This window comes from Hyaena hyaena, unplaced genomic scaffold (genome assembly GCF_003009895.1).
Source record: "Hyaena hyaena isolate Hyena2069 unplaced genomic scaffold, ASM300989v1 scaffold_112, whole genome shotgun sequence".
In the NCBI taxonomy this organism is placed as follows: Eukaryota; Metazoa; Chordata; class Mammalia; order Carnivora; family Hyaenidae; genus Hyaena; species Hyaena hyaena.
Window position 1 is genome coordinate 715,309 of NW_024080744.1, and position 72,089 is coordinate 787,397.

The window sequence follows — 72,089 nt, forward strand, 5'->3', positions numbered from 1 at the left end:
CTAATATAATAATATAATAATACTTTTAACAATAAAAATTTTAACAAGACATGTTTTTGATGCTGGGTTTTTTATTTTTTGAGCACTTTTTACTAAGGTTTATGTCAGTGACCATTATTAGTGTTCATGGCTTATATCTGAGATAAAAAGCACCAGAACACAAAATAATAAACCACAGAAGGACACACTTCCTGATAAAAATGCAAGTAGTTTACATTAAAATACATATAATAATGATAACATGAAACTATTACATAGCTAGTGCTTTTCACATTGGATTTCATACTCACACTCATATACACACTCACACATACACTTACACGCCCTTATATTTAGAACATTTATCATGCAGGAAAAGAAGAGGGAGAAAACTCCAGAGCAAGAAAAAAAGTAAATATGTTACCAGAATCTAAACATCTTTGGCAGGCCTTCTAAGTAGTAAGTGAACTATATACCCAAAATAAATGAAACTCCAGGGGAAAATGTTATCCTAAATGAGAATAAAGACATGCTCATATTAGATTACTATATACATATTTACAAAGCTTTCATAACATCAATCCCACTAAACAGCCTAGAAGTTGATACTCCTTTGATCACACTGGGATTCATTCATGTTCTTTTCCTCCTCCAGATAATGGTTTATAGCTTAGTTAAGCCTTGGGAAATCAGCTTCCTGAAATTCACCAAGGTCAAAGTGAATGCTGTGTCTGTGATCCTGGCAAAAATGTTCTAGTTCTTCCTCCTGTGTAGCAGGGAGGATCCACCTTTTCATTCCTATCTCCGTGATCTTGGGAAGTTTGGTGACAGCACATAACAAGTGTCTAAACCATTGTCCGCAGTCCCGAGCAGTTGATGGCCGAAGGCTGATATCCAGCTCAGTTAACTCTTTGAGGAACCACACGTTTTGGCAGAAGATGGCCCATCCTGCATCACAGATGCTGTCATTATAGCTCAGGATAAGCTTCTGCAGCTTGGCCAGATGACCCGTCTGTATTAGTGATGCTGAAAAATGAGATCACACTAAATACTAAAATACAAGAATACTTTCTACTGTGGCTCTTTGCCCCTTCCAGTAACACAGTAGCTCCAAGATTAGTAATTGGTGATTCATAATGATTTGTTATTAGCTAGCAGCTTTATTCAGGGTACCTGAATAGTACCCTGAATAAATAATACTGAATTTATTCTCTGTGCATCCCATGAACAGCTTGAAAATTGTTCTTTTTCTCATTCTAGATCCCAACCCAAAGAATATCTTTTTTGGCAAGTTCCTGCTCTTGGCTGAGCTAGAGTCCTAGCTGTCCCTGAGGAGTGATGGCTCATTGGCTTTAGCTGAGGACCATTTGTAAATAGCCTTCTTGCTGTTTAATACTGTTTAATTGTTCACAGCTCATTCAGTCATTCTTCATTCAGCAAGTATTTCACTGAGCACTTTCCATGTGCAAAATACACCTGGGTAATTTCTAATTCCCCTTAGGGACCTCTAATACACAGGACAATTTTTCCTCTGAAGAGCATTTATCACAGTACTACCTAAAATGGCACTTAATAAATAATAGTGATGAAGCAATGAAAAGATGATAACACTTGAAAGGGGAGACAGGAGAGCTACCCTAAGCAAACAGCGTGTGCTTCCCTTGCCAGCCGAAAGCAGGGGTGGATTAGAGAGAGCAGATGAGTAGTACAGGATCTCGAGCGGGCAGGGACCTTAGATATCTCCTCATTCAACCTCCAGATCAATGATCAGAGAGAACTCTCTTTCATGGCTCCTCTGCTGGAGATCAGCCTCCTCCTGCCTGAAGCTTCCTTTCAAGTTGTCCCAAGAGAGTGAGGTGGCTGTCAGCAGAAGAAAGCCCTTCCTCCAGGCCCTTTTCTGCCTTCCAGTGGCTTTCACCGCTTGCCCCCACAGCCTGCTGGACAGCTCAGCTCCTTCCTCACACCAGCCCTCCATGTCTGACAAGAGTCTTGTCCCATCAACTTCTCCCCCTTTAGGACTCAATGTGTGCCCAGGTCTTTCAGTCATTCTTCACGTGTCCTGGCTTCCAGAACAAGCAGGATGCTCCATCCTCATCCCTTCCATCTTTCCAACGGTTTGGTTCCACTGTGCATTTGAAAGCTCAGCATTCCATAGACTTAACAGCTGCCCTCCATTCCTAGGTGGCCATGTCCATGTGGTCTCTTCCTTTCTCTACAACATGACTCACCATATTCTCAAGACCTAAGTATTAAAGACAACGTGCATGCTTTTCCTATTGAAATATTTTCTGCTGTGGAAATTTTCAAAGGTACAAAAAGTAGACAGGAGCATGAACTCCTGTGTCCCCATCATTCAGCTTCAATGGTTACTTCACTGCATCAGTCTTGTTTCACCTACTTCCCATCCTTCTACTTTTTTTGTTTTTAGTAGAGGCATACCTCTTTCTCTGACTTATTTCACTTAACATTATACCCTCTAGGTCCAACTATGTTGTCACAAATGGCAAGATCTCATTCTTGGGGCACCTGGCTGGCTCAGTCTGCACAGCATGTGACTCAACCTTGGGGTCATGAGGTCAAGCCCCATGTTGGGCATAGAGCTTACTTAAGAAAGAGAGAGGGAGGTGTAGGTTTGTGTGCACCTTTAATAAAAATACCTCATTCTTTTTTTATGACTCAAAAATATATGTATATATACATATCACTCTTCTTTATCCATTTATCTATCTGTGGACACTTGAGTTGCTTCCATACCTTTGCTATTGTAAATAATGCTACAATAAACATAAGGGTGCATATACCTTTTCAAATTAGAGCTTTTGTTTCCCTTGGGTAAATACCCAGATCATATCTATTTTTAGTTTTTTGAGGAACCTCCATACAGTTTTCCACAGTCGCTGCACCAGTTTACACTGCCATGAACAGTGCATTAGGATTCCTTTTTCTCCACATCTTCTCCAAGGCTTGTTGACTTTTTGATTTTAGCCATTCTGACAGGTGTAACGTGATACTTCGTTGTGTCTTTTTTTTTTTTTTTTTTAGGAGTTTTTAAAACAGTAATGTCAAGGGGCGCCTGGGTGGCTTAGTCGGTTAAGCGTCCGACTTTCGACTTTCGCTTAGGTCATGATCTCACGGTTCGTGGGTTCGAGCCCCGCGTCGGGCTCTGTGCTGACTGCCAGCTCGGAGCCTGGAGCCTGTTTCAGAGTCTGTATCTCCCTCTCTCTCTGACCCTCCCCTGCTCACGCTGTCTCTCTCTCTCTAGAAATAAATAAAAATAAAAAAAAAAAAAAATAAAACAGTAATGTCTACACCCATTGTGGGGCTCAGACATACAACCCTGAGATCAAGAGTCACCATGCTCCACTGACTGAGCCAGCCAGGTGTTCCCTCATTGTGGTTTTCATTTGTATTTCTCCAATGATGAGTGATGTTGAGCATCTTTTCATGTGTCTGCTGGCCATCTGTATGTCTTCTTTGGGAACATCTCTCTTCAGCTCTTCTGACCATTACTAATTGGATTATTTGGGATTTTTGGTGTTGAATTGTATAAGTTTTTATATATTTTGGATACTAACGTCTTATTGAATATATCATTTGCAGATATCTCCTCCCATTCAGTAAGTTGCCTTTTCATGTTTTTGGTGGTTTCCTTGATTGTGCAAAAGCTTTTTATTTTGATGCAGTTAAACAATAGTTTAATTTTGCTTTTGTTTCCCTTGCCTTAGGAGTTATATCTAGAAAAATGATGCTAAGGCCAATGTCAAGATCACTGCCTACGTTTTCTTTCAAGGCTTCTATAGTTTCTCACATTTAGGTCTCTAATCCATTTTGAGTTTTTGTGCATGGTGTAAGAAAGTGGCTCAGTTTCATTCTTTTGCAGGTAGCTGTCCGGTTATCCCTATACCATTTATTGAAGACACCGTCTCTGCCCAACATTGTATATTCTTGCCTCCTTTGCCATAGATTACTTGATCATATAAGCATAGATTTATTTTTGGGGTCTTTGTTCTGTTCTGTTGATTGACATGTCTATTTTTGATCCAGTACCATACTGTTTACATTACTACAACTTGAAATCTAGGCTTGTGATACCTCTAATTTTGTTCTTTTTCAAGATTGCTTTGACTATTCAAGGTCTTTTGGGGGTTCCATATACATTTTAGTTCTGTAAAAAAAATGGTGTTGGTATTATGGTAGGGATTGCATTAAATCTGTAGATTGCTTTGGGTAGCTATGGACATTTTAACAATATTTGTTCTCCCAGCCCATGAGGATGGAATATCTTTCCGTTTGTTTGTGTCATCTCCAATTTCTTTTTTTTTTCTTTTTTCTTTTTTAAAAGCTGTCTGCCACTTTATTTTATTTTATTTTTTAATGTTTTATTTATTTCTGAGAGAGAGAGAGAGACAGCATGAGCAGGGGAGGGTCAGAGGGAGAGGGAGACACAGAATCTGAAACAGGATTAAGGCTCTGAGCTGGCTGTCAGCACAGAGCCCAACACGGGGCTCGAACCCACGAACCGTGAGATCATGACCTGAGCCGAAGTCGGATGCTTAACCAACTGAGCCACCCAGGCACCCCTCCAATTTCTTGCATCAATGTTCTACAGTTTTCAGAGTACAGGCCTTTCACCTCCTTCACTAAGTTTTTTCCCAGGTATTTTATTATTTTTGGTGCAACTGTAATTAGGATTATTTTCTTAAATTTCTCTTTCTGCTGCTTCATTATTAGTGTATAGAAATGCAACAGAATTCTGTATATTGATTTTGAATACTGGAACTTTATCAAATTCATTTATCAGTTCTAATAGTTTTTGGTGGAACTTTAGGGTTTCCTAGATATATTATTATGTCATCTGCAAATAGTGGAGGTTTTACTTCTTCCTTACCAATTTGGATGCTTTTTTCTTTCTTAGAAAGAAATTTTATTTCTTTTTCTTGTCTGGCTGCTGTGGTTAGGACTTCCAGTACTATGTTGAATAAGAGTGGTAAGAGTGAACATCCTTGCCTTGTGCCTGACCTTCGGAGAAAGCTCTCAGTTCTTCCCCATCGAGGGGAAAATATAATGTTAGCTGTAGGTTTGGCATATGTGGCTTTTATTATGTTGAGGTGTGTTCCCTCTAATCTCACTTTGTTGAGAGTTCTTTTTATCATGAATAGATGTTGAATCTTTTTTTTTTTAACGTTTTTATTTATTTTTGAGAGAGAGGGAGACAGCGTGAGCAGGGCAGGGTCAGAGAGAGAGGGAGACACAGAACCTGAAGCAGGCTCCAGGCTCCGAGCTAGCTGTCAGCACAGAGCCCAACGCGGGACTCGAACCCATGAACCGTGAGATCATGGCCTGAGCTGAAGTCGGATGCTCAACCGACTGAGCCACCCAGGCGCCCCGAATAGATGTTGAATCTTGTCAAATGCTTTTTCTGTATACAGTGAGATGATTATATGGTTTTTGAGATGATCATATTACTGTATTTTAAAATCCAGACATTTTAAATCCCGGACATTGTTTTAACTTTCCTGTACTGTTTGAATTTTCCAATCATGTGAGTATCCTAATTATGACATTTCACATATATATTTATTATATATATATGTTATATGTATTTATAAATATAAATGAATTATATTTATTATATATATTTTAAATCTGGGTAATAGGATCATAGGTTATGGAAATACTTATGTAGTTTACTCTGAGAAAGTGCTATTATTTATAAAAGAAAAATAAGTGATTAAAAGTGATTAAGAAGTTCTTAAAGGATGTTTGTTAAAATAATCAAAGCAATATAAAAGTGGCAATGGCTAACCACACACAGTAATACTTGTTATTAACTAGAATGTTTTCGTAGGGGTGCTCATTGCTTCAGAGACCTGGCAGATCTGGCAGCTGGAGGCTGCATAGTGATGGAGGCGTGGGGATGAGGGCAGATGGGAGACGCGGATTTACCCTCCAGTTCATTGTCTCCCAATGGGAAGTGGACATACAGAGGCGATTTTAGGGGACATGTGGGAAAGATATTATAGACTCTGAATCCCACAGTGCAAAAGTTACTCTATATTCAACTCTCTTCCCATCTTTCTAGATTGACATGGAGAAAGTGTCAGATTGACACTAACATGCCTCTAAAGCTCTCTGCCTACCCCCACCTTCTTAAACAAAGAATTAACCTCTGTTCAAAGCTTTCAACTGGCAACTGTCTAACAATGTCTATAGAGGAGAAGTGATACCTGTATTTCAGTTGTAGTGATGATCAGTTTCCTGTTTTTGTTTTGTTTTGTTTTTGAGGCAGGGAGGGGCAGAGAGAGAGGAAGAGAGAATCCCAAACAGGCTCCACGCTGTCAGTACAGAACCTGACAAGGGGCTTGATCTCACAAACCATGATATCATGACCTGAGCTGAGATCAAGAGTCTGATCTTAACTGACTGAACCACCCAGACACCCCTTAGTGCCCTGTTTAAATAAAAGCATTTAAGATAAAGAGTTATTATAAAGAAAAAGTTAAATAACGGTGCCGGTACAAGGCAGACAGGGAAAACTTTGTGAAGGCAGACTGTAGGTAATTGAAATTTGAGCAACACTGAGCTGGCTAAAGAACACCAAGACTGTCCTGGTATGGGGAAGATGAAGAGCAGAGGCTGGAATGACCCATTACCACATCTATGCCCATCACCCACTTTGTGAAATGCCCACCGCTGTCTTCCTGGCCTTTGAATTGCCCTTATTCGTTTTCACCAGATCTCTCCTAAGCAGGTGTCAGAGAGAAGGGAAGCTTCACAGAGGGCTCAGCCACGGGTCTGGCTGCCCTCCCTACCTTCCTTCCGCTTGCAGATGGGCACACCGAGAGCCCCGTGCCGGCACTGCTTTGGGACCAGGAGATACGAACCCAGGAGAGCCACGTCCTCTGTCACCAGGGAACAGCTGCTCAGTCTCAGCACTTGAAGAGACTCTGAGAACTTCAGTGATTCCAGAAGCAGCTTCAGGTTGCCACCAACGCACTTATTCCAGGAAAGGTCGAATACTTCTAGAGCAGAAAGGTGAGCGGAGGCTTCAGCTAAAATTGATAATAGTAAGAAGAGCAATCACTTAGGCTTCCCTCTTTGAAACTGAGCAAACTAGGGCAACACATTAATAGAACTAAAGTTAAGACAGTTGGGGAGACTGTTTTCTCTTGCCAGAAATTCATGACCCCCACTTATGTTGTCCATTTTTATTTGGGAGAAATGTTGGAAACTTTAGAAAAGTAAAACTCGATGAAATGGAATTCACTATTGACTGGGATTTTTATCTTTCAGTTCACATCCAGGAGGGAGAAAGAGGCAAATGTTATGGAAAGCTAGTCGGGATTCCCATAAGCACAGTTTTACATATTCCCTTGTACAGTCGTCGCTAAAGTTCAGAGAGGGGCCAAATCTCCTCAGGACTCTGAAACGCCAGAATGTGTTTGTGTCTACCTCCTTGCAGTGACAGGGACAAGGAAGGGAACTAGTATATTTTGGAGAGATGTTTAAAGGAGATTAAAAGAGGTTCTGCTCAATTCTCAGTTGCCCCTAAGGTTGAATTTAACTGAAACAACTTATTGCCTAGATATAGTTAATTATGCTTTAATTCCAGTCTTCTTTCTAAAGAATAACAGGTGTCCAAGGGGCAAATATTTATATCCTTTTATAATATCTAAAAAGAAAATACCTACCACTTGCTTGATACAGAGACCTATCAATAAGAAATGGAACTGTTTCTTGTAAAAATAAGGTGGAGACCTATATGCTTACTTCTTAATGCAAATCGATATAATTTAGTGCAATATCTATTTGATTATGATTCATTATGCAGCAATAATTGGAAAGAGCTATTATCCTCTGATGGCAGAAGACACAAAATTAAAACCAAAATTTTCCTTAAATAATATATACAACTTTTTCCAACTAGAAAGTATACTTATAAAACATCATGGGGGCGCCTGGGTGGCACAGTTGGTTAACCATCTGACTTTGGCTCAGGTCATGATCTCAACGTTCATCAGGCTTTGTGCTCTCAGCCCAGAGCCTGCATTGGATCCTCTTTCTCCCTCTCTCTCTGCCCCATTCCTGCACACATGTGTTCTCTCTCTCTCAAAAAATAAATAGTAAAAATTTTTTTTGACAAAAATCATGTTGTCCCTAAGTTTATTTTTTGTGGCTCTTTCCTAACTGAACAATAGTCTGAGCAATGGCGTGTGTGTGTGTGTGTGTGTGTGTGTGTGTGTGTGTGTTTACCTAACCATTTGGGGGATTACAGACCCCTTTGAGAAGTTACTTTTACTTGCTTAGCAGATATCAGAAATACCTAAAATGTGGTTAGCATATATAGTCAAGAATAAGTGTCATCTCTGCCCTCAAGGAGGTTATAAACTGGGGGAAATGTGCACATTGAGAAAAACACACAAATCAATATGTAACTTCAAATTCTGATAAAGGCTATAAAAAAGATACAGGGCTCCTAATTTAGATCAGAGATGCTATATTAACAGGGAGCATTGATGCTAAAACCTGAAGTCAGAGCTCCCCAGGAAAGATTGGGGTGTGGGGGGCATTCCATCCAGAAAACAGAAAGGCATGGAGACAAAGGACAACTCAGTGACAGGAAGGAAATGAAGGAAGTCAACTGAAGCTGGTTCAGGGAGCAAGCGGAGAGAAGCCGAGATCACCTGCGTCTGTTAGAGTCCATGAAGGAATGTGGATTTTGCCAGAGGTGATGCAGGCACCATTGAGGCTGTTTAAACTGGGTAGTCATAAGATCCAATTTACTTTTTTTTTTTAGTTTATTTTTATTTATTTTTAAGAGCACACATGAGAAAGTGTGAGCCAGGGAGGGGCAGAGATGGAGAGAAAGAATCCTAAGGGGGCTCCATGCTGTCAGCGCATAGAGCAGTGTGTGCCCAAAGTCCTCTCCTTGGGTGGCAAATTTAGTAAAATGATGCCAAGCACCTCTGCCTCAGAATATCTGCCTCTACTTGAAGATGATGGTCTTGCCCCCCAAAAGGCAGAAATTCTAGATTCTCTAGACCCTTGATCTAGGCTGGGCTGTATCCATGACCTTCAAGAAGGCCCAGATTCCTAGAGAAGACAACAAACAAATCGTGCTGGGAAGTAGATGCTGGGCAGTCAGCTAGGTTCACGTACTAGCAACTGCCTCACTTTTCCCATAAGACTCCAAGCAATTCAGTGTATATTGGCACCTCAGTAAAATGACAAGTTACCATGAATATGGAGCTCCAGAGTTGGCTACGTACAGTCTAGATTTTAAATGTCAGATTTGCAAATGCCAGAATCATTCATGTGGCCTTCAGAAGGCCACTTTTAAGGGAGCATATTTCCTGAAAAGAAGACAAATTAGTACTACATAAGCTTGCCTATGGCCGCGACTTGGCAGGAAATTCCGATGTGGGGAATATGTGTTCTCATGTGTTACTGCACGTGTCTGTAGGGGTCTGGGGATTTCTCTTACCGAGGGTAGTAAACGTCTCACTTTGCAAAGCACAGTTGTTGAGGAGTAAGGACTTCAGAACTGGCAAAAACCGGAGCCTGCTGAGTAGGTTTTCAGAAGAGCCACCCATCTTTTTGTTGGCGGATAAATCCAACTCTTGAAGACTTGAGAGTAAAGGGATTACCTGGGCTGTTAAAATGTCAGCAGTGACATGTTTTAGGCACCATCTCCCAAAGCATCTTCTGGGTATTTGGGTCTCACAGTCTCCCTCCTTTACACACCCTCACACACACGCATATCAGCCACACTTTCCGGTGTGCAGCTTGGGCTTTTCTGCTTCCAAGCCTCTCTTCAGGCTAGAAGTTAAGACCAAAGACTTTGGCGACGGAACTGGGTTCTAATCTTGCCTTTGCTGATAAAGAACTGTGTGACTTCAGGAAAGCTACTTAACTTCTCTGAACCTTGGTTTTCTCCAAAATGAGAAGAACAATAGTACTTCATGGAGTCATTGGAAAGATAAAACAACTGAATATATTTAAAGTACTTGGTACATGGCCTGGCGCATATTAACAGCTCAATTAATGTTCAGTGTCATCATTCTTTTCTCAGAATAAAGTAATAAGTACTAGGAAGGCAAAGAAAGCAAGCAGTCAGGACGATGTCTGTTGGTGACAGCACTGGCGTGGGGTCCTGAGGACCCTGCTGTGCCAGGAGATACTCCTGCTTCACTATCTTTCTGCTCCTTTTCATGCTTGCAAGCCATTGGCCTTGCTCTTCCCATTGTGTGGGAGATGCAGCATCCTGGCATCTCTGTGGGTCTGGGTCACCCCGGAGAGCCTTCCGGGGCCACCTCGGCCACATACCCCTTGGTCACTATCGCATCACCCTATTTATTTTTGTTTCTGTGAGGTGTGGGGAATAAGCTTTGGGATCCCTCGGCCTTACACCGATGGGTTAACAAAGCATAAAGAAATACAAAGCCATAGGATGCTTGTGTCCGAGTTTGGGTAAACAAGTTTGGCACCTGAGAACAGGATGGTGCAAAGGCACCCCAAGAATAGGGGGGTGGAGAACCCCCAAAATAGACAGGGAGACACAAAATAGGAACAGGCACAAGGGCTCCCAAAACAAAGGTGTATGAGGTAAGCAAGATTAGGCATGCAGAGCAAAAGTGCCCCTCCGTTTAGTACTAGAGCAGAGAAGAAAAGGGCCAAGGTAGGCAAAACAAGTAAATTGGACTATAGACTGATGCACTGCAGGCAAAGCAGCCCAGAGTGAAGATGAGTGAAGATGGTTAACCAAAGAAAAGGTGCCTTGTCAACCTTGGGGGTATGTCCCCTGTCTGCCTTCTCCTCTAGACTAGCTAAGGTAAACAGGGCACCTCCTATCTGCTGTTAACAACCATCTGCCCGGCACCAGGATTTTGTTTTATATTGACTCAAACCCCAAACACTGTATATCCTCAACACCCCCTTTCCCCCTCACGTCCCCAGGTTAATGCTCACAGTTCCTTTGTCTCTTTGTGCATGCTATCACATTTATAAGCTTCTGATCTTGATCAATATGGGGCAAGGACCCTTATTCGGGGCTCTTGTCTTTCCCTAGACATTAACTATCTCTCTCCTATTTTCAATCCTGTGTCCCACTCTCTTGCTAGACAAGAGAGGACTTTAGACCCAGAGTCTATGACAGTGAGGTCTGTATGTAGGGCTGGCTTCACCCCCAGAGTGTGTATTAGAGTCTAAAACACTGGAGGCACACACACATCTGTGGGAGGAGGGATGGAGGACGGGAGAAAGGCGGAAGAGAAGGAAAGGAAGACAGGCACATGAGATCCCAACAGATGTAACTGTTTCTTCCTCTTCCAACCCCCACAGCACTCTGCTCTTCACCATGTAGTTGGTTTATTCCTGTCCCTGCCAGACGCAAGCTCCTTGACTGTGAATTTCCCTTCACCCCTGGCACAGTGCTCCATACAGCTAGATGACTGGCTAAAATGATCTGTAATTCCATTTCTTTGGAGCTGTCTGGAACAATCAGAAAGAAGAATGGGGAATTATTAATACCATAAGATATACACAGGATGTGTTTTCATTTCCATCTTTTCAAAATTAGGCAGTAGGGGAATGCAATTTGCTACAGTTACTAAATAATCATTAGCTTTCCAGGGCCGTTCACCCATGTTGTTGGCTGCGAACGTAGTAAGAGAGGCTAATCCATCCCGTTACATACTAGTGGTAACAATGGAGGTCCTCTAGCCCTGTAAACTTCCTCTGAGTAACACGATGAGAGGCGATATTCATGTTACTCAGTTGTACCAAGGGAAGCTCATTCCTTGGGATCTGGTGCATTGATAATCCAGGAGTGTCTCCTCCAGGAGTAAAGGGGATGGAGATACCCCATGAGGCTCCACTTGGAGCCCAGAAACAGATTGTTACTTTAAAACCTTTAATGAAAGGCTTGGACTCTTCTGTTTTTCAAACTGAGGCATAAAATATAATTTAGCAGGTCTTGGGGCACCTGGGTGGTTCAGTTGGTTAAGGGTCCAACTTCGGCTCAGGTCATGATCTTACAGTCCATGGGTTCGAGGCCCACATCAGGCTTTGTGCTGACAGCTCAGAGCGTGGAGCCTGCTTCAGATTCTGTGTCTTTCTCTCTGCCCCTCCCCTGCTCACTCTCTGTCTCTCTCTCTCAAAATAAAATGAAGACATAAAAATAAATAAATAAATAAAATAAAAATAAAAAAATCAAGTGTAATTTAACAGGTCTAAAACATAGATGTCAGACCTAAGAACCTATTTAACTCTTTTCCTTCCCCAATTGTACTACAAACAACTAAAAAATTCTATTTAGTCTTGCTCTTCATGGGTTCATTCTTTCAATCAGTTATACTCAACAAGTCCCTGTGCCTGAGCAAAGGGGAGGTGCTGATGGTGCTCCCTACACAGGAGGGGCCTGTGATCTGGAGAAGGAGCCAGGAAGAAAGCCCCAGGGACAGAGGTCAGCACACGCGAGTGGTTGGGGAGAGTCAAGGAGGGGAAGGGTAGAGAATGAGATCACAGCGATAGAGGAGGAACCGGGAGACCATTTGGACTTGCAATAACCCACGCCTGAGATGACAGTGGCCTGAACCAGGGTAGTAGAGGTCTAGGTGGTGAGCTGTGGTCCGACCCTGGAGGTATTTTCAAGGTTTACTGTGGCCATAGATGGACTACAACTCTTAATGGCAAGGCTGCACTTACACTGTTTGTTATGGGAAGCTGCATTTATACATTATGTGTGGTAATTACAGGATTGTGTCTACGGTGGAAAGTGAGTTTAGGCACCTAAAGTTATAATGTTACACCCATTATATACCACCCCACTGACTTCTATAACTTCATCTCTAAGGGGCTTGGCTTCACTTGTGAGAAAGCCTCAACGCCCTTTGTTTGGCTCTCTCTCTTCATCCCTGTTTGAAATAAACTTTATGACTCACAGATTCATTTCTAAACAGCAACATATATTCAAAATTTTCTCCTTCAAGTGCTACATCCATCATTTACAAACGTGTTTAGGAATTTAGGTTTGCTAATACTTCCTGGGCACTTGATACATGCCAGATACTATATTGAGGGCATTCATAGAACTTTCGTGATTTGACTCTTTCAGTAACTTCATAAACTGTAAGTTTAAGGGGATACCTCGAATTTGACAAGTTTCCAAACATATACTGAGGTTCCAAAAGTCCTTCCTCGGCTCTGCGGTTCACACTTACTCAGTGACACCACGTCATCTGCTGTCAGCGAGCACTGATGAAGATCCAGGACTTCTAGATGCTCCAGTACGGCCAACTGAGCTGATGAGTCTTCAAAACCTCCACCCAGCTCCCTGTTGCAGGAAAGGTCTAATTTCCTCAGGTCACACAAGTGCCTAAAAGCAACATCTACAAAGGAAGTAAAAAATCCCATTCTGACAAATTACAAGGTGGAAGGCAGGTGCATAGAGGGAGACAGAGAAAATACACTGGGCTGAGAAAAGATGAGGTGGAGGACTAACGTTAGACTTCCTACCATCTGGCCACCTTTGGACTTGACAGTGGCTTCTAACACACACCACCCATGATCTGCAATGTGTGCCAATGGCTTTGGCCAAATTCTGCAACTAATGGTTCTCCTCCTCCTACACTGGAGCATTGGCATTTCAGAGAATTCTAGACTTAGGCAAACTGCCATGACAAGGATACTACAGGCTCAGTAAGTTGAACAGAAAAACACAATTTCATTTCATGATCTCCCTTAATGTGGATACTTATATAGGGAATAAGGTGTTTTTGTTTGTTTGCTTTTGTTTTTTTTTTAATGTTTATTCATTTTTTTTGAGAGACAGAGTATGAGCAGGAGAGGGACAGAGAGAGAGAGGGAGACACAGAATTGAAAGCAGGCTGTAGGCTCTGAGTTGTCAGCACAGAACCTGATGCGGGGCTCGAACCCACTAACTGCGAGATCATGACCTGACCTGAAGTCAGATGGTTAACCAACTGAGCCACCCAGGCGCCTCTATAGGGGAATAAGTTTTAACTACAGATGCGACTAGTGCTGTTCTTTTTATCAGTACCAACTCTGAGCATAAAATAATGCTGACATTTTTCAAAAGTAAGAGAAAAATGGAGAGCTTTAGTAGCATATAACTTTTATTTTGCCCCATGTCTATCTCAAACCCAAAATATCCTGGCCTTTTCAGAGGCAGCCATTTTAAAAAGTTATTTTCATAATCATGCAAGTATATGCTTATCATCAAAGACCTAGAAAATAATAAAGCAGGGAAGATTTAAATTACCTATCATCTTATTCCCCAAACTAACCACTGTGCAAATTTTGTTGAATGTCCTAACAGCTATTATAAATTCAAATTGCATATGTATGTAAAAACCTCAGTCATTGATTACTAACTCACCCAATATTCTGATGCTCTTTTGTGATAGTCCACATGAATGTAACTTCAGCACTTTCAGATTCGAAGTACTTTTTAATCCCTGAGCAATACTATGTAGACTGCCACCAATGTTTCTGTTAATGGAAAGATCAAGTACTTCAAGATTTTGCATCATGGGTAGCAACTGACCTAGAGTGAAGCAAATTGAAATGAGAAGAGCAGCTCAGTAAAAATGCAGGGTGTGACTGTTGGGGCAATCAAGGGAGGCCTTCCTGTGACCTGGGGTACAGTGCACCACTGTTCCAATTCAGGGTAAGAGAAAACACAGCCCACTTTGACCCCCAGGCTGTCTGATCGTGGGCATCTTCACATTTATTTTCTGGGAAGGACGTGTCCAAATCCCACTCACCCACAAACGCCCCGTCTTCTGATGTGAGGTCACAATCCACAAGCTCAAGCATTTGTATCTTGCTCCCTTCTTGGACCTTCTGGAGGATCAGAGGCAAGTTCCCTCCCACTTTACTGTTCCAAGACAAGTTCAGCTCTTCCAGCTCAGGTATTGCGTCCAGTGCTTCTCCTGTCACCAAAGAGCCCAAAGACTGGATTGATTGTTAGTCCATAGAGCAGGAAATCCATCTCAAAATCAGTACAACCATTCTTTACAAATAATAATGGCCAGGCCAGGGATCAGTTAGGTGCCAGGTGCCGAGGAACAGAGTGAAGACAACGACCCAGCTCCTGCCCGCTCCCAGCAGTGAGCACTTCTGTATTTATAGGCACAGCAATTCTAATTTCTCCAAAGTTCAGAAGCCATGCCTGTGTACAAAAGTCATAGAAAAATCAAAACAAATAACCTCAGGGGCACCCGGATGGCCCAGTCAGTTAAGCATCCAACATCGGCTCAGGTCATGATCTCACAGTTTGTGAATTCGAGCCCTGCACTGGGCTCTGCTCTGACAGCTCAAAGCCTGCAGCCTGCTTTAGATTCTGTGTCTCCCTCTCTCTCTGCCCCCTCCCCAGCTTGTGCTCTCTGTCACAAAAACAAATAAACATTAAAATTTTTTTGAAAATCCGCATCTATCAGTAGGATGGTTTCACTGAGTTGTTTCGTGGTAATAAATATTTGTACTGTTCCAACTACTTTCATCCACCCTGTCTGGGGCCAGCATTGCTGCGAAGCTGGGCCAGAGGAAGAAGTGAGACAAAACAGGGCAGTGGCCGCCACAGGGGTGAAGGTGACCCTGACATCAAGAATATCACACACAACGGAACCGAGCACTGCAGAGAACTAGTAATAAAGCATAAGGTGCTAGCTGCTCATAACAGCCATGCAGCCCTGGCGGATGGAGGAGGATGCAGTGAGAAAGGGGTGGAACTTCACATTTATGAAACGCTTTCACATAGAAAAGCATCCAAGGGCCATAATGGAGGCTGGGAGAGAATAGGGAAGGGAACAGGGAAGTCAGCTTTAGGAATGATTTCCACTGCCTTGGTAGAACAGAGGCGCATATGTGAAAATGCACTTTCTCAATGTACAGAGTCAATCTCAACACCAGTTAAGAGTGCTGGAAAGTCCCTTGGGTCTGGAAGCCTCTCCTCCACTGTCTACCTATGGGCTTGGACTTCTACCATTGGTTATTCGGTGTACTGAGTGAGGTTTCAGGGGTGCAGGAGCCTCATGTTACAATGTATGTTCTCCCAGCACAGGAATCATTTTGTGTGTCATCGCCAGTCAGCTGGGGTGGCTTTTGACAGCCCTGAAGCATTCCCTCGGATCAGGGAGAGAGAGAGAGAGCACATGACTGATTAGCTGTGTGCAGTGCACATGGGACTGGACAGCCACCCACCTATCATCCTGCACTAAGCAACTGCAACCGATGTAATAGTGGTGGAATGCCTCCTGACTTATGGTCTTTTATCAGTAAACTGTCTATTCTCCTGGTAGCCCATCTGCCATCAAGGTTAAGGAAGGCCCTTTCTGATGGGAGAGGATGCAATAGCCCTTCCAGAGAGGAGTCTGAGAGAGGGAGCGAGGCACAAAACGTCACAGCAACAAAGATGCAGACTCTCTCCTGAACCCGGTAAGCATGGAGTGAGTCCCAGGGCAGAAATTCCATTTCCTGGTTTCTTAAGGCTGAAAGATCATAACAAAGATTAGACTCACCACAGAAAATAAAGAAACAACATTTTCTTTTCATGCCTGAGTGGCAGTGAGTTGAATTTGCAACTCTGCTACACAATAACCAGCTGCTAAGCAGTGGGGCTAAATCGATCATGGAAAACCACTGAAGTTAGTTTTGGATGAGGGAAGAGCAAAAGAAGGAACTATCCCTTATTGAGTACCTACTATGTGCTCGGCATGTAGTCAGTGCTTTACAGAAATTAGTTAATCCTCAACAATAGTTTTTTGAGGTAGATATCAACCCCATTTCAGAGATAAGAAAGCTGAGGCTGAGGAAGGTTAAATAATTTGTCTGTGGTCACAGAGCTAGTTAGAAGTGGGGATAGGATTTGCACTAGGACCTGGCCAGCTCTGAGATGGATGATGTTTCTTCTCAACTACAGGAAAGGTAGGCCAGAAGGCATCAACTGACCTCAATTTTCCACAGAGGGATCAGAGAGAAGACATTTGAAACAAATTGTGTTGTCTTTACAGAAATCTTTGCGGAGATGTAAATGATCAAAATACATCATTGTAGTAAGAAACTTCAGACCAAAAGAATGTTTTAAAATGTTGATGGCATCTGAAATCACCAAGCATGTTAGTAAACAGGTGGGTAAGATGACAAATTTTATCCTACATTCAATGTTATTCTATGTTCAGTAATTAACTAACGAGGTTCTAGTTCTATTTAAACCATTGCTTTTAGTTTTAAAATCTTGTTTTGATCAATTTTTTTAAATGGGAGTGGAAAAATAGAAGAGATTGTTTTCAAATTGGAAAAGAACTTGATTATTATCTACCCAAGTTCCTCAATTTTATAAGCGAGTAACAGAGAGTAAGCAAATTTGACAATTATCTCCATTTAAATTCCATGAAAACCTGGCCAACCTTGTTCCGTTCTCTATCCTGGGACTTAGCACAATGCTAGGTACAGGCTACTTAGCTTTTCAGAAGTTACACGAGTGCCCAGAATGGCATTTCATCGACCTTATGCTCTCATCCACGTGCACCTGAGGGGCTGTGCCCCAGATATCGCTTGCCCTTGATGCTTCAAAGCTGCTAGCAGTGAAGCATTCATCATACCCAGTGCTCGAACGTCATCAGTGGTAAGTCTGCAACTTCCCAGCCTCAGGATTTTTAACTTGTTGACGAGGTGCATTTGCTGGGTGACTGAATGGAGTGTTCCGCCTATAAGATCATTCCAGGAAATATCCAGTTTTTCCAAGTCTGGGAGAAGAGGCAACAAAGCAACTGGAAGAGAATAAAAGAAACTACAGATGTGCATATGTAATGTGTGGTTGGTGGTACATAGGACCCAGTGCCTATTGCACTGCAGGAGAAGAGGGCGGGGTGGACATGCTGACTTCAGCAAAGCATGGGTCCCTCGGCCATGCAACTGGAGAGATTGTGATAGTCCCTATTTCCTAGAACATTTTCTATTTCTGCCAAATATATGCACTCTGAAATGTGGTATCTTCCTAAGATTTCATAGGAACTCCCTTATTGTGGCAGAAATAGTAATGCTGCCGTTACTATCATTGTCATTGTAAAATGTACACTAGTCCTTTCAATTTTTGCAGGGCACCCTGACCTCCCTCACCCCTTCATCCTATTGGATCCTCAGGCTGAAAGCAGAGGACTGCACTGTTGGCCAGGATTGCTGAGATTGAGGGTACTAGTTACCGTTCCTTTGTGATCATCACTGCCTGGGCATCACAACCTTCAAAAGTTCCCATTACAGGGGCGCCTGGGTGGCTCAGTCGGTTGAGCCTCCGACTTCGGCTCGGGTCATGATCTCGCGGTTCATGGGTTCGGGCCCCGCATCGGGCTCTGTGCTGACTGCCAGCTCGGAGCCTGGAGCCTGTTTCGGATTCTGTGCCTCCCTCTCTCTCTGATCCTCCCCTGCTCACGCTCTGTCTCTCTCTCAAAAAAAAAAAAAAAAAAAAGTTCCCATTACAGTCTACGGCCATACCACCCTGAACGCGCCCGATCTCGTCTGATCTTGGAAGCTAAGCAGGGTCGGGCCTGGTTAGTACTTGGATGGGAGAACAAAAGTTCCCATTACATTTAAATGGACCAGCATGTGGAGGTTTAGACAAGCACAAAGCCTGACCAGAATCTTCTCTGAGTAGCTGCCATCGCTCATTAAAAGTGAGCTGTCTGTGAAAGTGAAAGTTACTGTCTGTGAAAAAGATTCTCAGAGGCCATCTTTATCTCCTGAAGTGACAAGACCCGAGAGAGTGGAGATGCCAGCCTAGAAGGCATAAGGTATCTTTGCTTGTCTTCTTTTAAATATGTCTTGAAGGTTAAGGAGCAGCCATCAGAAGCAGCAAGCTGAGCTCTTAGAGCTACAGGCACAGTAACTCCAGACCTTCCAAACTTCTGAGGCCATGCTTAGGAGTGAAATTTGCTTTTGCCTTCGGTTTGTTACTATCTTTCAAAGTAGCTGAGGCCTTTCAACTTGTTCTTCAGAATCCTTATGCTTTATAAAGCGTAAGTCTATTGAACACATTAAGGAAAAACAATTACGAGCCAGATTGCTGGGGACCCGTGCTCAGAGATTTAAGGTCAGCGGGTTTGGGCTGAACTCAAGTGCCTACATTTGCACCAGCTCTGCTAGTGACTCTAACGCACAGGCATCTGGAAACACAGGTGCAGTCAGGTTCTCTCTTAAGAGAGTCGTCCAAAGGGGCACCTGGATGGCTCACTAGGTCGAGCAGCTGACTTAGGCTCAGGTCACGATCTTGCGATTCATGGGCTCGAGCCCCATGTCAAAAACTCTGTACTGATAGCTTGGAGCCTGCTTTGGATTTTGTGTGTGTCTCTCTCTCCCTCTCCCACTCACACTCTGTCTCTCTCTCTCTCTCTCAAAAATAAACAAACTTAAAAAAAAAAACCATTTAACGAGAGTTGTCCAAAATATAATGACATGGGTTTTAATTAAAATAGTCAAGGACCCCTCACTCAAAATTCAATTGTTTTGACACCTCCGTGTTGGGAGACATGTCTAATTTGATGAAAGATTTGACTCAAGGTATCTGGGAAAAAGAGAAAAGAAACGTGGCAGTGGTTGTGTGAGGAAGGGGGGGGTCTTCATAACTGGACTCCTGCTTCTGTGTGATATGTGATGGTTACACTCTCATTCCACAGATCACTGAACACAATAGCCCTTTACAGGCTCAGTGGGGCTCGGCTCTATGGATGAGCTGCATGAGTTTAGATCGTGTGTAAGACAAATGTTTTTCAGGGAGAAAGAAGCAATCAGTATGGAAGTAAAATTACTCAGGAAAAACAGACAAATGAGCCTTCCTCCCAAACTTGGCTCAAATCTTTGTAGCTCGAGGAAGGATCAATTAACTTGCTTTTTGTTGTTGTTTTGAATAGCGGTGCCACTACTATTCCTGAGTCCTGTGGGGTCACCCTGCAGACCTCTGGTGGTCAGGTGAGTGATGGGTGTGTTTTGCCTGCTCATCTGTCCCTGAAGGCCCTGTGTCCCTCTGTGCGAAGTCAGCTGTATACCCACCCACTTCCATCACGTCCTCGGTCGTTAATTTGCAGTTATTCAGATCTAGACACTTGTTGACAGCCTTTCTGCCCAGCTTCTGCAGGAACTGCTCATTTTTCTCCATCCTGGATCCCAACTCCATTTCTGAAGCGGGAGGCTTAGCTACATTATCAGGATAAAGAAGAACTTGCTGTTAATGACAGATAGTATTAAAGCTGCATGGCGATCACAATAAGACAAGTCAACAGCCTAGCCACAACCTGAGCTGGTCCTTTGAGAAACCTCAACTCAGAAGGGGAAGCACTTAACAGGGGACACAACTTAACTGCTGTCCTGCCTCTGGGTGCTGGACAGTGATCACTCTCGTGACTCTTTTCTTACAAAGGAGACTGAGGGATGCGTTGGCTGTTCTTTCTGGGCCTGACCTAGGTTTCTTGGCTTACAGACAGTGTGGTCTCCCTGGGCAGAGTGGTAAACTTATTAGCACAGTGTTGAAGACGAGCACGGCTGAGGGACACACAGAGGTCCCTGGCGAATGCTCCGGGTGGGGAACGCAGGTATTTGACCAAACATGTAAAGAAGGCAAAGCATGGCAATCACTGACACTGGGCTTTGATTGTCTACAGGTTGCAAATCAAACAATTGCTGCTCATTTCCTAGACCATTCCACTGGCAGACGCAGACAGAGTGGTGCCTGGGAGAGCTTTGCTCAACTCCTGCCACAGAACACATTCAGGAAGCCTCATTTGTCCTTTGTGTTACTAGACAAACACCCTCACCAAGTTCCTCTGCACTAACACCATGCTAACATGATAACACTAAACTAATAAAAACTTTACTTTTTCATTTCTTTAATGTTTATTTTTGAGAGAGAGTGTGAACAGCGGAGGGGCAGAGACAGGGAGACAGAGAATCCAAAGCAGGCTCCATGTTGTCAGCACAGAGCCTGACACAGGGCTTGATCCTACGAACCATGAGATCATGACCTGAGCTGAAGTCAGATGCTCAACCAACTGAGCCACCCGGGCGCCCCTAAGAGCTTTACATTTATCGAACACTTATGTATGAATGCTGCACCTACTCTATGTGCCAGAGTTTGAGGTGCATACAAAATACATTATCCTTTCATAAGGGAAAATGAATATGCATGTACCAACAGTGACTTTTTAGAGATTTTATAAATGAAAATGTACAATTTAAAACATATAAAAGAGGGGCACCGGGTGGCTCAGTTGGTCAAGCGTCCAATTTCAACTCAGGTCGTGATCTCAACAGTTTGTGAGTTTGAGCCTCGTGTTGGGCTCTGTGCTGACAGCTCAGAGCCTGGAGACTGCTTCACATTCTGTGTCTCCCTCTCTCTCTGCCCCTCCCCCACTCACACTCTGTCTCTCAAAAATGAATAAATGTTAGAAAAATGTTTTAAAAAATAAAATTAAAATTAAAAAAATAAAACGTATAAAAGAGTATACTGGAATCCAATACGAAAGCACAAGTTCTAAATGTGCAGTAATATTCTACTAACCCTGACAAAGTATAAAACCACATAGCTAAAAAGAAATACTATATTAGTACCAGTAAAAATTAATAGTAGGACTTCAGTAGTAATCAATTTAGATTTAAATACTAGGAGAATGATAAGAACGCTCTCTCCTCCACAGTGTGTCTCGCAGCTTCTTATCTTTTTTTTTTCAATTATAATTTATTGTCAAATTGGCTAACATACAGTGTGTAAAACATGCTCTTGGTTTTTGGGGTAGACTCCCGTGGTTCATCACTTACATACAACTCCCAGTGCTCATCCCAACAAGTGCCCTCCTCAGTGCCCATCACCCATTTTCTGCTCTCCCCCACCTGCCCCATCCACCTTCAGTTTGTTCTCTGTATTTAAGAGTCTTTTATGGTTTGTCTCACTCCCTCTCTGTTTGTAATTGTTTTTTCCCCTTCCCTTAACCCATGGTCTTCTGTTAAGTTTCTCAAGTTCCACATATGAATGAAAATATATGGTATCTGTCTTTCTCTGCCTGACTTATTTCACTCAGCATAATACCTTCCAGTTCCATCCACGTTGCTGCAAATGACATGATTTCATTCTTTCTCATTGCCAAGTAGTATTCCATTGTATATGCAAACCACATCTTTATCCATTCATCAGTTGATGGTCATTAGGCTCTTTTCATAATTTGGTTGTTGTTGAAAGTGCTGCTAGGGGTGCCTGGGTGGCTCAGTTGGTTAAGCATTGGACTTCAGCTTGGGTCATGATCTCACAGTTTGTGGATTCAAGCCCCACGTTAGGCTCTGTGCTGACAGCTCAGAGCCTGGAGCCTGCTTCAGATTCTGTGTCTCACTCTTTCTCTACTCCTCCCCCATTTATGCTCTGTCTCTCAAAAATAAACTTAAAAAGAAAGAACAAGGAATGGGTTGACACCAGACCATCTCTGAGGATCAGCCATTCTCTACTAACAAGGTCCTTTCTAAAGGGAAAAAAAGTGCTGCTATAAACATTGGGGTACATGTGCCCCTATGAATCAGCACTCCTGATTGGATAAATTCCTAGCAGTGCTACTATAGGTAATAGTTCTATAGTTAATTTCTTGAGGAACCTCCACACTGTTTTCCAGAGTGATTGCACCAGTTTATATTCCCACCAGCAGTGCAAGAGGGTTCCCGTTTCTCCACATCGTCACCAGCATCTGTAGTTTCCTGAGTTGTTCATTTTAGCCACTCTGACTAGTGTGAGGTGGTATCTCAGTGTGGTTTTAATTTGTATTTCCCTGATGATGAGTGATATTGAGCATCTTTTCATGTTTCTTCTGGCCATCTGGATGTCTTCTTTGGAAAAGTGTCTATTCATGTCTTCTGCCCATTTCTTCACTGGATTATTTGTTTTTCGGGTGTTGGGTTTGGTAAGTTATTCATAGATTTTGGATCCTAACCCTTTATCTGATATGTCATTTGCAAATATCTTTTCTCATTCCATCAGTTGCCTTTTAGTTTTGTTGATTGTTTCCTTTGCTGTGCAAAAGCTTTTTATCTTGGCAAGGTCCCAATAGTTCACTTTTGCTTTTATTTCCCTTGCCTTGGAGACGTGTCGAATAAGAAGTTGCTGTGGCCGAGGTCAAAGAGATTGTTGCCTGTTTTCTCCTCTAGGATTTTGATGTTTCCTGTCTCAAATTCCTGTCTTTCATCCATTTTGAGTTTATTTTTGTGTATGTAAGAAAGGGGTTTAGTTTCATTGTTCTGCATGTTGGCTGTCCAGTTTTCCCAGCACCATTTGCTAAAAAGACTGTCTTTATTCCATTGGATACTCTTTCCTGCTTTGTCAAAGATTAGTTGGCCATACATTTGTGGGTACCGTTCTGGGATTTCTATTCTATTCCATTGGTCTATGTGTCTGTTTTTGTGCCAATACCATACTTTCTTGATGACTACAGCTTTGTAGTAGAGACTAAAGTCTGGGATTGTGATGCCTCCATTTTGGTTTTCTTCAATATTACTTTGGCTATTCAAGGTCTTTTGTGATTCCACACAAATTTTAGAATTGTTTATTCTAGCTTTGAGAAGAATGCCGGTACAATTTTGATTGGGATTGCACTGAATGCATAGATTGCTATTTTTGAGCAAACACCTATAGGGTGTGTGTGCATCTTTGCAGGGATGATTGATGTTGCCACATTCTGGCAGCAGGAGGCAGCACCATCCACCATTTTATCTCTTCATACAGGCCTTCCGTTTGCATCAGGGTGTATTGGATACGACGTATCTTATTTGGGGTATGGTTGCCAGATTTAGGAAAAACAAAAAACAGACTGTCCAATTAAATTTAGACTTCAAGTAAACAAGGAATAATGGCTTAGTAAAAGTATGCTCCAAATATTGCATGTATTTTAAGTGGCAACCTGAATTTTGAGTAGAGCAGAAGGGAGTTGGGAATGGAGGATGGGGAGGGCCTAATTCTTGCATGCCAGTAAGTACAGGACATTATGTTAAACTTAATGCAAGGAGTTACAATCACACTGTTTCATAGATTTGGAACCTGATACATAGAGAGACTATTAATTAGTAAGTAGCAGTCAGAATTTGAACCCAGAACAGTTTGCTCTAGAACCCATTTTGTGTGTGTGTGTGTGTGTGTGTGTGTGTGTGTGTATTTAGATTTTTGTGTGAAGGGGGTGCCTGGATGGCTCAGTTGGTTAAGTGTCTGACTTTGGATCAGGTCATGATCTCATGGTTTGTGGATTCAAGCCCCACATCAAGCTCTGTGTTGACAGCTCAGAGTCTGAAGCCTGCTTCAGATTCTGTGTCTCCCTTTCTCTCTCACTCTTGCTCTAAAAAATAAATAAACATTAAAAAAAATTTTAACAAATAAATAAATTTTTATGTTAAAATAATTCTCTGCATGATACCTTAGGCTTTTTCTCTTTTGTTTTTAAACTTTTTATCTCCACAGTCTCAACCTACCATCATGCTCAAGTTCTAGCCTCCTCACAAGTCTTTTTCTTCTCAAGCCACTGTTCTGGTAATCATTTCCTTCACTATCAAATGTTTGGATAGTGTGGTTTATACTTGCTGGTCCCACTTCACCGCATTTACCAATTAACCCCTATGTTCTGGTGGCCACATTCCCCTATTCAAATGAATTGTATCTCAAAGGTCACCCGAAGTGACCTACCAATTGACAGATTCAGGAATCTCTTCTCAGACTATATCCTGCTTGGACCTTCTGTAATGGTGGATCTGAAGGGCAAGTGTAAGACAACAGAAGTGGAAGATCTGGTTCAAATCATGGGTCCTGCAGGTGAGCAAGAAACTTAACTTCTCTGAGCTTTGGTTGACTCATCTATACAAACAGAGACTCTAATTCCCTCCTGGTTCATTTCTCAGGAGCGTGGTGACTTACATTTCCTAGGACTTCCCAGGGAGATGGGACTCTGTAGTGCCTTTCATGTGAGAGGTATGTTATAAATACTTGTTGAATGAACAAATAATTGAATGAATGAATGACTATTAGCTTTAAAGCTCCTTAATTACCAAAATAAATCAATATGATAAATTTTTATCAAATGCCCAAGTATAAATATGAGTACTAATTTATGAGATCCATGGACATGAACCTTCAGACAATATATTTCTTTCTTTTTTTATACATAAAACCCTTTCTTCAAAGGATAGCTTATGTCACAGCTCAAGATATAAGCAGTTCAGTCAGAGCTGCTACCAGTTGGCTTCACTGGAGCCCCATGAAGAACACAAAGTTATCACACCTGAATGGTTCTGTGGAGTGATTCGGGGCCTTTTCCTGGCTGCTTTGCCAATGACACAAGCCCTTGCTCTCCGTGTGATTTTGTGAGCTAAGTGGTATCTTCACATTACGTTCTTTTCCAACTTATATCTGTCAGTGTTGGTTTCTTGGTCATAAACAACCATGAATCCCAATGGTTTCATAAAACATTATTATATGTTTGTAACATGGGTGTTGCTGTGCAGGGAACAAGTTCCTATTTTCAATGAGCTACCTGTCCAATGGAAAAGGCAGAGGCAGAGGTGCCTGGATGGTTTACTTGCTTAAGCGTCTGACTTTTGGCTTCAGCTCAGATCATGATCTCGTGGTTCGTGGGTTTGAGCCCCACATTGGGCTCTGTGCTGACAGCATGGAACGTGCTTGAGATTCTCTCTCTCTCCTTCTTTTTGCATCTCTCATGCTTACTCACCCTCCCTCTCTCTCAAAATAAATAAACATTTAAAAAAAAACCCAGGCAGACAAGAAAGCCATGCTCATAATACAGAGGAGAAGGGCAATGGTGGAGGTGGGCAGAGGGTGCATGAGTACACGGTAGTGACAATAAGCACCTCAGCTCCCATGGGCAGGTCTTGGCAAGCTTTCAAGAGAAAGGGGTACATGAACGCACCCTAAGGTGGGTGGATATGAGGGAGGGATAAGTGGGGGGAGGTGTGCAAGAAAGATGGTGACACAAGAGAAGGTCTTTGTAGGGACAGGGCACCCCTTCGTAAGAATGTGGCCAGCTCAGGAAACAGCAAGTGAATCTGAATGTCAGGAGTAGATGATGAACATGAAGTTGGGGGAAGGCAGAGGTCATGAAGAGAGACCCATCTGATCACAAACACCTTGAAGACCATGTTTGGGATTGTAGACTTCCTCCTCAAGGCAAGAGAGGCTCAGTGAAGGACTTTAAGCAGGTGAAATCCATCATATCTGTGATTTAGAAAGAGGACCCAGTGGCACTATGGAGGACAGGTTGGCAAGAGAGCAAGCACAGAAGCAGAGAAGCCAGTTAGGAAGCTGCTCCGGTGGTCCAGGCAAAACCCAATGAGAGCCAGAACAGCAATGGAGATGAGGAACCAGATCCAAGAACCATTTTGGGGGCAGAGTTACCATGACTCCAGGAGCCACTGAATTTTGGGAGCTGTGGAAATAGAGAAGCTGTGCATGGCTGGAGTGGCCAGTGCTGGCCAGCTGGGAAAACCAGTTGCCTGGCCTTACACTGTTAATCATGGTTTTAGGTATTCATTAACCATGTTCCTAGAGCTCCAATTCACACTTTAGAACAAATATCAACAGTTTTCTGATAGCGGTCGTCTCTTTTTTTAAAGTAGACTTTAATTTCCTATTTCTAAAATGGAGTTAAAATATACTTAATCTACTTTCAAATAAAATGATATAGGGGCACCTGGGTGGCTCAGTTGGTTGAGCTTCTGACTTCCGCTTGAGTCATGATCTCAATTTGTGGGTTCAAGCCTCACATCAGGCTCTGTGCTGACAGCTCAGAGCCTGGAGCCTGCTTTAGATTCTGTCTCTGTCTCTGTGTCTACCTCTGCCCCTCCCTGCTCATGTACTCTCTCTCTCTCTAATATAAATAAACATAAAAAAAAATTATATATATATATATATTTTTTTTTTAATTCAGAGAGAGAGAGAGAGAGAGAGAGACAAGAGCAGGTTACAGGGGCAGAGGGAGAGAGAAAGAGAATCTTAAGCAGGCTCCATGGTCAGTAGGGAGCCCAACACAGAGCTTGATCGCATGACCTGGGATCATGACCTGAGCCAAAATCAAAAGTTGGATGGATGCTCAACCAACTGAGTTGCCCAAAAATGATATTACTTTTGGTATTTAATGCAAATAATATGACAGAAATGAGGGTAGGTATAAATGAAACAAGATTGGTCGTGAGTTGATCATTGTTAGAGGGAAGTGATCATGGGGGCATTCTTACACTATTCTCTCTACTTTTGTGTATGTTTACGTTAAAAGATTAAAGTGTTTAAAAATACATTTAATCTAATAGATAATATAGTAATGGCATGTTACATGACACATAGCTTTAAGGAGACATTGGGCAATATTTATTTTCATAACCCTTGAATTTGTAATCTCTGTTTTAAGAATTTGTACTAAAAAAAAGGCTGAAATACAATGAAGTATGGAAGAGGCAAGAGAGAAAGACAAAAATATTCACTAAAGGGCAAAAAATAACTTCAGTAATTATGGCACATGTACTGAATGTAATGTCCTGCAGCTGTTGAAATTAGGCATATAAACATCATGCAGCAACATGGGGATTGAACAATATAAGAATATGTTCCAGAAGGAGGATCACAGCTCCATGTAAGCGCAAGAGGGATTTGCGCTATTATAACTGAAAAAGATGCCCATTCTGGCCCCCAGCTACTGGGGTGACTGTCCTGTTACTCTTGTTCTCTCTCCTCTAATCCTGCTTCAGCATCCCTGACCTTGGGCTTGCTCTCAAGTACTCCAGGCTCAGTCCCTGGACCTTCGCATTTATAGTCGCCTTTGCCTGGGAAGCTATTCCCACACACATCTACGTGACTGGGCTTTATTCATTCATTCTACTTGGCTTACTTTATTCAGATCTCTGTTCAGATGCCACCAAATCAGAGACTCCTTCCCTGCAACCCCATCTAAAGTAGTACCCCATCTGCCATTCTCAGTCTTCTTAACCTGCTTTTGTTTCTTTGTATCATTTGTCACACTGAAATTATGTCTGCCTCTGGTTCCTTGTGTGTGTAAGGTCCTATTTTATGTGGCTGCATTCTAATGCTTACAACAATGGCTGGTATACACTAAGTACTCAATCAATGTTTATCGACTGGTTGGGTGACCACAAATGCATGTATATGAACAAAAGACTAAAGAGAGGCTTGAACAAATGATTATTTGTATCAGAATGAAAGGAAACAAGGTGTTTTTCTCTATAGCTTCTTGTAGTGTTACATGTAAAGTAATTTAAATGTTGATAGTTTAAAAGTCAAATTAGCAAAGTATTTAAAGCATTTAAGTAACATAGTAAACGCTTAGAATAGAGACTCATATTAAGTTTATTTTAACCCATATGATGTCTTTAGGGGAAAGCATTATTCTAAAAAAATAAAGAAGTAACAGCAGTCAGAAGTTTACCAGTATCTAAGATGTTTTCTGTTTTCTGTGTGTCGTCGCTGGGTTGGAAATCTGCAGCTTCAAGGTCATTGCTCTGTTTTCCGCTTTCAGCTTTGGGAGGCCCGAGTTTTGAGCTCCTGAAGAATATGTTGATAAATGAAGTCCGCGGTTTAGTTCCTCCATCTGAGGAATTTTTCTTCCTTATTTGACTCATGGTCAAGTTGAAAGGGGTCTTTCTCAATAAGACATCTTCCTGTTGTTTTCAGTTTCTGGGATTACTGAGAAGAAAAAGACTCTGTCAAGCCTGTGTGAAATCAGAATTTCCTTACATGAGCTTTTATTTCCCCCTTTTTCTTTGTTTTTATTACCAGTAATGTTTAATGTAAAAATAAGAGTGATGTAAGCCAGGATCCGGGAACCAACAGATGGTGGCAGATACAAATCTAAAGCAAACATGGGTTTTTAACTTTGCCCTATTTTATTGTGTGAGATACAGGTTGTTAAACACCACTTTGGCAAATGCATCAAATGTGTCAATGCATTTGAAATTTCAGCAATTAGTTACCTTCTGAGGGACAGTAGGAAAAGAGGATTTAGCATGCCTCTAAACCCGCCCTTTGCAAAACTGTCGCCCAGAGGAGGTGGCCTTCAGTGAGCCCAGCATCCCCTCAGCAGCCTCCTCTGATGCATCTTCTTCTGGCATCTTCCCTTCTTCCACTCCAGCCCTGCACTGCCACCCCCAGTAAAAACTTCACTCACTCCATAAACAGAACCTACTCTGGGCCAGATACTGTTCTAGATGGGAGGTTCAATGATGAACAAGGTGGGGCGCCTGGGTGGCTTAGTCGGTTAAGCGTCCGACTTTCGCTTCGGTCATGATCTCGCGGTTCGTGGGTTCGAGCCCCGCGTCGGGCTCTGTGCTGACTGCCAGCTCAGAGCCTGGAGCCTGTTTCAGTCTGTGACTCCCTCTCTCTCTGACCCTCCCCTGCTCACGCTGTCTCTCTCTCTCTCCTAGAAATAAATTTTTTTAAAAAATGATGAACAAGGTACAGTTCATTTCTTTGATGGAGGCTTAACCTCGTGGGAAGATAAGCCTGTAAGCCAAAGAGCCCACCGGGGTAAGAGCTGTCAAGGAAGAGAGACCTGAGGAGGCAGGGAAGGCTCAGTTGGGCTGTGCTTGCCTTTGGGAGTGACACTGCCTGGGGTTTTGAAGACTGGAGAGTTAGCTAAACAAGAGAAGAGTGGGAAAAGGGTCTCAAGTAGAAAAATGAGAGTCAAAAGTCTACAGGCATGAAGGTCTGAAAAAGCCTCTGGTTGGCTCCAGCAGTGAATTCTGGTTCACCTGGAGCAAAAGATGTAGGGAATGGAGTTGAGGAGTGTGATTTAAGGTTAAAGATTCATAGGGGTCGATCTATTGTCCCCTCCTGAGATTTGCTTTCATTCTAAGGGAGGGTTAAATACTTAAACTGAGGATAAAACGGTCAGTGGAATTCTAGATTTTGTTAACGAAATTTAAATCCCGTTCTTGGGAGAGGGCCTACCCGGTATTCTTGAAATCACAACGTTTGTGGCTGCTTCCCTGTAAGATAGGTCTTTTCTGCAATACTATGTTCAAGAATGACTCAAGGAGCATTTTGCAGAGGGGCTTCTAAAAATGACCTTGGAGGGCCCACCTCTGTGCCCGGAAGATGGAATATTCTATACACCGGGAGCACTATTTTAGAAGTCAAAATCGGGCATCTTGTTCTTTTTACATTTTCTTTTCAAACTAGAACAGGGTGCAGCCCAGGTTTACCCAGGAACAGACAGCAGTGGGACCAGACATTTGCCCCCCCACCCCCACCCCCCGGCCCCACAGCTGACCACACTTTCGAGGGTCAGGTGGGGAAACAAAAGACCCCTGGCTAATGAACCCAGCCCCAGCCAGCAGCCCTGGCGGTCCCATCCTGATTCCATCACCTTATGGGCCCTGGTCTTTTTGCTGGTCCTCTGGTCGCCACCTAAGACTCCCCTCCATGGTCATTTTCATGCAATGTCATCATTTGGAGATTTATTACAGAGCCGCTCTCTGGAGTGCCATCCCACCGAATGGTTTCACTTTTTCACTCCCTAAACGTGCTGACTTCAATTCCCAAGTCTTAAGAAAACACTGCTAGATGTTGCTCCAGGATGTGGTAATTTACCCAAGTGAAGCCCCACCCAGCTTGTGAGCCCTCCCTGGGTCGTCCACGGACAAGTACATCAAGGGCAGAACGGGAAGGAGGCCAGAGGAGGCAAGACAGGACGCAGGACGCAGGACTCCAGGGGATGGAAGAGGAAACAGAAGTTCAGTGGGGGAACCAGCAAGGCTGAGAGGAGAGAAAGGCAAGAGGAAGCCAGAGAGTTGGGAAAAGACCATGTAGAAGGAAGGCAGATGTGTGAGTGCCAAGTGGAAAGCATCTGCACACTTCTTCATATGCGGTGGGAAGTAGTCCATTACCCTGCTTGTTCTGAAAAAGTCTTTTTTCCCCCCAAAATGTAGCTGGGAAAATCCCTTTATATACAGACTTGCACAAGTACTCTGGCTTCACATGCCAACTCAGGCTTACACAGACCTTCCATTCTCCCCTGGCCCCTGTGCTGGGCTTTACTCTGTGGAGGCAAACCTGGAAACGGAATTGGGAAATGGGCAGATCACAGCAGAACGACCAGACTGCAGCAGCTAAAAACTGGGCTTTTCTCTTCTCCTGGGATCAGACATGCTTATTTAAGAGCCCTTTGGGGCAACTGAGGGCTGACATTTCAATTCAACTTAACATTAATTGAGTAGTTATTCTTTTGATATTTACTATATTATCAGTCGATAAGGTTATTTGTCATGAAACCCCAAGGATAATACATATTTGACATGTTACTTCTCTAAGCTGTTTTTGTTTATTTTGGGGGAAGTGAGAAATGCCTTTTCTTTGTTTTCCATCCTTAGGTTTGGGCTTAACACTTATTTAAAATTTTTGATCCAGCACTTCAGAGTGAATCATATTTTCAGAGTGCTTGTTAAAAGGAGACGCATTTTTCTTTCTCCACAAAACTTACTTCATTAAAAAGGAAGTCTGACACACGCTACAACGTGAATGAAACTTAATAAGCCAGTCACAAAAAGACAACTGCGGTATGGTTCCACTTATGTGAGGTATCTAAGCAGTCAAATTCATCGAAACAGAAAATAGAATGGTGGTTGCCAGGGGCAGGGAGAAGAGGGAAATGGGGAGTTGTTTAATGGTTACAGAGTTTCAGTTTTACAAAATGAAAAGTTCATGCATAACAATGTGAATATATTTAGAACTACTGAACTGCACACTTAAAAATGGTTAAGATGGGGAGCAGTTGACTGGCTCAGTTGGCAAAATATGCAACTCTTGACCTCAGGGTTGTGGGTTTGAGACCCATGTTGGGTGTAGAGATTACTTAAAAATGAAATCTTCAAAAAAAAAGGGTTAAGATAGCATATTTTATGTTATGTGGGTTTTTTTTTTTTACCACAATTAAAAATTATGTATATATATGATTCAGAGGACTAGGACATTAAATATAAAGAACTTTTAGAAATACCTTAATTTCTGCTTTTATTTTCCTTCTGTATATACAAGTGTGATATGATTTTCTAAAATCTGTGCCTACATATGCCTAAGTAGGTTTTAATGAATATAAAGTAAAAATCTTACATAATTAAAAAAAAAAACTGATAGGTGGCATGCGTGGACTATTCAGAACCCTTCTCTAGAAAATACTTTATTTTAAATGTATTTCTAGCATTATCATTAATACAACTATTCTTAATTTAAGCAGAAAAGGAATTTATTAAAAGGATGGCAGAGGTAAACATGTATTTGCTTCCACTTTTGAGCTCCATTTAAATAACAATCAAGAGATTTTTAAAACACCACTTCACAAATCTCTAAGGATAAGGAGAACTGGGTAGATGCCAACAAAATGTTGGAATCTAGAGAACATAAGAAAGAATTTAACTGACTTTAAAGGTAAGTGTCTGTAAGAGTTGGAAAACAAATGTTAAAAATTTCAGAATCCCCAAAGGCTTCATAAATGAACCAGTAATTATACTAGGTAAATGAAGGAAGAAGTAAGTATGGATGGGGCTCAAAACAGAGTGAGTAGTCAAAAATCTGTCAGAAGTTTTATTTTTTTTTTAAGATTTTATTTTTAAGTAATCTCTACACCCAACATTGGGCTCAAACTTACGACCCTGAGATCAAGAGTCACATCCTCTATCGACTGAGCCAGCCAGGCACCTCGATTTATAAGAAGTTGAATAATTAGGGGCGCCTGGGTGGCTTAGTCGGTTAAGCGTCCGACTTTTGCTTAGGTCATGATCTCGCAGTTCGTGGGTTCGAGCCCCGCGTCGGGCCCTGTGCTGACTGCCAGCTCGGAGCCTGGAGCCTGTTTCAGTCTGTGACTCCCTCTCTCTCTGACCCTCCCCTGCTCACGCTGTCTCTCTCTCTCTCTCCTAGAAATAAATAAAACATTAAAAAAAAAAAAGAAGTTGAATAATTAAATTTTATTTCTCACCCCAGTGCAGACAAGAGATGCCCTCCTTTCCACCTTGGCAAAAGATAGAAAGTTTATTTTCAGGACAAGCTGAAACATAGAGGATCTGGACTCGAAGACACTGGTCATGTTTTCAGTGCCTTATTAGATAGAGATGGGAGGAGCTATATTGAACCATGAGCCACCCTGTCTGCTCTTCCTTCAGTTCTTGTATGAACACACTGGCAATTACGCTTGATCTCCTTCTTCCCTACCCCTTGGAAGTGTGTGGGAGGACACCAAGCTGGGGAAAGTGAAACTGACTGTTGAGGGTCCTTCAACTACATGAATCTGTCTCTGCCAAGCAATAATAAAGAAACTCACTGACTGAGAAATCCTGCATCTATACACAGAGCTCCTGATAGAATGCCTAATTCTATGTATGTTTGGAGGGCCAGAGATCTCAAGATAGTGGAGGGAAGACTGATGGGAAAATGAGATGCAGAAACAATGACAAAAAGGGAGCTGAGAGAAAATAAGAACAATGTAGGGAGGATAAAAGATCATTTTAAAAATCACTATTATACTTACAGAGTTAAGCATTGATGTAGGGTCTATAAGCCAAGAACCAGAAGATGTAGGAAAGAGAAAATCCGGATAACAGAACTTCTAAAAATTAAAACTGTGATACTTTCTGTGCAAGAGTAAAGTGGTGTGTTTTTTAAAAAAATTTTTTAATGTTTACTTACTTTTGAGAGAGAGAGAGAGAGAGAGAGAGAATCCTGAGCAGGCTCCATGCTGTCAGTACAGAGCCCCATGTGGGCTCAAACTTACTAACTGAGAGATCATGACCTGAGCCACAGTTGGACACTTAACTAAGTCACCCAGGTACCCTTTCATCAGTGTTTACCTAATTGTTTTCAATGAGTACATATTATTTCTAGTCTACAAAAAGCCCTTAATTTAAAAAAATGTTTAATTTTTTTTAATGTTTTTAATGTTTATTTTTGAGAGAGACAGAGCATGAGTGGGGGAGGGGCAGAGAGAGAGAGAGACAGAGAATCCAAAGCAGACTCCAGGCACAGAGCCAGATTCAGGGCTCAAACCCATCACAACCTGAGCCAAAGTCGGACACTTAACCGATTGAGCCCCCCAGGCGGCCTCGGTGTATTTTTACATCTACTTTATCCTCTAACAATAGCCACCGCCACCACAGATGCACAACAATGATCTCCTATAAAAGCCATAAGGTATCCTTTAAATTCCCAAGTACAAGGAGAGCAGCAATAAGAGCCGCATGGTATGACCAAGTGGCAGGAGGCAGTAGAAAACAAGCAAAGGGGCTTCTGGTGACACTGAGCACCAGCAAACTCATTTAAAAAACTGCCAAAGGTACTTACCCCAAAATCTAACTATCCCCAGTCACCATAGAAAGATAATTTAGCTTACTCTGGGAGCAGTGCCAGAACTGGAAAGGAATGCTAAGGGGGAAGGCAAAAGAAAGGTGAGGTTGTATGGGGCAGTCTAGGCCCTATTAAGGCTTAGCACTAACCAATGGAATCTCCTTTGTAGGACAAGGTCTCTCAGAGGAGAGTCTACTGAGGTAGATTCTAAATGGAGCAGCATGAGACATTGTGGGAAAAGGCAAAAGAAGACCCAGATAGAGTGGAGGAGGAGGCAGAAAAGGCGGTTTCAACAAGCACAAGGCAATATATTTTTAAATTTTTTAATTTTAGAGACAGAGTGTGTATGTGCATAAGCTGGGGAGAGAGGCAGAGGGAGCAAGAGAGTATCTCTTTAAAAATTTTTTTTAAATTTTAATTTTTTAATGTTTATTTATTTTGGGGGAAGAGAGAGAGAGAGAGAGAGAGAGAGAGCGCACCTGAGTGGAGGAGGGGCATAGAGAGAGAGGGAGATACAGAATCCAAAGCAGGCTTTAGGCTCTGAGCTGTCAGCACAGAGCCCAACATGGGGCTCGAACCCAAGAACCATGAAATTATGACCTGAGCCAAAGTCATTAGCTAAACTGACTGAGCCACCCAGGCACCCAAGCAAAAAAGAAAATCTTAAGCATGCTTCATGTTCAGCGTGGAGCCCAACACAGGGGTCTATGTGGGGGTCTATCCTGAGACCCTGGGATAATGAACAGAGCAAAAATCAAGAGTCACTCAAAGGACTGAGCCACCCAGGTATCCCAAGCACAAGGCAATATTGATTAACTCTTTATAATAACAGTAGAAAGGGCTTTGGGCTAGGAGAGCAATCCTGGCCTACTCTCCTCTCCTAAGGTACACCCTGTGGTGTACATGATTCATGACTGACAGCAAGGAGAAAGCTGAGAGGCCAATGAGGACCTAATTACTCACCATCCATTCCATCATATTCTATGCATTAGAAGTGAGTCACTAAGTCCGGAGCACACTCAGGGTAAGGGAAATTAGGTTCTAGCCTTTGAAGGAAGGAGCATAAAAGAATTTTCAGACATTTAAAAACTGTCTTACAATGTAAAAAATTTAGAATGTAAGAGATATAAATAGATGATAGGCAAAAACAAACCAACATCTGTATAAGGGCATTCCATGAATAAGAAATCCAAAGCAAATCCTAAAACCTTTAATTCATGAAACTATTTCTGAACTAAAATAAGACTTAACTGACATATTTAAATGGCACACAGCATAGCTAGAAAAATCTACCTGGAATAGATAACACCAAGAGATACTTGAGTAAAACAAATGAGTTTTAAAAAGAAAGAAAGAGGGGCACCTGGGTGGCTCAGTTGGTTGAGCATCGGACTTCAGCTCAGGTCATGATCTCATAGTTCGTGAGTTTGAGCCCCACGTCAGGCTCTGTGCTGTCAGCTCAGAGCCTGGAGCTTCCTTCAGATTCTGTGTCTCCCTCTCTCGCTGCCCCTTCCCTGTTCTCACTCTGTCTCTCCTTCAAAAATAAACATTAAAAAAGGCAAAAACACCAAGTCATTTGTAAGAGAAAGTAATCAGACTGTCAGCAGACTTTTCAACTATAGTTTATTATTTTTCCCAGATAGTGGAATACATATTTAAAATATCAAGGAAGAAAATGAGGCAAGGATTCTGTAATTAGCCAAGGATTATATAATTAGCCAAGCTGAACTTTGCAGACATACTATTTTGAACATTTAAGAACTAAGGAAGTACTGTTGCCATGAACTCTTCCTGGGGAATCTTAATCTAAAGAATAATCTTTAGACAATAAAACTACTTGAAGTAACATTAGCATAAGGACTAACTGATGTTGATCATTGAATATGTATAAGAATAACTGATATGATTAAGGGAGACCAAGTATTTAATTATTGTGTGCTCTGATATTCTGAATATTAAATTATAAAACATATTAAAAAGAACTAGCAACTATAGGGTGCTGGGGTGGCTCAGTTGGTTAAGCGTCCAACTTCAGCTCAGGTCATGATCTCACATTTCATGGGTTCAAGCCCCATGTCAGGCCCTGGGCTGACAGCTCAGAGCCTGGAGCCTGCTTCAGATTCTGTGTATCCCTCTCTCTCTCTCTGACCCTTCCCTGCTCATGCTCTGTCTCATCTCTCAAAAAAAAATAAATGTTAAAAAAAATTTTTAAAAAGAAATAACAGCTATAGTATCACAGAGTATGGTTTCTATATTATAGAAAAAAAAAACTAAAAATAAGTAGCTAAAATTAAAATGATCAGTAATAGCCCATTCTCTCCAGAAATACAGAAAAAAAAACCAAACAAACCCCAAGGAAACTGTATAAGAAATTTTCTCAGAACTGGAAAGTATGAGTTTCTACATTGAAATCACCTCCTGAATAGTTACCAAAAGAATGAGGAAGAAAACATCTGTGTTAAAATACTTACTCATGAAATTTCTAAACAATGACAAATAGAAGACCCTAAAAGCTGCTATAGAAGAAAACTTAGGTCCATAAAGAAGATCAGGACTCAAACTGGCACTGGACTTTCTAGCATTAACTTTAAAAGCTAGAAGACTACAGAATAGTGTCTTCAAAACTCTAAGGGAACTTATTTCCAATGTAGAATTCTACACTCCCAAGTAAATTGTCTTGTGGAAGGTAAAGAATAGAGCTTTTCAAACAAATTAAGTTCCAAAAAAATTTCCCCCTCATGTATCCTTTCTCAGGAAGCTAGTGGGTTTTGTGCTCCATGAAAATGAGGCAGTTAGCCAAGATAAAGAAAAACATGGTATCTAGAAAGGAAAAAGATCCCAAGATATTTATAAAGGGAAATCCCAGAATGACAGGTACCAGGTTTAGGGTCAACCAGTCCATTAGTAGTCAAAAACAAAGGATTTTAAAAGGGATATTTCAGTTAAAAAAGAAAACTGTGGTGGGAATGATTTTTTTATTTACCTTGCCATATGGGAGGGAGGTTTGTGGGGTTTTTTGTCTGTTTGTTGGTTTGTTTTACTTTTCAGTAACACCATTTTTAATGAAATGAAATTCACATAATAAAAAACATTTTTTAGAGTACACAGTTAAATTAACATTTTTTCCTTCTGATTTTATTTTATTATTTTTTAAATATAATATATTGTCAAATTGGCTAACATACAGTATGTAAAGTGTTTTGGGGGTAGATTTCCATGGTTCATCACTTATATACAACACCCAGTGCTCATCCCAACAAGTGCCCCCTTCAATGCCCATCACCCGTTTTTCCCTGTCCCCCATCCCTCCCCATCAACCCTCCATTTGTGCTCTGTATTTAAGAGTCTCTTATGGTTTGCCTCCCCCATATTGGAGAGAGTTTTGAAACTCCTCCAGAATCTGTGCATGAACTAGTAATAAGTAAAATAGAAAGTAAATTTTAAACTGCAGCAACTCTTAACTATAGAGAACAAACTGAGGGTTGCTAGAGGGGAAGTGGGCATGGGGACAGGCTAAATGGGTGATGGGCATTAAGGAGGGCACTTGTGATGAGCACTGGGTGTTATATGGAAGTGATGAATCACTGGATTCTACTCCTGAAACCAATACTACTCTATATGTTAACTACATAGAATTTAAATAAAAACCTGAAACATTAAAAAAATAAACTTCAGCAATAGTTAGAAACTACTAGTATTAAACAAGTTTGTCAAAATTGTAGGATCAATATACAAAAATCAACTGAATTTCTTTTTTTTTTCTGCTGTGTCTATTTATTTTATTTTATTTTATTTTATTTTTTACAAATAGTTTATTGTCAAATTAGTTTCCACATAACACTCAGTGCTCATCCCCAAAGTGCCCTCCTCCATGCCCATCCCCCCTCCCCCCCACATCCATCAGTCCTCAGTTTTTGTCAGCATTCAAGAGTCTCTCATGGTTTGCCTCTCTCCCTTTCCCCCACCATTTCTGCCCTTCTTCTCCCCCTTGGTCCTCCGTCAAGTTCCTCCTAATCCTCCTATACGTGCAAACATATGATATTTGTCCTTCTCTGCCTGACTTATTTCACTCAGCATAACACCCTCAAGGTCCATCCATGTTGCTACACATGGCCAGACTTCATTCTTTCTCATTGCCATGTAGTATTCCATGGTATAGATAAACCACATCTTCTTGATCCATTCATCTGTTGATGGACACTTAGGCTCTTTCCATGTTTTAGCTATTGTGGAGAATGCTGCTATGAACATTGGGGTACACGTGCTCCTATGCCTCAGCATGTCTGTATCCCTTGGGTAAATTCCTAGCAGTGCTATTGCTGGGTCATAGGGGAGTTCTATTGTTAGTTTCCTGAGGAACCTCCACACTGTTTTCCAGAGGGGCTGCACCAGTTTACATTCCCACCCACAGTGTAGGAGGGTGCCCGTTTCTCCACATCCTTGCCAGCATCTAGAGTTCTCTGATTTGCTCATTTTAGCCACTCTGACTGGCGTGAGGTGGTATCTCAGTGTGGTTTTGATTTGTATTTCCCTGATGAGGAGGGATGATGAGCATCGAAAAATCAACTGAATTTCTATACACTTAGCAATGAGAAATCCAAAAATGAAATTATGAGAAAAATTCCATTATAAAAGTACTAAAAAATAAAACACCTGAGAACAAATTTAACAAAAGAAGTATAACTTATACTCTGAAAATTATAAAACATTGTTGAAAGCAACTTAAAAAATCTGAATAAATGGAAAGATGTTACATATCCATGCACCATAGGACCTAATATGTTAGGGTGGCAGTATTCCCCAAACTGACCCACAGATACAATGCAATCACCATCAGAATCCCAGCTGGCTTCTTTGTAGAAATTTATAAGCTGATCCTTAAATTCATATGGAAACTCTAAAGTACCCAAAATAGCCAAAACAATCTTGAAAAAGAAGAACAGTGTTGGAAGGTTCATGCTCCCCCTGTTCAGAACTTAACTACAAAGTAACAATAATCAAGATATTGTGGGACTGGCATAAGAACAGACATATCAATGAATGGAGTAGAACTGAGAGTCCAGAAATAGACCCATCTATTTATGGTCACTTAATTTTCAACAAGGTGCTGACACTATTCAATGGGGAAAGAGAAGTTCTTTCAACAAACAGTGCTGGGACAATCATACCCACACACAAAAGAATGAGATTGGACCCTTATATCATATCATTACAAAAATTAACTTCAATAAACCAAAGACTGAAAATGTAAAATGTACTGGCTGGCTCAGTCAGTATAGCATGCAATTCTTGATTTCACGGTTATAAGTTTGAGCCCCACACTGGGTGTAGAGATTGCTTTAAAAACATCTCTTTAAAAAATGTAAGAGGTAAAACTATAAAACTCTTAGAAGGAAATATAGGAGTAAATCTTTGTGCCAATTCTTAGATATAATACCAAAAACACAAGTAACAAAAACAACAAAGGGGAAAAAATAGATCAGTTGGACTTTATGAAAATTTAAAACTTTTGAGCTTTGAGGGACATTATCTAGAAAGCAAAAAACCAACCCACAGAATGGCAGAAATATTTGTGAGTCTGATAAGAAACTTGTATCTAGAACATATAAAGAACTGTTACAACTCAGTAGTAAAAAGAGTAACCCAATTAGTCATTTCAAATGGGCAAATGATCTGAATATACCCTTTTCCAAGGAAAATAGACAAATGACCAATAAGCACATGAAAAGACACTCAACATCATCAGTCACCAGGGAAATGCAAATTTAAACTACGATGAGATACTACTACTTCACGTCCAGTAAGATGGTTAGAATCAAAAAGCCAGATAAGAACAAAGATGTGGAGAATTCAGAATCCTCATGTGCTTCCAGTGGGAATATAAAATGGCACAACCACTTTGGACCCCAGTCTGGCAATTCCCCTGTGCCCAGCACCAGGAAAACATCAAAACTCACACAAAATCCTGAGAATCAAAGGTCTCTCTAGACATCTCCTGATCACAAAAGCAGCCTAAGGTAAAGAAAATGCAAAGAGAGTTAGAGAGCTGTAAAAGCACTGTCCAATAGTCACAGAAAATAATAGAGGCCACCAGAGGTTTGAAGCATCTACCCTCCTCTGGTCCTTAAGCTAGGTGCTCAATGTAGCTCATCCCAAATGCATTCCTATGCTCCCTTTAAAACCTTCCAAAACAGTCTGCAGCAGCTGCCTTATGCAGGAACTTAATGGGACAAACAACATTTGTATAATGAGCACCTGTATGCACATAACACAGCGCTGAGTTCTGACCAAGCTCACCTGTGATGAACTTGTCTTCCTACAGTTTCTAATGTTCCTAACATAAGGAACAGATAAACAGAAGGGTACAGGCTTTAATTAAATGCAGAAGTGGAGAAATATAGTGGTTTTATTCTTGGTAGAGAAAAAACAAGAGCAAGACCAGAAGTGCAGCACTAGGTAAGTATAGGGCTTTCAATCTCTTAAGTGGAAGGTTTTCAGAAGCAGGGCTCTCATTTAATGTCAGTTCCTCTGAGCTGTAATGTGACAAGCACCATGCGTTACATGCTCAAAATCTCCTTTGACTCTCTTCCAGCAACTTTTCCACACTGTAGAGACTACAACTTAAAACGATGTTTTCCAGCCTCCCCTGAAGCGAGGTTCTGGATGTAATCTAGGTCCTGCTGATCCCTCGTATTTGTGCAAGCCTTGAATTTTTGCAAGCGAGGTGCTTGGGGAGAGGGACGGGTCATGTGATGCCCAGCTTCCTGATGGTATGGTTTCAAGCCAGCAGCTGTGGCAGCTGCTTCCAGTTTCACCAGGTGGCATCCACACTGTGACAGGGCAGTAGCGTTCTTGGTGGCCCAGCTATGTGGGTGGCTTTAGGTTCTTCCTGGAAACACAACAGAGAATCCATTTCTCCATGATTTCATGAGCAACTTAATACCTATAGCAAACGCCTTTCTAGCACTCTAGCCAGAGCCGACGCTGGTCTCTGCAGAGCAGGCCTGCCAGGTACCTGGGATGACAGAAGGGCATGGTAACTTTTGAAGGACTGGGAGACGTCACTTATGATCTCACGACGGGGGGTGCCTATTCAGTCTCCCAACTTGCTTCAGGCTCTCCCAACCGGGAGGAACTCCCTGCCACTCTACCAGGACTGCTGGGGTAAAGAAAAGGCTTTGAGAAGGGTGATGCATGACCAGTGTTTATTTCAAGAATACCCAAGGAAATTTAGAATAAGTTCTTGAAATCTCTAACAAAGCCCACAAGGCCCCATCCAGTATGGTTTCTATGTCTTTTACAAGCCTGGTGAATCATTCCCCCACTCTCTCTTGTCCAGCCATGCTGGCCTTTTCTTTTTCAAGTTCGCTATGCCCTTCTCTGCTCAGGACCCCAGCCTGGAGCATTCTTTAACTGGTAACTCCTACTTGTTCTTAAATCAGTCCTCCCATCAAATCTCAGACCTCATAATGTTCATGTTATGTGCTCTCTTGACATGCTCTACCTCCCTTCGCAATAAGTCACAGTCAGAATTAAATACTCATTTGTGGACATTAAATATAAATGTCTGCCCCTCAGACAGGAAAGTCCATGAGAGCAGAGGCTTTACCTTGTGTGCTAGCATATTCTCAGTGTCTATCGGTGCCTTCTTCGCACATGGTTGGTACTCAATAAGTTCAGTTTGAGTGAATGCACTCCATCTTACTGGTTCAATTTCACTGCATCTCTATCTAAGATGTATTTGTAGCAAGGGAAGATAGCTTGCAGAATTGGCCACGGGTTCCTAAGTGCTTCTGCCTGGGTGTGACATGCATCCCTTCCATGAACATTTCATTGGCCAAAGCAAGTCACGAAGCCACCTCTATTCACAAGGGTGATCAGGAGTGGGAGGGGAACTGCATATATTGGCCTCTGGCATCTCCTTATCCAAAAGCCTAACCTAAACGTTAAGGCTGGGACAGAGAGAAGGGCTGATCAGTCTATAAGTAGTGGCTTGAGTTTTACTTCCTAAAGCAAGCACATTGCATTCTTTGTTCTAAGGCACATTTTTTTTCCTGTTTCACTTTTATTGTTATGTTCTCTACTGGCTAATGCGCATTCATATCTTGGCAGTCTTAAGCTCAGGGCTTTACCAGAAATGCCCCTGTGAAAATGAACTTTAGGTCACTAGCAGGATTTGCTTACCGAAGCTGGCTCGTCATCTATTCATTGCCTTAATGAGGACGAGCAGATTTAGTCCCTTTGTTATATACGAGCTATGGCTATACTGGGGCTTTCATTCATTTGCTTCAAAAATCAGCTGTTCTTGGGGCTTTGCAGAATGGGGCCTGCAGCAACAATCAGCCACACACTTACTGAACATCTGTTACCTATAATTCCTTTACCAGGTATTGAGAGTTACAAAGAAATACAATTTATGGCTCTTGTCTTCAAGGGACTAACTCCCGCTGAGGAAACAAGATGTAAAACCCGCCCCCACCCCCAAATAGTACCTAAACTTATGGCCATGTATGTTTAAGCACAGACTCAGTGGTGGGGCAATAAAAAGAATTTCAGAGGCAAGAAAGCTCCACATGAGTGGTTGTGTAGTCAGGGTCTCTGGGGGGTGTGGAACGGGAACTGGGCTTGGGGGCTGGAGTGTAGGCCTCAGCCTCAGCAAGTGGAGTATGGGTTTCCCTGCTAGGCCTGGGTTTCCTTAGGGAGAGCCTGAGAGAGGAGAGAAAGGAGCATCATCAGCAACAGCCATGGTGGGAGAGCATTTCCCATCACTGGATGCAGAGAGGATGCTGCCAAAGCTGCAAGGAGAAACACTGACAGCAGGAGACCTAGCCCAGTGGTGGCCTCCAACCTGCCCAGTCATCTCCATCTTGACATCGGGTCTTCCTCAGGTCCTAATTGCACTTGAGAATTGAGAAACTCTATGTCTTCTAGGAAGTCCAGCATTGGGATGAATATCCAAATACCAGGCCATGTCAAACATCTTTGTGTTGTGTCTGACCTCCTTTCAGCTCACAACCACACTGGTCATTGCTGTGACAAACAGGCACGTGCAGACCTAACCTGACAGCGCTGCCTTGGCTGGACCCAAGGGCTCCTCTCTGCTCTGGACCCCCTCTGCTCCCATCTTTAAAGATGCTGGAGGAAGCTGCCCAGACATTTTTCTATGGGTGCAAGTCTGGGGTTTCCAACTTCAGCCAACAGGGAACTTGCAGGGTGGCACACAGTGGACACATGCTTCCCTCTTCTGTCTCTGGCACTGACAATTCTGAAGGTGTCTTACACATTTCCTCAGGGGGTCCCCAGTGGGAGTGAACCCCATTGCTCTCTTTAACACACTCTGGAATGGCTCTTCCTCCCCCTGTTTCATCTTCCAGGTCCTCAAATAAGGAGGACCCAAGTAAGGACCCATCGCCCCCTAAGAAAACTCTTTAAACTTGTTTACTTACTTCTTCATTAAAGCATTTGGACCTCTGCTTCTAGGGTAATTATTGAGGTTAAAAAAAAAAAGCAAATTCTTTGCACCTTGCTCTTATAATTTAATAAGATATTTTAGAAATCTTTTCATATCAGTGCATATATATCTAATTTTAAAAATAGCATCCATTCTATGGGATATCATAATTTATATAATCAGTTCTCTATTCACTCTTACAATATACTTCAATGAATATCTTTCTCGTTGCTGTTGTTGTCATATGATCCTTTATTGAAATATTTTCCTTTGTAGTTCTTAACTAGTGGAGCGTTCCACTCCATCGCTGTTGATATCATCTATGATGTCATGAGGGTGGTGGCCATCGAAATTGCAGCCCATGGACTGGGAAGTCCCTAGGATCTCTGTAATGGTTCCAGAGAGTTCTCTGGTTAAAGATCAGTGCCACATCTGTTGGGCACTGTTGACAATCTCATCAAAAGTGATATTTCCACTGTTCTTAATGTTTTTCTGCTTCTTTCTGTCTCTTGGTGGTTCCTTGAGGGCTTTGATAATCAGGGCAGAGGCAGAAGGTGCCACTTCAATCTGGGCCTGTGTGTTCTGAATGGCCAGAAGGGTCTGTAATCCTCAGGCCCTTCCAATCACCGGTTGCCTTGGTGATGTCATCACCAGACTTTTTAGGAGACAGACCCAGGGGGTCAATAAGCTCAGACAAGGCACGATTTCCCCACAGATGCACCTCAGGTTCATGACTTTGATCTCACTGGGGCGGCCCTTAGGTGGCACAGTGGAGGTGGCTACTGTTGGAGGAACCCAGAATCAGGACAGCTGGGGACAGCTGCACTTTCACCTCCTCCTCTGAGCTGAAAGCCAAAAGCTCAGTGGACATCTCTATGTGTGTACATGTCCTCTTTTCCCAAACTGCCCTTAATCATCATTTTAATGTGATTACTCCTGACCAAAATATTGCGAGAAATATCCTAGCCTGTACTTTATGGGGATAGGCCAGGATGGATAGACTTCAGGAAGTCTATCTAAAGCTGAACTTGTAGGGAGCTGTGCAAGACATTCTAATGTGCTTTTTTACTGGTGAGAGTTAAGCCAACTAAGATGTTAGAACAATCTGCACAAGAGATCACCATCACTTCTGACACTAGTTACAAGTTGAAGGGTACCAAAAACTACCCTTAGGTTTGATAATTTGCCAGAAGAACCCACAGAACTCATTGAAGCTCTTATGATACGGTTCTGCTGTAACACAGTGAAAGTATACAGATTGGAATCCGGCAAGGGAAGAAGTACCTAGGGTAGAAATTAAGAAAGCACAAAATGCGGAGCTCTTGTCCTCTCCCCCTGGACTCACAACACTGTCACTTTCTGGGCATTGGTGTGAGAGAATACACAGTATTGCCAACCAAGGAAGTTTACCCAAGTGTTGCTGTCCAGAGTCTTCACTAGGGCCCCATCCAGTGGGTAATCTCAGGTTCGAGCTCCTCGGGAGTTCAATTTCTATCACATGGCTCAAATTCCCCAACCTGTAACACACTGTGACGTTGGCTGGCACAGGCCCCCAGGCAGACAAAGACACTCCTATCAGGAGGCTGTGGACAAAGGCCAGACCTCTTTTTGGAGTAAAGGATAGATTCTTCACTACACGATACCAAAAACAGAATTGATTCCATTACATTTTTCTGGGAAATATCTAATCCATAATATCCAGTTTTATTCCTGAGAACATTTTGTAATCAAACAAATAGAAACAACCATCAATTGACTCAATAACAAAAAATGTCCTTGACGGCAATTGGCTCAACATATGGCAAAGAGAAAACCATGCCAAGACCCTGCTCAGATGATCCCCTCTAAATTCATTCTCTGCCCAAATATGCCTGCTATGGCAAATGGGGCCACATATTTTCCCCTAGGTCTGGGATCTTTGTTTAAGTGAAATAAAATCCTTATGTTTTAGAGTCGTTTACATTTAATTCATTGAAAAATTTCACAATGGAGGTTAAGCGTCCAACTTTGGCTTGGGTCATGATCTCTCCGTTCGTAAACTCAGGCCTCGCGTTGGGCTCTGTGCTGACAGCTCAGAGCCTGGAGCCTGCTTCAATTCTGTCTCCCTCTCTCTCTCTCTGCCCTTCCCCTGCTCATGCTCTGTCTCTCTCTCAAAAATTAAAAAAAAAAAAATTTAAAGAAAATTTTCACTATGGAAGTTTTCCGGTTTTCTCTTTCTGTAAATCTTGGTTGGAAAAGAGTAAAGAAGGGGCGGCTGGGTGGCTTAGTCGGTTAAGCGTCCGACTTTCGCTTAGGTCATGATCTCGCGGTTCGTGGGTTCGAGCCCCGCGTCGGGCTCTGTGCTGACTGCCAGCTCAGAGCCTGGAGCCTGTTTCAGTCTGTGACTCCCTCTCTCTCTGACCCTCCCCTGCTCACGCTGTCTCTCTCTCTCGCCTAGAAATAAAAAAAATATATATTAAAAAAAAAAAAGAGTAAAGAAGCTTATACCAGGTACTTCAAACATTAAATATAACCATAAACCTAGTGTCAGCCCGGGAAATCGGGGAAAAATAACATTGGTGTTAGTGATATCATATGGACCATATTCTTCCAGACCTTAAGTATTCACATCACACCATATCTGTAAAGCTTTCTGGGGCAATTCCAGACTCACAGAGACTGGGTGGCTTATACACAGAAATTTATTTCTCATAGTTCTAGAGGCTGGGAAGTCCAAGATCACGCTGCTGGCAGGCAGATTCTGTGTCTGATGAGAATGTGCTTCCTGGTTCCCAGGAAGCCATTTTTTCATTGTGCCCTCACAGAGCAAAGGGGGCTAGGGAGCTTTATAGGGTCATTTTTCAAAGGGCACTAACCCCATTCATGAGGGCTCCACACTCATGACCTAATAACCTTCTAAAGGCCCTACCTCCCATCCCATTGGAGATTAGGTTTCAACATACCAGTTTGGGGGGGAATGCAAACATTCAGTCCATATCAGACGGGATCCCTCAGCCCTTCAAATGCTCTGCCACACCTCTGATTTGATCTAATATTACCTAAGTACTTATCTCTTCAACCAGAGTGTTAAACTCCAGAGTCGGAGGGCACCTCATGCCTTGAAATCCATGCTGCACATTACCCAGTTCAGCACACTTCCATAACAGCTCAGCAGAGCATACAGTGGGGCTTCAATAAACGTTTGTTGTTGATCAAACAATTTATGTTTTTGTAGCTTCTTTTGCACATGTTTAGTTATTTGATTTTTGCAATGAATATTGTTACTTTGTCCTAGATCTGGAAAGCAAGCTCCTTTACCCTCTGTCCCCCTGCTCCCCATTCTCTAGATACCTGAGAGGTATTACATACCTTCTGCACTACGCCAACAGGGTAAAATTACGTACGACTGAATGGACACAGAAACGATCTGAGAGAACTCCTAGGGTGTGGGACAGGAGGGATTTTGCCATGAGGATTTTGCCCTCGTTTTTAATATATTTTATCCTTTTCCCCTCACTGAGACAATATGCAATTAACCTCAAGAACCAATGCACAACTAAAACCTACTTTTTTTTTTTTTTTTGCTGTTTTTCCTCAAGCAGGCTTTATGTAGTGTATACATTAGATGAAGTTAGACCTCTCCTGGAGGTGCCCTCACAACCAATTCCCACATTCTGTGGCCAGGAGCAGTATCATTTAAACACAATACTGGGTTTCTGCTACATAATTACTTTAAATTAATCCACTGGTTTGGGCATGACCGGGAGACCGTGGTTTGCCCTAAAAGAACCCTTAATGACTAACTGTTGTTGTCTAGGAAAACAGTGGAAACTCTGTTGCCATTCAAGAAAAATGTGGTCAGGGGACTGTTCCCTTGATTACTAAACTCCCAGTGGCTTTATTTACTGGGTCAAATTTCAGAGTAGTCTCACCATAATAAAGATTTTTAAAATACAGTATTGGATACATTCTTTAAGGCTGGGGGGTGGGGCAAATATTAACTGTGTACGTGTGTGTGTGTGTGTGTGTGTGTGTATATATACATATATACAAATGTTCCTTATAGTCTTTGGCCTCATACCCATTTTTTTCCAGCCTAACATTTCTGAGGCTCCAGATGCTTTATCTGGTAAATATTTTGTAAAGCTGGGACAGTTGTTGACTCTCTTTCAAAGGTATTCTTGTAAAGCAGGATAGATGTTTATCTGTATGCTATGACTTACATGGGCTCCACATCTCTCGCAAGGAAGAGATTTGGGGCCAGCAAAACCCCTTCCACTGACGTCCTTGAAGCGAAAGCAATTTTTATAACAAGGCTGAGAGATTAGTTGCCTGCTTCCCTCTCAGGCTCACATGACTGTGCGGTGGAGTTTGCCAGAGATTATATGATGTGTGGTATCACGACAGGTGGAACAAGAAGCCGATTGGAGAATCCAGCTGGCTTCTTTTAAGCCAGACACTACAGAGACTGGCAAAAATGGAAAACAGTGCCATTCTTCACACTAATTTTTTTTTTGAAAAGATATTGTTCATAAAAACACCTTACTTACCCTGACAAGTAAAGGGTTCATTATTTTTCAAATGAATTGATAAATATTTTTTAAAACTCTTGGCTGAGGGGCACCTGGGTGGCTCAGTCAGTTGGGCGTCCGACTTCGGCTCAGGTCATGATCTCACAGTTTGTGAGTTTGAGCCCCGCGTCGGGCTCTGTGCTGACAACTCAGAGCCTGGAGCCTGTTTCGGATTCTGTGTCTTCTTCTCTCTCTGACCCTCCCTTGCTCATGCTGTCTCTCTCTCTCTGTCTCTCAGAAATAAATTAAAAATGTTTAAAAAAAAAACTCGGCTGAATTTCTAATATAGTAAATATTGATATACATACCATTTAAACAAAAGTTTTTTGAGGCACTCAATACATTTTAAGGGCAAAATGGACCCTGAGACCAAAGAAAGTCTGAGAATTGCTGGTGTAAGGGAATTAGCAATGGCTAATGCCATTTATTGGTCACCTCTCCACATGTTCCACCTTGAAAAGCATACAACATACATAACAATCAAACTCTTTTCCACCTACTACTTAAGGGGGGGAAATCCAGCTTAATTCAATAAGTAAATTTTTTTAAAAGTTTTTTTATATTTATTTTTGAGAGAGAATGACAGAGCATGAGCAGGGGAGGGGCAGGAAGAGAGGGAGACACAGAATCAGAAGCAGGCTCCAGGATCCGAGCTGTCAGCACAGAGCCTAACGTGGGGCTGGAACCCAAGAACTGTGAGATAATGACCTGAGCCAAAGTTGGACGCTTAACCATCTGAACCACCCAGGCGCCCCTTCAGTAAGTAAATATTAAGCAGCTCATCAGAGCAACTCAAAGAAAAACATCCCTCAGCTTACTAATGAAGATGAAGGAAACTAGAGTCAGCCCAAAATATGCCTCTGTGAGCTCTTATGTGAGCTGGGGGCAATTAAGCAGCAGCAAAAACAAGAAAACTCCCTACCTTCCACCTTTTCTGCCTAACGGGCAGGATATCAAGTGCCCTTTACTGGCGATGACTAGACTCTCATCAGCCCAGAGACAGCACCAGAGGAATCTGCCAACAAGTCTAATTCCACTAGCTTCCTTCCCTCAGTTTGTCACCCTTGGAAGGCTAACACAGCTTTCCTTTGTCCTGTCATTTCTTCACACATTTATTGTTCTGAGCTGAGGATGCTGCATAAGCCACTTTTTTTATTTAGGTTATCTTTTTCTGAGTTTCTTCCATGCATACATGAGATATACATGCTAACTATTTTTTTTAAGCTATCATTGTTACCAGCTAAATACATAGAAGGTAGAAGGAATGATTTTTCCTCCCCTACAAACATACCTAGTTTGGCTGTGGGAGCAAGGAAGGAAAAGCACAAAATAAGAACTAAATGCAAATGATTTTTTAATTAAATAATTTTATTTTAGAGAGAGAAAGCACAGCAGTGGAGGGGGCCAAGGGAAAAAGAGAGAAGAATCCCAAGAAGGCTCCACACTAAGCAAATACAAATGATTTTTAATATATTTTAATGCTTATTTATTTTTTAGAGGGAGAGAGAACAAACAGGGAAGGGCAGAGATAGGGAGACACAGAATCTGAAGCAGGCTCCAGGCCCTAAGCTGTCAGCACAGAGCCTGACACAGGGACTGAACTCATGAACCATGAGATCATGACCTGAGCCAAAGGACACTTAACTGACTGAATCACCCAGGCGCTTCCAAATGATTTTTAGATTATTTTGGTATTAAGCTATATTTGCATGCATACTCAACTATAATTTGGACAATCAAAAAATTTTAGTTTTCTATTAGCTTAGTAGGAGTGCTTTAATCCTTTCATTTTGAATACATATATTTTCTTTTTCCTTCCTTAATTCTGTTGAGGAATTATTAATTATTTTATCATAATAAACTGCACATATTTAAAGTGCATAACTTGATGAGCATTGACACATATATATACCTGTGAAACTATCACCATAAGTTAACATATGCATATCCCCCCTCCCCAAATTTCCTTGCGCCCCTTTTTTTTAATTAAAAAAAATTTTTTTTTTTTTTAGCATTTATTCAGTTTTGAGAGACAGAGAATAAGTGGGGAAGGGGCAGAGAGAGAGAGGGAGACACAGAATCCGAAACAGGCTGAGCCATCAGCACAGAGCCTGATGTGGGGCTCGAACCCACAAACTGTGAGATCATGACCTGACCTGAAGTCAGATGCTCAACCGACTGAGCCACCCAGGCGCCCCTCCTTGTGCCCCTTTCTAACTCACTCCCCATTCTCCTACTTGTAGCCTCAAACACTAGGCTGCTTTCTGTTTACTTTAGTTTGCATTTTCTGCAGTATAAATGAAATCATATAGTATCAACTCTTTTGCAACATTACTCTGAGATTTATCCACATTGCATTTATCATTAGTTTGCTCATTTTTATTGCTGAGTAGTATTCTATTGTGTAGATTTACCAGAGTTTGGTCATTCATTCACTTGTTGATGGACACTGGGTTGTTTCCAGGTTTTGTCTATTACAAATAAAACTGCTGGGTACATTTGGGTATAAGTTGTGGTGTGAATATGTTTTATTTCTCTTGGGTGAATACTTAGCAGTGCAATGGCTGAATCATATGGCAGATGTGTGTTTAGCTTTATAAGAAATTGTCAAACTGCCAAACTGTTTTCCAACATGATACCACTACTTTATTTTCCCATCAGCAGTGTGTGAGAGTTCCAATTGTGCACAACCCTACCAGCACTCAGTATGGTTAGTCTTTTAAACTTTAGCCAAATAAAGATGTGTAGTGATAACCCACAGCTTTTGCTCTAACTCCTGAAGCCCCTATAACACTGGTCTCCTAACTTTCTAAACATTATTCATTGCACAAGGCCAAGCACAATATGGCATGCCCTTCAATGAAATAGTAAGCATTTGTAAATATATAAATAAATTCCTCTATTTGTGCTGATATGGAACAAATTCTAAGATATATTAAGTGGGTGGCTCAGTCAGTTAAGCTTCCAATTCTTGGTTTCAGCTCAGGTCACGATCTCATGGTTTGTGGGTTTGAGCTCAACACTGAAAGCACAGAGTCTACTTGGTATTCTCCCTTGCGCTCTCTATCTGTGTCTCCCCTGCTCGCTCTCTCTCTCAAAATAAATGAATAAACTTTTTTTATTAAAAAATGATATTAAGTGAAAGTAGTAATATCTAACATATTACAGTGCTTCTACATGTCAGGCACTGTTCTAAGGATTGGATATCCATTATCTCATTTAATCCTCACAATAAACGTAAGAGGCAGGTACTCCTATTTCTCTCCCTTTTAGAGATCAGGAAACAGCCTTAGTGACTTCCACCCATGGTCACACTGGTAAAAACTGGCAGAGCCAAGATTGGAACACGGACTCCAGAGCCTCAGCTTTTAATAACCCTACCATATTACAAGGGGCACCTGGACGGCTCAGTTGGCTAAGCAGCTGACTTCAGCTCAGGTCATGATCTCACAGATGCTGAGTTCCAGCCCTGCATCAGGCTCGGAGCCTATTTCAGATTCTATGTCTCCCTCTTTTTGCCCCTCCCTCACTCATGCTCTGTCTCTGTCTCGCTCAAAATAAACATTAAAAAAAATAATTCTACCATACTACCACTCTGTTTCAAGGCACAGAGTGGCTACCATTTGTAACTCTAAAGAGAGAGGAAATCATATTTATTTATCATACTTATTTACATAGGCATAAAGTATCTCTGAAAAATATGCAAAAGGTATCAACATTGGCTGCCTTGAGGAGGGAGGTTGCAGTTGAAGGGAAGGAGAGAAAGGAAGATTTTTGGATTTTGAATGTTGGGAATATATTATTTGCTCAAAATATAAAATAAAATGTAAGTAATAAAAAAAAAAAAACCCACAAATCCAACTAGTTTCCAAAGTGCCTCTCAGACCCTCAATTCCAGATCCACATTGCCCAACAACCGACATTTGGTTGCTGCCTCATTTTGTTCATGTTCTCTTTCCCTACTAGATTATAAACTCTTTGAATGTAGCACTATCTTCATACTCGTAGATCTTGGAGTTCCCCGTAGGACTTACCACAATACTGGACATTAGCAAATGCTCAATAAGAACGTGTTTATTAATCAGTAAGCCTGTTCCCGAGGAACTGAAATCCTGGCACTGAGCCAACTTCTTGCAGAAAATTGTTTTTTGTGATGAACATTTGCAGGACTGGGTCAGCAAAGGGGAAGGGCAGGCATGAGCTGATCAGCAAAAGAGAAGCTCCCAAAAACTTCTTTTCTGAAAAGTTTCATGTTTGATATTTGAAAAAAAAAAAAAAAAAAAGGAGGCGGTCACCATGAGGAATAGAAATCCTTTGCTAGACTCCCTCCCAGTATTTTATAGTTTGGAAAAGGTTTTTACTTGTTTACATAACAGAAAGAGCACTGCTGTCTTTTCAACACCTGCCCCAGGCCTCCAAGAACTTAATCCAGTTGGGTAATCAAAAGGAATGGATGGGGCGCCTGGGTGGCTTAGTTGGTTAAGCGTCCAGCTTTCGCTTAGGTCATGATCTCGCGGTTCGTGGGTTCGGGCCCCGTGTCAGGCTCTGTGCTGACTGCCCGCTCAGAGCCTGGAGCCTGTTTCAGTCTGTGACTCCCTCTCTCTCTGACCCTCCCCTGCTCACGCTGTCTCTCTATCTCCTAGAAATAAAATTTAAAAAATTATTTAAAAAAAAGGAATGGAAGATTTCTCCATGACAATGTAATTTATTTGTCTCCTTTTTTGGAGAAATTGGTGGTGCTGAGCATTTGTAGGAAAGTGATTAAGATCCCAAGGCACTTGATAAACGAAGCAGCGAGATATCAGCCCCACACGATTGAAGAGTTTACCAGCCCTGACCAGGGTGAAGGTGGTTGTGATAAAGGTTTCGGCTTGGGCCTTTTTTCTTCTTCTAATTTTGTGAACTCAACTTTTAGGATAAATCTCTTGTATAGATCTTAAAATTGGCCATATTTTATTTTTCAAGATGAGTGGTTGGGGTTACAGAAACAGGGCTTAAGTGCTAATAGAAAGTAAGCCAGTAGGTGAAAGAATATTCCATTACTGGAAAAGACTGTCATTCACAAGTTGCAGTGTCTCTGGCTGGGTCCCGCCAAACAGTAGAAAAAACACAACTCATACACACAAAATGTTAGCAACACAATGTTCTGCTACTGGGCATATTTATATTCTTCTAAGATCAGCAATCCTTAACTCACAGGAACGACTTCAGATGATGAACCATTTAGAAGTTTCTACTTCCTTTTAAGGACTGTGGTACTCTCTGACGTCCACCTCCTCTTAACCTTCTTCGCTACAATTGCAAATTATGAGCAAAATTCTATGTTTAAGTTTAGATTAGAAACTGGCAGAAGAGAAATTTTTATTTAAATTTGCTTTGAAACTTCTTACAAAAGAGCATCAGTGAACAGTAGTCATCACTTCAAAAGCCAAATGACTGTCCTGGGATTTTTGGTGTTGTTTTAGAGAACAAAAGATGGCCTTTTTTTGGTTGTTGGAAACTTTGGAATTGATTTTATGTTCATATACTTGGAGGAGATAAGGACAGTTTCCTTGCATAAACCACTGTCACTTCCAACACCTGCATTACTTTCTGACGTTCCATAATTTTCTGACCACATTTCAGAGTTGTTATTGACAAACTCAAAGGTTTTCCATTTAGGTGGATATCAAAGCAGTTTGGTAGTAAGGGGTCCTCAAATTCAAACCGAGCATCATGAAAATACAGGTGAGGGAATCTGCTACCTATGATGGAGCAAAATCTTTACTTGAGAGTTTGTCTCAACTAGGTTACTTAAATAAGTCACTTCTGTGGAGCCTGAGTCCTAAATATTTATCCTTTGGTTTCATCAGCATAGAAAGCCAAGGAAAAGGTACTTATTTGCTTTATAAATTCTTTTTAATTAAAGCTTGTTCCATTTTTAATTTTTTAAAAAAGCCTATTTATTTATTTTGAGAGAGAGAGAGAGAGAGAGAGTGAGAGAGAGAAAGAGGCAGGGAGGGGCAGAGAGAGGATCCCAGGCTCTGAGCTGTCAGCACAGAGCCCAATGGGGGGCTTGAACTCATGAACCGTGAGATCATGACCTGAGCCAAAACCTAGAGTCAGACACTTAACTGAGCCACCCGGGTGCCCCAAAACTGGTTCCATTTTTAAAGGAAATCAAACGTTTGTGACTTCAGATTTTTCTTTCCTAGAGAAAAAAACAGACATGATTCTGATTCTGTAACTGTGAAACCAGCCTGCGTGCCTCCTCTCCTAAGCATTTACCCAACTGGGCCTGCTCACCAGATTGCTGGACCGTGAAAGTGTCTGGTGGGGTGCCAGGACACTTTTGGCATCTCATTCCCGCTCATGGCCAAGCTGTTGGCAGGAAACTGGGCTGAGCTCTCCAGGCCACAGTGCTGGAGGCCAGCAGCCTGGTCTCTTTTAAGATTCCTGGCTCCTGGGCAGGCAGAGATGGAGCTCTCTGCCATTGCTGAGTATCTTTCTCTCCCAGCTTCCCTGTTGTGTTGGCTAGGACCCTGTATCTAGTGACCTTCTAAGTGACTTCATTTTTAAAACATTGTCCATTTCAGCTTTTCTGATCATCCAAAATTTCTACTTGGAGGTATTTTGTTATGTACATAATATGTTAAACCATAGTACATGTGTATAATTTATAAATAAGCACATAGAGGGGATTCATGCTCAAAAATAGTCTGTAATGGGAATTCACAATCAAAACAGTCCAGACACCACTAATCTAGCAGTGAAAGTTCTGGTAAGGGTCTCTGTATCCTTTTCTCAAAAGCAGATAAAAAGGTTATGTCCAAGATTCAAGAACCAATTTGGAACAGTTCCAAATAGCCAATGATGGGACAAGTTGAGTGTTAATGCCAACAATGGATTAAAACATATTAAATAAATTAAAAAGCCATAGGTTCATAATAATATATTTTTTTTCTTTTAAGTAGGTTCCACGCCCAGTGCAGAGCCCAAAGTGGGGCTCAGACTCACAACCTTGAGATCAAGACCTGAGTGAAGATCAAGAGTTGAAGGCTTCACTGACTGAGCCACCCAGGTGCCCCCATATTGATATTTAAAAAAAATTTTTTTTAATGTTTTATTTATTTCTAGGAGAGAGAGACAGTGTGAGCAGGGGAGGGTCAGAGACAGAAGGAGTCACAGACTCTGAAACAGGCTCCAGGCTCTGAGATGGCAGTCAGCACAGAGCCCAACGCAGGGCTCGAACCGACGAACTGCGAGATCATGACCTAAGCGAAAGTCAGACGCTTAACCAACTAAGCCACCCAGGCGCCCCTCCGTATTGATATTTTTAAAGTAAACTCTATCAGGTAAAGGGTTAGTATCCAAAATCTATAAAGAACACATCAAACTTTACACTCAAAGAATAATCCAGTGAAGAAATGGGCAAAAGACATGAATAGACAATTTTCCAAAGAAGACATTCAGATGGCTAACAGACACATGAAAAAATGATCAACATCGCTCATCATCTGGGAAATACAAATCAAAACCACAATGAGATACCACCTCACACTGGTCAGAACGGCTAAAAGTAACAACTCAGGAAACAGATGTTGGTGAGGATGAGTAGAAAGAGGAACACTTTTGCATTGCTGGTGGGAATGCAAACTGATGCAGCCACTCTGAAAAACAGTATGGAGAAAATTAAAATTATTGTTAATTTCCTCAGAAAATTAACAATAGAACTACCCTATGACCCTGCAATTGCACTACTAGGTATTTATCCAAAGGATACAGGTGTGCTGTTTCAAAGGGGCACACCTTTGAACTATATTTGAACTATATTTGAACACCCAATGTTTACAGTAGCACTATCAACAAAAGCCAGAGTATGGAAAGAGCCCAAATGTCCATGACTGATGAATGGATAGAGAAGGTGTGGTGTATACATAAACAATGGAATGTTACTTGGCAATCAAAAAGAATGAAAGCTTGCCACTTACAACAATGTGGATAGAGCTAGAGTGTATTATGCTATGTGAAATAAGTCAGTCAGAAAAAGACAAATAAGATACGATTTCACTCATATGTGGAATATAAGAAACAAAACATGAATATAAGGGAAGGGAAGCAAAAATAATATAAAAACAAAGAGGGAGACAAACCATGATAGACTCTTTTTTTAAATTTTAAAAAATATTTTATTTATTTTCAAGAGAGAGAGTGACAAACAGACAGAACAGGGGAGGGACAGAAAGAGAGGGAGACAGAATTTGAAGCAGGCTCTAGGCTCTAAGCTAGCTGTCAGCAGAGGCAGACAGGGGACTCAAACTTATGAACAATGAGATCATGACCTGAGCCAAAGTCAGATGCTTAACCAACTGAGCCACCCAGGTGTCCCATAATAGACTCTTAAATACAGAGAACAAACTGAGATTTGCTAGAGGGGTATGGGTGGGGGTATGGGCTAAACAGACAAGAGGCATTAAAGAAGACACTTTTTGGGATGAGCCCTGGGTGTTATATGGAAGTGATGAATCACTAAATTCTTTTTAAAAAATTTTTTAAAAATGTTTACTTATTTTTGAGTGACAGAGAGAGACAGAGCACTAGCAGGGGAGAGGCAAAGAGAGAGGCAGACACAGAATCTGAAGCAGGCTCCAGGCTCTGAGCTGTCAGCACAGAGCGCAATGCCGGGCTCATGCCCACAAACTGTGAGATCATGACCCGGGCCATAGTCAGATGCTTAACTGATTGAGCCACTCAGGCACCACATGGATCACTAAATTCTATTCCTGAAAAATTATTACACTTATGTTAACTAACTTGGCTTTAAATTTAAAATAATAATAATAAGGAGGAGGAGAGGAAGAAGAAGGAGAAGAAGAAAATAAACTCACTGGTCACCATTGAAAGATATTAGTAAACCAATTATTCTAAAATGAATCAAGCATTAAACTTGTCTTTCCTGTGTGAGCTGTAACCTCATACTCAAGGAATAATAGAATTAGAATATCATCATTTGGCAAACCTCAAATGAAATAAAATCCAGATTATGGCTCTCAATCGTCACTAACATCACAGGGGAGAACTGAACAGGTTGTACCTCCTGATGGAAAATCCAACACCATCTTTAAACAAAGTGGTCTTTCCAAAATAGCAAACCTAAATCAGATCAAGCATCTAAATCTAATATTTAGGAAACATGAAGGCCCCGGGGACATGTTAACAACACCAAGAGAATGCAATAAGCAAAACCAGAAAAGACAACCTGTTTTCTTAAATATATTTCAAGGAAAAAGAAGGGAGAAGAGAATCAAATGCAGCAACAGAGATGTTGTTTTGGATTCTCAAACAAACCAACTTAAAAAACAAAACAAAACAAAGCTATGAGACAATCAAGGAAACTTCAACCTGAACTGCAATAGATGATGCTTAGAATTGCTGATGTTCTAGGTGGGGTCGTGGCTTCATGATCATTTTTTAAGGGTCTCTCTTTCTTAGAGATATATACTACAATATTTGTGGATAAAATGAAATTATAGCTGGCATTGGTTTTGATATAATCCAGTGTGGGGACAGAGACGCAGGAGGCTAAACGAAACAAGAGCAGGCAGGAGTCTGTAATTGTTGTAGCTACATAATTGGTATGTTCAGGCTTACTGGTCTTGTCCATCTCCTTTAGTGTTTGTTTGAAATTATCCATAATGAGAGGTTGTTGTTGTTTTTTTAAGGCTATGTCCAACCAACATCCTCCTCTGTATTCCTAGACTACATGCCGGAGAAGAGAAAATGTTCCTCAGAAACAAGAATTTCAAATGCTCTAGAGGAATTCAACAAAATTAGTTTAAGTGAACCTATGAATCTCTGCTCTAATCTCACATCTAAGGAGAAGCCGAGCAAAGGAGGCCATGATTATCGTTCCATATGGCATTTCCACTCTACAAAGGGAAATCCTGTAGCATTTAGTGCATTCAAGTAAATATTTCGTACAGGAACCATAAAGTGTTGTTGAAATAAATGACACCTTGTTGCATACCCAGATGTGCTAAGTCAGTTCTCCTTTCCACCCCACCTTACTTCCGGAGAACTGGCCAGGGTAGCAGTGTTGAAGATGGGTTTCAATAAATCTATTCATTTAAATATTTTTAAAAGGAGGGGCTCCAGGGTGGCTCAGTCAGGTAAGTGTCTTACGGTTCATCGTCAGATTCTGTCTCCCTCTCTCTCTGTTCGTCCCCTACACGGTCTCTCTTTCTCTCTCTCTCTCAAAAGTAAATAAACATGAAAGATATATATTAAAAAATATTTTTAAAAGGAGATGAATGAGTGTTTAACCTAATCTCATTTGTTATGTTTTAAAATTTGCAAGGTTGCTAGGCATATAGTTTCCTATAAGTATTCTTTGAATGAATATTTGTACATATAGTATTTTTTTTTAATTTTTTTTAAATTTTTTTTATTTTTTTATTTCTAGGAGAGAGAGAGAGACAGAGAGACAGTGTGAGCAGGGGAGGGTCAGAGAGAGAGAGGGAGTCACAGACTGAAACAGGCGCTAGGCTCTGAGCTGGCTGTCAGCACAGAGCCCAACGCGGGGCTCGAACCCACGAACCGCGAGATCATGAAAGTCGGACGCTTAACCGACTAAGCCACCCAGGCGCCCCTGTACATATAGTATTTTAAAGGATTTATACCTTTATACCACAGGAGAGAGGTCATTCTAGTCATTCACCAGAACACGGCCATGTGTAGAGAACACAGTTTAAAAGGCCTAAGTTTATTGTGAGAAGGGTGATCTGCCACCCCTTTGGTTCCTGATGTTGTAACTAAAATGTTTCAATACTGTGCTCTGAGGGCTTCACTGGGCATGTTAGTTCCCTATGGATGCTCATAACTGGGTGGTTTAAACAACAAAAATTTTTAGTCTCATAGTTCTGGAGGCTGAAGTCCAAGATCAAGGTGTCAGCAGGGCTGTTTCCTTCTAGGACTGTGAGAAAAAATCAGTTCCATGCCTTTCCCCTAGCTTGAGATGGTTTGCTCCCAATGATTTTTTAGTTTTAGTTTTTGTTTTTGTTTTTTGGGGGGGGGGGGATGCAAAGGGAGAGAAAGAGAATCTTAAGCAGGTTTCACACTCAGCCTAGGGCCCAACACAGGGCTTGATCTCGTGACAATGGTTTCATCACCTGAACTGAAATCAAGAGTTGGATGCTCAACCGACTGAGCCAGCCAGGTGCCCCTGCTCACAATCCTTATAATATGTTGGCTTGTAGAAGCATCATTCTGATTTCTGCCATTAGGTTCACATGCCATTCTCCCTGTGTGTCTGTATCCAAAATTCTCATCTTATAAAGACACCAGTCATTAGATTAGAGCCCATTCCAATGACCTCACTTTAACTTAAATACTTCTGTAAAGACCCCGTCTCCATGTCAGGTCACATTCTGAGGTCCTGAGGGGTTAGAATTCAACATATAAACTTTGGAGTGGCACAATTCAACCCATAACACCAGGAGGCCCATATCTTCCCAGACCTCCCTGTCCTGGAAGATACCTGCACTATCTTGGACTGAGTTTTCCAAGGAAGTCACTGGGCTACCAGACCCCAGCTCTCCTTTCCCTTTTGGCTCCACTGTCTTCCCAGTCTTGCTCTTTCTCACTATGGCTGTGGTAAATGTTGCCTGTTCTGGCTCTTGGTGGTGGTTACTTCCCTATCACTGGAATATGGTCCTCCGTTCCCTCTTCTTTGACTGCAATGATCCCTAAAGCTGATGAAGAGTTTCTTCCCTACCAGCAACCTACTTTCTCGGCCTAACTTCCCGTGGCCTGGCCTTCTACTGGCTAGTCTATTCTTTGAGCTCTCTTTGAAAGGTAGCCTGCTCCTTTTGGAGGAACTTGGGGTATATTTTCCAGGTCTAGAGAAATGTAGACAGATGGAGTACTTCTCTCCTGTTGACGTTGAACTTTCCTTTAGGGTCCAGTTTTCATTCCCTCATTTAAGACATGGTACATGCTCTGCTTTTCACGGTACCCATGTCCCTCTAAATTGAGGGCAGACTTCATCACATCTTTGAGATTCCTCGTCTTACTGTTCTAGTTTATATCTTCTCAAAATTCACTGCCCAATTTTTCCAAGACCCTGAAGTGTTTGTTGGGAAAATAAGTAAAGCTATGCACCATAAGATGGCCGACAGGACTAACATAGGCTCCAGTCCTTAGCTTAGAGACTTGTCTTCTGGGTTTTTCTTCCTGCCCTTCTTGCCATGCGTGCCTGTCGGAGGCCTCGCCGGCTCCGACAGGTCCAGGGGTCCCTGAAGGATGGACGGTGTCGGCGAAAGAGAATGAGAGCCCCGAGATTCTTTCTGATCACCAGGCAGGCATCTCTGTCCTGTCAGTTTTGGTGTCTTTATTTAAAGGTTCAACAACCATATGAGGTCAGAGAAAGGAATTTCTACAATGGGAGGCCTTTTGCGATAACAAGTTTTTGATATTTTGCAGAATTATCTCAGTCATAGTGAATTTACAACCAAGGAATTAACAGGATGCTCTTAGTGATCAACAGGATAATATATAGGTTAGGTTGTATATAGATAAGCTAGGAGTCATTCCGTCTGGCTCTCAAGAGGATGAATGTTTCTGAATTGGTTTGTGTGTGGAAGTCCTCATGGGGGCCCTAAATGTGTCCATCTTGGCACCTGGGTTTATGTTTTAGCTACTCTTATCTATCCTCATCCCAGTTGCCAGTGTAAGGGAGGGTGTTTGTGGAATGTAGGCCTTGAGGAAGGGACTGCCATACATCACCAATTAGTAAGTTATGTTCTGTACTTATCTGTACTTTAACTATAAATTAGGCTCTTCTGATATGGGACCAGGCTCAATAGTAACTCTTGTGTTCTTAACCCTCTTTATTATCTAAGTCTTGGATCTGCAAGGCCTATAGGAAGAGCCTTTTGACAATCGCCCATAGAGCTTTCATCTAAAGTCTCTTTTGTGAAGGCAGGAATATGCTTTTCCTTATGAGGTATCTGTATTCAGAATATGGGTCTGATATGGAATATTGGGAGGCCTAGTCAATACCAGCAGGCTCATTTCCAACATGAACCAGTAGTAGCAGAAGGAGATATTAGTCTTCATTTCTCATGGCAGAAGCTGTGCAAACATTGCCATTTCCTTGCTGTGACTGCCATCCAGAGAGGCCGGTGCGGCTCCCGGCACGTGCCAAATTACTACTAATGTGGAATGCAGAAGTAATAGAAGATAAATGTCCTCCATGCTTGTGCTCTGGGATCAGATCTCTGGGGAAGGATCTACTCTGAGCCCTCTGGTGTAAAATAAAACTCTGACCCAAGATCTCTGAATGCCGCTTGGTTTTTCCACCAGCAATCCAGCCTGGTTCTGTAACATATTCAGTTTCCTGGCTGAGAAACCCAACCACGCCGGTCCATTGTTGCCACCAGTTTGGGAAAACTGAGAGGCAGTGACGGAATGAGGAATCGCAAGTGAGAAGCCGCACCTGCCTGATTTTCAGTAGTCTCCAGCTCAGTTGCCTCGGGCCTGCCCCACTCCACCATTCCTGCTGGACTCGAGAGGAGAATTAGCAGGTGAGGAACTGGACTCGACGTTGGAACTGGTAAGGCCGGGGCCCCAATCTAGTCCGCCCCACCCAGAGTGGTGTAAGGACGACCTGATCACTACCCAGAGACTTCAGAGGTCTCCAAGGTATGGGACCCCAATTCTGTCAGCCCACCCATAGTGGTGGAAGGGGGACCTGATCATTCCCCAGAAACCTCACTGGTCTCACTGGTAGAAATTCTGTGGGAAGGAATGTAATAACTTCTGGTGGGTATGTGAGTGTGAATGTGCAACTTGGTCTGGCTTGCCTGCCGAGTATGATTCTGTTGTTCTACAGGTGGGCATCCTTAAGGTAAAGTCCACAGAGTCTGAGTTGGCCCGTCTGCGATTCTGTGGCGAACGGCATACAGTCTATGGCGGCATCAGAATAGTTTCTGATTGTAAGTCACAAAGCTGAGACCGCTACGGCTAAGTGTCACCTAAGTTCCTTTGGACACGGCCAGACGGGCATCTGACTGGTCTCCTCATTAGAGGGGACACCCCTACCCCTTTGTCTTTGCAACTCTGTCTCACGGGAACGTTATGTGGTCGGGATAGAGCAAAGAAGGGGTTTTCAGGAAACTAAGGAATTAAGATAACCCCTGGCAAGTTAAGGACCCTATGTGAGTTAGAAGAGCCCACTTTTGGTATAAAATGACCCTCAGAGGGAATCTCAGGTGTCCCAATGGTCTGCCGCATCTGGTATATTGTCACCAGAGACCCAGATTACCCTGATCAGGTCCTATATATTGACTCCTGGTTAGAGATTGCCCAAACCCTTCCCCCTTGGGTACAATTTACCTGCAACAAACAGGGACAGGCTAAGGTCTTAGTCACCTCGACAAAGTGGCCCAAGAAAAGTCAACAGAAGCCCTCACCTTCACAAATTCTCACCGGTGATCCGGAGGAAGAACCAGTCTTGCCCCTGCCACATGGCCCCTCCAGTTCCTGATACTCCACCACCTTTGGTCTCCCCCCGCCCCCCCCCCACCTCCAGACTTGGCAGATCATCGCTCCCCTGGACCAGTGGCCAGATTGCACGCTCGGCCAGGCACTGGTACCACATCAGTTGGTATCAAGAGCCTCTCCTCCGGGGGGTCCAAGCAGGGGCTAAGAAGCCCATGAATATGCCCAGCAGCAAGGGGAATCCCCCGGGGATTGTTATGTGAGACTTACACCCCCTTTTACCCTGAGGCACAAGAGAGCCATGACAAAAGGACAGGGAAGTTCCAGTCGCCAAAAGCGGGGAGGCCCAGAACCTCCTTAGCAAGGGGTCAATGAGCCTATTGCAAGGAGAAAGGACATGAAAAGAATAAACGTCTCAAGTGGAGAAAGTCCCAGAAACCCAGCCGACACGCACAAGAACCCTGCAAAAAAGACCTCCTAGGCCTAGCAGGAATAGATTCAGATTGAAGGGGACCAGGCTCACTTTTTCTTGGCCCCCATGAGCCCACAGACAAAATAAAAGTAAGGGGCTAAACTATGACTTTTATGTGAACTCGGGGGCCACACGGTGTGGTAGGAGTTTCTGCACGTACCTGAGTGACCTATCCCTCTCCTCAGCCAGGATATACCCTCAAAGCTGGGGGCCCAAGTAACCTTTGGGGCAACAGGATGCACCAGCCTCCAATTAAATAAAGAATGGAGGCCATTCTGTGCCCAGGCCCAACCGAGTGGCCACTTCCCCACTGTATGGGTTGAGGACAACCCTCCCCCCCACTGAGACTTGCCCGCAACTGGGCCCCAGTCATTGTAGAGTTAATCCCAGGGGCTCAACCCCAGAGACAGCAGCAGTACTCCCTCTCGCAAGAGGCAAGGGCAGGCATCCAAGAAGCAGGCATTCTGCTGGAATGCCAATCACCTTGGAACACCCCACTCTTCCAGGCAGGAAGCCAGGAGGAGGGTACCAACCAGTTAAGTGACTGTCTCCTTGTACCCAGTGGTCCCGAACCTGTACACCCTCCCCAGCCAGATCCCAGGCTTTGCCAGCTGGTTTACCAGCCTAGACTTAAAGGATGCCTTCTTCTGTCTCTGCTTGCCCCCCCAGAGCCAACCCTTGTTTGCGTTCTAATGGACTGTACCAGACACAGGGCATCAGAAGCAACTGACTTGGACATGCCTCCCACAGGGATTTAAAAACTTGCCTACTCTCTTTGGAGAGACACTGGTCAGAGACCTCACCGGCTTTCCAAGGAAGGCCACACGCTGCACCTTTCTCCAGTATGTAGATGGCTTCCTCCTTGCCAGCGATACCCTAGAGAACTGTACGAGGGCCCCCCTCTAACTCCTATTAGACCGGGGTATCGGGTCTCATGGAAAAAGGCACAGATCTGCCCCTCCTCACCCAAGGAAAAAGAGCACTAGGGCCGGAGAGAAAGAAGGTCATCACGTCCCTACCCCAGTGCCAAACTAAGTTGGGGCTATGAGGATTTCTGGGGGCAGGATTCTGCCGAACCTAGATTCCCAGATTCTCAGCAATACCAAGACCCCTCTATAATCTCTTGGTAGGGCCGGATTGAGAATGCCCTGTCTGGACAGAGGAGGCTGAAGCCGCCTTCCTAGAGATAAAGGCCACCCTGGGAGCAGGCACCAGCCCTTGGCCTCTCAAATATAGAAAAGCCTTTTAATCTCTTTGCGTATGAGAAGGAAAAGGTTGTCCTCAGGGTTCTCATGAAGACCATTGTCAAACCAGCAGCATACCTGTCAAAGAGGCTGGACCCAGTGGTGGCAGGATGGCCACTGTGCTTAGGGCACTAGTGACCACAGTTCTACTCATTAAGGAGGCAGATAAACTCACCCTGGGACAATAACTAAATGTTAAAGTCCCCCATACGTCATACAGGGGGCACCTGAAAGGTGGATTAGACTTCATAGATTGCTGGGAGCCACACAGGCCTCGCTGGCTGACAGTCACAGCGAGGAAATGGCAGTGTTTGCACAGCTCCTGCCATGAGAAGCGAAACTGGTATCTCCTGCTACTACTGGCTCATGTTGGAATTGAGCCTGCTGTATTGACCAGGCCTCACAATATTCCAAATCAGACCGATATTCCTCCCACAGATACCTCATGAGGAAAAGCATATTCCTGCCTCTTCAAAAGAGATTTTAGATGAAAGCACTGTGGATGATTGTCAAAAGGCTCTTCCTGTGGGCCTTGTAGATCTAAGACTTAGATAATAAAGGGGGTTAAGAACACAAGAGTTACAACTGAGCCTGGCTGCAAGACAAAGAGCCTAATTTAGAGTTCAGGAACAGATAAGGGTGGAACTTAAGTTAATACTTATACCTTTTCTAACTGGTGGTGTCTAGCAGTCCCTTCCCTAAGGCCTACTTTCCACAAACACTCTCCCTCACACAGACAGCTGGGATGAGGATAGATAAGAGTAACTAAAACATAACCCAAAAACAAAGGCTAATACATTTAGGGCCTCCATGGTGTTTACACATTCAGCATCAAGTCAAAAAAGTTTCCACAAACAACTTATTAACCAGTTCAAAAACTTTTGTCCTCTTGAGAGCCAGACAAAATGACTCCTAGCCTATCTATATACAACTTAGCCTATGTCCTAATCCTAGCGTTATTCACTTAGAACAAATATGTATGTCATCCTGTTTTTCAGTAAGAACACCCTGTTATCTCCTTAGTTGTAAGATTTACTCAACCTCACTATGATTGGGGTAATTCTGCAAAAATACTTCTGAAAACCTGTTTTTGTACACTTTTCAAAGCATCTGCTCACAAAGAGTTTTCCACTGTAAAAATTCCTTTTCCTGATGCCATGTTATCGTTTGACCTATAAATAAAAACACCAAAACTGACAGTGCAGAGATGCCTGCCTGGTGATCAGAAAGATTCTCATGGCTCTCCCACTCTCTCTCTCTCTCGCCTACACCGTCCATCCTTCAGGGACCCCTGAACCAGCTGGAGCGGGTCTCCAGCAATAGATGTCCAGCCAAGCTGAGGATTTAGATGCCTCTTAGTTATAGTCTGTACATACCCTGAATGGGTTAAAGCCTTCCCAACCAGGACAGAACAGAGCCAGGAGGAAGCTAAAGTCCTCCTGAAAGAAACTGTCCCCGGTTCAGCTTACCAGCCACAATCCACAGCGATAATGGGCTTGTGTTCATGGAGGACATTATACAAACTTTAACCAACTCCCTCAACATCACTTGGACTACTAACCAGCCTCAAAGCTCAGGAAAAGTAAAGTAGATGAATCGCACCTCAAAGGATACTTAGCCAATTTCTGTCAGGAAACAGACCTTCCATGGCCGGACCTGTTGCCCCTGGCCCGTCTGTGTGTCCATTACACACCAGGAACTCAAGGCTTCTCCCCTTTTGAACTAATATGGGAGCCCCCCCGCCCCCATGTCTAAGGAGCCTCCCTGAGAACCTACATCAAATAGGGGATAAGGGAATAAGAGAACAGCTTCAGATCTTGGGAACAGTCCTAAATAAATTATAAAGATATGCCATAGATAGGGCCCCAATTTCCTTAGGGGCCCCCATCCATCCTGTTTTGCCAGGAGACTCTGTATGGGTCAAAGATGGGAAGGAGGAACCCCTTGAAACCACAGTGGACTGGGCCTCATACCATTATTCTAACAACTACAGCCCTCAGAGTTTCAGGTTACACCCCATGGGTCCATCACTCCAGAGCTAAGAAGGCCAGCTCCGAAGAACCCTCAACCTGGCGAAGTGACTCAGATCCGGTCAACCCACTTAAACTGGCCCTCAAAAAGATGCCAGTCCCTGAGATCTTTAGCCCTGTTCCAGCCATACCCCAGAAGCTGCCTGGCCTGTGCATCACAGAAGCTTGAGGAATCAGTGTGTGGACCAAGTCTGGGGGCTTAGATGCAACTCTGCCAACCCTTGCCCCTTGTCAGTGTCATAACCCTGATCTTGCTCTTTACTATTGGACTAATAGAAGCTGCCCCACAAACGGGACATCCTGATTCCCTGCCCTGATAGGACTCCTTCTTTCCATAATTTACTTGTGACCATCAGCCCCTCTATCCTAAACATTCTGGTATGCTTCAATGAAAACACCGTTGCTTACGAAACTGCAACACGCATCTTAGCCTCCAAGGGTACCAACCCCTAGAGCTAAAGGGTGATGCCTACTAAAAAAGGTTTTTTAAAAAAAGGCATTCAAGGGGGTAATGTTGGGAAAATAAATAAAGTTAAACACCGTAAGATGGCCGACGGGACTAACATAAGTCCTAGTCCCTAGCTTAGAGACTCCTCTTCCAGATTCTTCTTGGCATATGCCCCAAATTACTACTAATGCAGAATACGGAAGTAACAGAGGATAAGTTGTCCCCCATGCTTGTGCTCGGGACTCAGATCTCTGGAAAAGAATCACCTCTGAGCCCGCTGGTGTAAAATAAAACTCCGATCCACCAAGATTTCCAAGTCCCACTTGGTTTTTCTGCCAGTGGTCCAGCCTGGTTCTGTAACAGGTTTTCATGCAACAGGAGCCCTGGTAACCTGCCATGATACACCAGATTTCCCATGGCCAATGTACAAACCACTGGCCCAGCTAGCTCTCACTGTGATTACATCTTCTATAACTATCCCCCTTGCTGTTTGTAGTCTCTGCCCAGAGCGAGCAAGCAAGCAAAGGAAAGCCTTATCCTTTTATATATGTAGACTTTCAATGAGATTGGCTGCATTCTTAACTACAGAGCTTCCAAAATTAGAGCTAGAAAGATGACAGCTGTGGACTCACGTTCCCTTAAAGAGTGCCAAGCATCATTAGCACAGAACTTTAAGAAACATGTACTTCCCTTGTGTTTTCTGAGAGTGGACAGCTATACTCCAGGGCACAGACAATAATAATCATTGTATGCAGAACCCTCAACTGCAAGAAAAACAAAAAGCTAATAGCCTGGGGAGACAGGCCCAGGAGCGGGAAACCAAGAAAAGGCCCAGAGAGTTCAATGACACAGCCCTGGGGGGAGCGGGGGGGGGGGGGGGGGCCCCCCGGGGGGGGGTAGAGGTGGTGAATGGGGGGGAAGGTGTTCTGCTCCAGTCCACTCAACTCCTACCTAAGGCTGTGTGTGAGGGTGAGAAGCCTGTGGAGCCAGACAAATGTGGGTTCAAATCCCAATTGTCTCTGGCAGTGGGAACCTACCTATATCTGTGCCTCAGCATTCTCGTTTACAAAATGAAAGTCACAATAGTACCTGTCTCATAGGTTTGTTGTGATGAAAACGTGAGACAATGTGTGAGAAGTGCATGGCATAGGGCTTGATACAGAGTAAGGACTCCATAAATGTTTGCTGTCAGCGTTATTGTTGTGTGAAGTCCAAGATGTTCTTTGTGTCGAAGGCTTTATTCTGCTGAAGGAACAGACATGACTCCTTATAGCTGATGAGGGAGTGTAAGTCAAGCTGACTGGCCGCAAACACGCCCCCGCCCCCACCCCCACCCCCAGGCGGGATAGGCGTGGCTGCCCAAGAACAAAGGAAAGGGGGAAACAAATGGTTAACAGATGGAGATCATAGTCCTGCAGGACCTAAGTCTCCATCACCCCCTCCATAATGATGTGGGAAACAAAGGCAGAAGGAAATGGCAGATAGAACTAAATTTCCTCATAACCCGCAGCCCATTGACAAATACTTGAGGCTGGCAGAGTGAAATGTTTCTCCAGGAACTCCCACCATCTCAATGCTAATGCTTTGCTGGAAGGAAAAACCTTAGCTTGACAATGGCGAGGCCCCCAGTATCCTGGGACTTCTTTAGCATAGGAAAATCTCACTGGAAACGTCCCCGGACTTTACCTCCCCCAACTCCATAGTGTAAAACCAGCCTCTCCTCATGGTCCGAGGGCAGCTCTTTCTGCCCACGGGTCCTATCCTCGCACTTCAATAAATCACCTTTTTGTGCCAAAGACGTCTTCAAGGATTCTTTCCTGGCCGTCCGTCGGCTCTGGACCCCACAAACCCTACTATCACCCCAAAAAACCTCATCGTAGCCTGGGCCACCTGCATTTATGGATAAAGTATTTCCTCTCTGTAAACTCTAGTCAGTACCTCGAGGTCAGCTGGCACATTTCTCCCAAAGGCCAGGGCACAACCGCCCAGCTTCTTTTGTATTTTGTAAGGGAGAGGTGCATCTTCCACTGCTGTATTTCATAATCTCCCTCTCTCCACGCCTTTGACAACTCAGTAGAATGCGGCTAGCTCATCAATCTCGCCAAAGAAAATAAACATGCACAAAATAGGAACTGTGTCCCAAAAGGCACGAATCTGAAGTTCTCTCTAAAAGGCAGCCTTCTCTTGAGTGAGGAGGGGGAAACTTCAGCTGTAGGTGCGGCCGGGAAGGCTGTTGCCATGGTTTCAGACAGGGGTAGAGACATCAACTCAATGTTTACACTAATAGGTGGAAAAGATAAGATCTCACCCTTGTTTCTCTTAATGGGTCTTTAGAAGGGCATCAGTAGATGAGCAGAAAGAAAAACTAACAACAGGAAAAAATGATGCATTAACCTTCAGAAACAAAAGGGAAAAATTATTTTTTCTAAATTATGTTTTTTAAAACATAATTCCTCTAGAAAATGACTTGACATACCGACAGCTACTCATATTTGCAGTTGACTTCTCTTCTTGACCGACTGGTCCTGGCCCCCTGGCAGGTTCCTGACTGCCTCAGTGACCTCTCTGGAAATCATGCCTCATGGGGAATCAGCAGAGTGACCAGGTGCAGCTTGTTTATGGTGTCGAGGCACAAGTGCATCTGGTCAGGATCCATCCCTGTTACATTAAGGGTGATTTTGTTTAGGTAAAAATTGGGGACATCTGATTATCCATTTTTTTGTGTGAATCTCTGCTGCACTTTTGACCGGAGATCTAAAAGAAGGACACAGTCAAATAAATGAAAACAAAACAGTACTTTGGTGAAATGGGGACTAAGCGTGAGTTGGGGGGAGGGCGGGGAAGTATGGGGGAATAGCAAGCGCCAGGCTGTTTCTCCTCAGCACTTCCAGATACATTCTCCAAGCATTTCATCTTCCTTTGTTTTCTACACCTTGACTTAAAACTACAAGGTTCTTTAGGCCTTTCCTTTAGGTGATGGGTTTTTAATTTGTTGTTAACGTTTATTTATTATTGAGAACCAGAGAGAGACAGAGCATGAGCATGCGAGGGGCAGAGAGCAGGGGAGACACAGAATCCAAAGCAGGTTCCAAGCTCTGAGTTGTCAGCACAGAGCCCGATGCAGGGCTCGAACCCACAAGCAGTGAGATCATGACCTGAGCCGAAGTGGGAAGCTCAACCCACTGAGCCACCCAGGCGCCCCAGGTGATGAGTTTTTAAACCTCCAATCTGGGGGTGCGTGGTCGCTCACTCAGCTAAGTGACTCTTGGTTTAGCTCACGATCCCAGGATCATGAGATGGAGACTCTGGTAGGGCTCTGTGCTGACTGTACGAAGCCTGCTTAGGATTCTTCCTTCCCCGCTCCCCCCCCCCCCCCCGCCCATCCCTGGCTCCTGCTCTCTCATTCAAAATAAATAAACATTTATTAAAGAATAAAACCTCCAGTTGTTACAGGAAACAGAACTCTGACAGGGGTAGAAAGGACAGGAGACAAAAAACATTTAGCTTGATTCCCCTGGGGTTTGAACCCCAGTTTTGAGAACTACACCCAACACCAGTCACATTATTTCATTTTGTCATTATTAGCTTTTCCAGATACCGTCCTTATGCGCATCTTTAAAATTACACTGTAGGGAGGCACCTGGGAGGGTCAGTTGGTTAAGTTTCCGACTTTGGCTCAGGGCATGATCTCAGGGCTCATGAGTTTAAGCCCCACATCAGGCTCTGTGTCTTCAGCTCAGAGCCTGGAGCCTGCTTCAGATTCTGTGTCTCTCCTCTCTCCTCCTCTGCTCACACTCTTTCTCTCTCTCTCAAAAATAAATAAATACTAAAAAGATAGAATAAAATAAAATAAAATTACACTGCAGGAGACACGTAAGGCAAGTTCTCCCTTCAGTTGCCAAATATTTGCATTGTACTTGGCAGTCACCATGATTCCAACCTCTTTTGCATCACACATGTTACTACTGGCCCTCAGGTGTGCTAATGCTCCCAGAGTCATGAGAACACCGACCCTGCCCCAAACACACAAACGTGCTCGAGGAAGCAAGGGGGCAAGCAAACCCCCCCAACAATGCAGCAAGGTTCGTAGCAAAGAGAAAAATATTCATGGTGATTTCAGGTCAGCCTAGTCCTTGCCCTCATCAGACCCCAAACCCCCTTCTCATAACAAACATTCTGGAACACCCCCATAACATCCTGAAGCAGAATTTGCAGAATTTATAGATGATATAACCTGCTCACACACTGCCAAAATTCAATAAAATGTCGTAACTGTAATATGAAGGAAAGAAGCAAGGAATGTAATCCTAAAAAAAGTCTTCCTGGGTGCCTGGGTGGTTCAGTTGGTGAGTGTCCAGCTTCAGCTCAGGTTGTGATCTCACGGTTACTCAGTTTGAGCCCTGCATCGAGCTCTGTGCTGACAGCTCAGTGCCTAGAGCCTGCTTCAGATTCTGTGTCTCCCTCTCTCTCTGCCACTCCCCAGCTCACACTCTCTCTTTCTTCCTCAAAAATAAATAAACATTAAAAATGTTTTAAAAGTCATATGTATTTTAATATGTAAATACTCCAGCACAACTAATCTGTAAGACTTATGAAAAGTCAGCTGCTTGAATCTGCTTATATTAAAAATGTTTAATTTTTATGTGTTATATTACTTTACTTAATACTTTAATTGATTATACATAAATATATTTAAATTGTATTTAATATAATAATATGTTGTTATTTGTATTCAATGGAATATTTTTAACTTTGAAAAATACCTGACATTTTGGGGGCATCTGACTGGCCCGGTGGGTAGAGCATGTGACTCTAAGTTGTGAGTTCGAGCCTCACCTTGTGTGTAGGTATTCCTTAAAATAAAATCTTTTTTCAAAAAATTCTGCTGTTATGAAATCAGGACTAAATTAGTATACTGTACATATTAGTATATTATGAGATTTTATACAGATAGATATATAAGGACGAAGACTGCAGAATGATATGAAGTATTGCTTTGGTGACTTGAACAGCATAAATGGCATTGTTGTTCATGAAGTGTTTTTCTTTTTTCTTT

The 72,089-nt window shown here is 42.6% G+C and overlaps 1 protein-coding gene across 1 annotated transcript; it reads right to left on the minus strand.

Annotated features, from left to right (window-relative positions):
• Positions 1–649: 649 nt before the first annotated feature.
• On the minus strand, positions 650–28,650 carry LRRC31 (leucine rich repeat containing 31). Its single transcript, XM_039236519.1, has 9 exons — positions 28,458–28,650; positions 20,044–20,187; positions 17,604–17,771; positions 14,766–14,933; positions 14,378–14,545; positions 13,200–13,367; positions 9,464–9,631; positions 6,864–7,031; positions 650–1,005 (listed from the first exon to the last, which is right to left on the minus strand). Exons 1-9 carry the CDS (start codon positions 28,648–28,650, stop codon positions 650–652), a joined length of 1,701 nt encoding a protein of 566 aa, XP_039092450.1.
• Between the last annotated feature and the right edge of the window lie 43,439 nt (positions 28,651–72,089).

Excerpts from the sequence above, each read along its gene's own strand:
- LRRC31 (XM_039236519.1), bottom strand. The coding sequence starts at position 28,650 with ATGAGTCAAATAAGGAAGAAAAATTCCTCAGATGGAGGAACTAAACCG. Across the intron at positions 9,632-13,199 it reads AGATGACGTGGTGTCACTGA|CCCAGGTAATCCCTTTACTC; the intron begins GTAAGTGTGAAC and ends ACATTTTAACAG. Across the intron at positions 1,006-6,863 it reads AGAGGACGTGGCTCTCCTGG|CATCACTAATACAGACGGGT; the intron begins GTTCGTATCTCC and ends CTCATTTTTCAG.